Source organism: Prunus avium, chromosome 4 (assembly GCF_965620075.1).
Source record: "Prunus avium chromosome 4, drPruAviu1.hap1.1, whole genome shotgun sequence".
Classification (NCBI taxonomy): Eukaryota; Viridiplantae; Streptophyta; class Magnoliopsida; order Rosales; family Rosaceae; genus Prunus; species Prunus avium.
The window spans coordinates 12,911,208-12,983,296 of record NC_142287.1 but is presented as its reverse complement, the minus strand read 5'-3'; the positions used below and the strand labels follow the sequence as shown (position 1 = coordinate 12,983,296).

General features: G+C 36.5%; 1 protein-coding gene and 1 non-coding gene across 3 annotated transcripts; both read left to right on the top strand.

Moving 5' to 3' along the window:
* The first annotated feature begins 19,861 nt into the window (after positions 1 to 19,861).
* LOC148294829 (small nucleolar RNA R71) lies at positions 19,862 to 19,968 on the top strand. The gene has a single exon (XR_015835534.1). It is a non-coding gene; the product is annotated as a small nucleolar RNA R71 (small nucleolar RNA).
* Positions 19,969 to 43,916: 23,948 nt separating this feature from the next.
* BGAL10 (beta-galactosidase 10) lies at positions 43,917 to 58,489 on the top strand. 2 transcript variants are annotated; one of them, XM_088251611.1, is made up of 19 exons: positions 43,917 to 44,413; positions 44,676 to 44,771; positions 44,873 to 44,985; positions 45,107 to 45,173; positions 45,475 to 45,573; positions 46,711 to 46,854; positions 48,028 to 48,116; positions 50,018 to 50,123; positions 50,320 to 50,407; positions 50,531 to 50,649; positions 52,131 to 52,295; positions 52,453 to 52,661; positions 53,735 to 53,844; positions 54,301 to 54,410; positions 55,338 to 55,445; positions 56,193 to 56,303; positions 56,414 to 56,622; positions 57,286 to 57,619; positions 58,179 to 58,489. In XM_088251611.1, exons 1-19 carry the CDS (start codon positions 44,249 to 44,251, stop codon positions 58,287 to 58,289), a joined length of 2,553 nt encoding a protein of 850 aa, XP_088107737.1. In that variant the 5' UTR covers positions 43,917 to 44,248; the 3' UTR covers positions 58,290 to 58,489. The 2 variants fall into 2 exon arrangements, with proteins under 2 accessions (XP_088107737.1, XP_088107738.1); XM_088251612.1 differs by having other exon boundaries at positions 43,920 to 44,413; positions 45,481 to 45,573.
* Positions 58,490 to 72,089: the final 13,600 nt, after the last annotated feature.

The following is a 72,089-nucleotide window of genomic DNA, read 5'->3' as shown; positions in this document are numbered from 1 at the left end:
AGTTTTCCGTCTAGGACATTAAAAGCGATTTCCTAAACAATGCATGAGTATGTTGTTTTAGCAAGATTCCATAAAAGTTGTTTATGTTGCTAAATTGGAAGCTAAGAATGTATGTTTGGATAAGAAAAACCAATTCCATTTGAAATAGTTTTAACCATAATACGTCATTGATATGACTAGATACAATGACGATGAATTGGGGCAATAGCTCAAGCCAGGAAACAAGAGATCTTATCAAAGCTCCAAACACACACTAAGATAAATAAACTATGATTAGAAGAATCACATGTTTGACAGGATAACATGATTCTTAGATATGCTTCCATACTAGACATAGTAGTACCACTATGTATATGACATCAGCTTCGATTCGATGAACATTGTTGTCCACCCGAATGTGTTGTTTTAAATTTATAGTATTCGCAAGTGCACGAATCGACTGAAGAATAGGTGTGTATAAGTGCGAGGTCGTTCCCACAAGGAGTGTGTGAAAAAGATGGAAAACTAATTCAACCCAAGTTAATTCAATTGCAAACCTAGTTGATTCAAATTTGATTTGTTGGTTGAAAAGTGTTGAGGCCCAAAAAATCCAAGGCTGGGCCCAAATATATTTCTTGCCCAGTACAACACTTAACTGGGGAAGAAGCCTGACTGGGGTACGCAAGAGTTTGTCATGTACGCTTGCACAAGTTATGGTCAACGTGCCACACCGAGCAAATACACAACCTGCCACACAGAAAGGTCTTAACAAGCCCGTAAAATATACTAGCTCTATGAACCGGCACTTATTATCTTGTCGAGTGCCATTTGGCCCTGCCATAGCCCATTGCAATACGGCAAAGCTCGAGCACAGGCATGCCAAATAACACGCAAGCCAAGTAAAAAACCTTTAGCTCGGCACCAAGCCACGCTACAAGCTTAAGTGGTCCCAAGCCATGCGAATGCCTAGGGCTTGCTGAGCGGGTTGTGGTATGGATGGTTATGAATGTTCATGAGGCCCATTAATGGTCAAAGGAGTGGAAGTTTTGGGCTGCTTGGGAGCATCAAAACTCAATCCCATTTCTTGAGCCCAAACATATGGGTAAGCATGAGAGAGAAAAAGTGGCCATCACCTTAGGAAATGGCCCAACATCTTGAAAAATATCCCAAGAAAATCTCCAGCACATTACTAAGGCCAAATCCAAAACAAGCCATCATAAAAACCAAAGGAAACTCACGTGTGTGGGCTATTGGAAGTAAAACACCCTTTAGACCAGCATTCTTACCCATGTCTTTCCTCTACCAGCTCGTGCCAGAAAATAAGAAAGGAAATGGGGAGAGTGCGTTACCAAGGATGGAAGGTGCTGTAGAGGCTAGCTGCAGGAAGACTTTGGAACTCCAAAAAATCTTGTCCTAGTGTGTTTGGATTAAGGAAATTTCACAAAAGAAGGTTGAATCGGAGGAAGTGAAGGGAAAATGGAGAAGAATACTTTGCAAAATTGAGGAGAACAAGCTAGGGTTTCTTGGAAAGAAGGAGCTTTCAGCGCCTATAAAAGGGGGCATCTCCTACCCAGCAGAACAACACATCCAAAGCGAGCAAACATCCTCACTCACTGCTGGAACCTTCAATTCCAAGCCCTATTATAGCAAATCATCTAGAGCACGACCAAGTAATCGTCAAGTTGTTGGAAAATGTTCTCAAGCTACCCATCCTTTCATCCTCATCTCTCCCTCTCTTCCCTCAACAAATCTTCCCAAATTTCCCTCTCCCCTAGCTTTGAACCTTTGTTTCTCATAAGAAATCCAAGCTTTCTCTCTCTAATGCTAAACTCATGAAGGCTCAGCTCCCATGCCACCAGCTTCTTAGGCCTAGTCATAATATTGATATGTAAGCAATTGTCTATCTTGTTGGTGAAAGAAACCAAAGTGCTTCCTAAGGCTCCACGAACTTTTCGAAGCACTCTTGGGGCTTGATTCTCGAACTCAGGCATATGGGCAACTTCATCCATTTGCTCTTTACAGCAGCCCAGACCCATCTGTAGTTGCTTGAACAAAAAAGCCCCTACAAAAAGAAAATTAAATAAAGCATAAAAATTGAAAATGCAAATAAACTAGAGTAGGTTTAAATGAATTAGAAAAATAACTAAGGTTTTAGATTCCGCACCATTATTCCATAAAACTCTACTTAATTATCTAACAATTTCAATGGAGTAGCAATCTAGAAATCAATCTACTATTTTCTCAAGATATATTAATTAAGCATGCATTTTAATGAATCTTATGTAAATTCTCATTCCCTTCATAAGTATGTGAAAATGATTATTTAACTACAAAGGATAAAAGAAATTTGTATATTAGTAATACAAAACCAAGGATGCATTAATAGCTTAACTTAAATTCTTAACTACCACAAATATATGATAGCAATGGTGAAAAAAAAAAAAAAAAAACCTATTAATCATGCGAAGCTTAAATTATAAACATTGAATAATATAATAGTTGAGAATTGAAAGAGAACTTTATTTTAAAATGGTATTTCATCATTAACATAATTTAACTAGACACAAATAAAATAGCAAACTAAATACAAGATAAAAATGAAAAACAAAGAGGAGAAGGAAAAATTGCATCATCAACCCTTTGGTTCATTGCGTCACGGCTTCCCAAGGTTCTCTCCAATTATATTGCAATTTTTCCTCTCCCTCTCTTTGGTGCCCAATTACTGCACCCTACTCTATTTGGTGTCACCACAAGAACTGCACTATGTATGACTTGGTTTTGAAAGCTTGGGGAACTTCTCTATTTATAGGCCAAGATACTCAACAACAACAAGCCACTAATCTTTTTTAACTCAAATATCTAACCCACACTATCATTTCTCATCTTTATTCTTCTTGGTGCAGCACTTCAAGGGCAAATGTGTGAATTAAATCATCCATTAACAAGCATAATGCATGCATAGCTCATGCATGACCAAGCAACCTTGTGAGCATCATAACTTGGGCTTCCCAACTCCAAATGAAGACTTTGACCACACTAAATTGAAGCCCAGAAAATGATATTTCCAATGGACTAAGGTCCTATTGCCAATTCTCAATAAAAGCCATCGAAAATATTTATATTCCTTGACTGCACAGCTGCTGCCCCGATTTGACAGTGAATGCACTATAGTCTTCTTGTAGGCATGTTTTGGGCTCGTTCCTCCTCTCAATAAATTCTAAACAAATATGAACCTTGAAGATCTATGTGTTATCTTTCCAACCATATGTAGCTCATCTCAAGAAAAATCGGAAGGGCTTTCAAATATCATTTCTGGTATGGTAATGAAGATGCTTTCGAATTTCACCTTAAGCTGCTTTGCCTTGAAACATTGCTTTGATTAGCTGCTCCAAAAATTCTATAAGAATTACAGAGGCATCTTCAAGCTGTTAGCTTCACTCTCCAATTTCCCTTGCACATAAATTTCACCAAAAAGTTGTATTTCAACTGAAAACCGATTAAGTGCTATGGAAAGATTTCTTTGCTTCTTCAGGTTTGAGGACCCAAGAAATTCCTTTTCTTTGATGACTGCAAAGACAACACGGGCAACATATTAATTAGTTTGCACCTTACATAATTTTGGCTTTGTAATTCAATTTTTAGCAAACTTTTTATTTACTTCACATTTTGTGAAAAATAATCTAATTAGTTCAAATAGAATAAACTAAGGCACTAACAAATATAGATTAGGGATAAAAAAAAAAAATGCAATAAAATGCCCTTATCAAACATCTAAGGTAGATGATTATTGAACAAGTAAGTGATTGACTTTAATGCAAGTGGGAGATTGTTAGAAGTATGCCTTGAAAGCCAATCATTAAATGAAATCTTTCAAGGAAACTTCGTTTAAACTAATCATTTTGGTTAACACAAAAGCGCAAATATGTCAACATAGCTAACGGTCCATGCATGACCATTGACCTATTTGACAAGTCCATGAATTTATGAGATAAGGAAAGTGATCTAAAGAGGTTAGATGCAAAGGGACCTTTCCCTATAACTCAAACCGAATTTTCTCGCTCATAAGATCGTTCAACTGGGCATTGATGAACTGCAAAGACCGGTACGCACTCTATCTGCTCAATTAGGAGGATGACTAGTCTCGAGTCATTCATTTGTGGACACTGAGATAAGTGCATAGGTGCTTTGCTAGAGAGTGAGTTCACTGAACGCAATCAAACTAAGGAATCTTGTATGGAAGTTCTACTGGCATGTCAAACAAGATTTCTTCGGTTGCAATAATGCAAGGTTAATCCTTATACCTAAGGCACCATGGTTGCTTTATGGATGTGTAGTCGATCTTTGATTGTATCATAAGGTTGAGCTCATCCTTGGGCTCGATTTAAGGCAACGCCAGGATCCTCAACAAGTCCATAAAGGCAAATGACTGTACGATAAGGCATCTCAATTTCCAGTGAGAGGGAGAGAATGTTCTAAGATATGATTCAGGAATCTTTGCTCAGAGTCGGAGCGCAATTGAGAGAGAGTCTTCCAATTATGCTCATATTGAATCAAATAGCCAATAGAGATCACTTTAGGGATTTGACATGCATTTCGTATCTGATTAACGAGATCAAGAATGTTGCGAAATAGAGAATGATCGAATTGCGTTGTAATTCCAACTAAATGGGTTCTCTTAATATATTCTATATTAACTGGGTAACTGTGATATGTTGCTAGACGTCACTCACAATTTGTGGAAGCCCTGAGGATATTATGTAATTGGGTCCTCACAAAGGGAGAGTTTTTAATTCACAATTGATAAAAGAAAGAGTTCATGATCACTCATGACCTCGCTAATTAGAACCCAATGAATCACACACCCTTAAGCTTACAATTTGGGTAATAATGGAAGATGACAAGATCAATGGTTAAGTCAATTAATTAATTTGATTAATTGATTAAGAGAGAAAATTAATTAAGGAGTTAATTAATTACATTGAAATAGAATGGGCCTTAGAATAGTTTGAGAAACTAAAGGCCCATGGGATTTTAGTAAAAGGGTCTTGAGAATAGTCAAGTGGGGCAAATTGGATCAAGAGGCCCAAGAGAAGGCCCACCACCCTATGCTGTCCAAATGGAGAGAGAAGGAGAACCTTGGCGGAATACTTGGGTTAGACTCAAGTTGCACTCCAAGTGTGAGTTTCTATCTACCTTTCCCTCTTTAATTTCAAGTATGGTAATTTATAATGCACATCAAGTCTTTGAACCTTAAGATCCCTTGAAAGGTTTTTGAGAAAAACACAATATATCCTTCAATATCTCAAATGCCACCCCTAAGAAATTGGAAATTGGAAATTGGTCTAACAGAAAAGGAGAGCATAAATATCTCAATACACTAACTTGCACCAAAACCTTTATCTATGCTTGCCGGCCAAGTTTTCTTTTCAGTGTTGTGCCAGTGCCAGCTTCCTAGATTGTGGTGGCTATGACCGGTTACACAAGTCCCGAGACGATCATTGAAGAAAGGGTTTCCTATGTGGGTTCATTTCCCTTATTGGGTATTTTGTATTGTCATGATTTATGGCCTCTCGTTTTTGAGAAATTTTGCTATTTATGGCTTCTTTAGAGTTGCTCCTATCTCCCTTGACAAAATCTATTACATCCTCACATTTATCAGAGTGATCTCATACATCCGATTTTTCTTTAATTGGATTTCTCACCCTGAAAGGAGGTAATGGTGGAAGACCACTCAATTGAGGTGGTGTTTGTGGTTGAGGTTGAGTTTGAGTTGGTGTTTGGGTTTGAGTTGGTGTTTGAGATTGAGTTTCAAGATTAGGTGTAAGTGACGATGATCAAGCATTTTTTTTTTTTTTTTGTTGTTGTTGCTTTTTGTGTCATAAATTTATTTTGACACATATTATAAAACTATGGGCATTTTGAGACGGAAAACAAAAGTGTATTTACCTTGACCGTCTTTTTTTTATTATCAAAAGGAATAACTTCATTCATCACTTTCACCAAACAAATGAGGGAAAGTTTACAAAAAGCGGAGGGCGTAATTATGGCCTCATTAAATCTTGCCCTAAAATCCCTAAAGGAAAAAAATTCAGTCAAGGAAAAAGAGTACCATTGCACCTTTAATAAAACATGCAAAACTCTACTCCAAAGTTCTATCCTTGTCTAAAATTAAGCTCAGCCACCTTGACCACCTTTGATGTGGGTATTTTTGTAATTCTTTTCAATATTCATTTATTTAAAGGTTGTCAGTACATACACTGCTCCTCCAACAACACTCTCACAAAACCACCCGTAAACCCATCACCTTATTCTCATTCTTACTCTCCCTCCCCCAACTAAGTCTCTCTCTCTCTCTCTCTCTCTCTCTCTCTCTCTCTCTCTCTCTCTCCCAAAAAATACAAAATGGGGAAATACAACACTGTTTTTCAATCCCCACGTTCAATACTAAATCTTTATGGAGGTTGTTTGAAACCATGATTTTTCCCAACCTGGAGGCAACCACGAGGGTCGGTGACAATCCACATCAACATGCGTGACTACAATAAGAAATTTGAAGGGTCGGTGGACAAAGTCAAAGTTAATGAAGTAGCTGGAGAAGTGGGCATTGTAGCGTCGACTCAAGAACTCGGCATGACGTTGGGGCAGTGCTTCTCTTGTCTCATCATGTTGGATGTGGTCGGATAGGATGCATTGGGAGGGGCCTTTGGAGGACTCCAAGCAAGTGCGCGAGAACAATAGCAAAATGAACGACTTGTGGAAGGCATCTCAAAACTCATCGGGATTTCTTGCACCAGAGAAGTCTGTGGGAGATGAGAAGGGCAAAAGGTCATCCACCATCAGCTAGCACCAGCAATGGTGTCAACGTTAAGGCCCCCGCCATTAAGAGCACTACAAATGACAATGCAACAGTAATGAAGGCCGCGCTTCGAAGTTGAGCAGCAGTGACTCCGGATACAACAAATCTAGAAACGGAAAACATAACGTCGAGGCAAAGGGTAAGGGCGATGATCTATGTTGCATGGACACTCCACTAAGCCCAAGTGTCAGACACTCAGACACTCCTCAGACACCCGTGTCCAATGGCCAACGTCGTGTTCATGGTCAAGACATTCTCTGCACATGGCTCAATTCATACTCAAGGTCAAATAATGTGTTAATTCAATTATAATTCATATAAAATTAATAAACTACATTTGAAAGGCTTGGAAAGCTTGAATTTCACTATATAGTATTGTGGAATTAGAGTATGAAAATCAATATTTTGTTTAAAATATATATATATATATATATATATATATATATATATATATTTTAATTGTTGTGTTCTTGTGTCCTAGTTTTTTGAGATTTTATGTTTTCATATGTCCTAGTCAGTTAAGTCTCTTTTTTACTGCTTTTGTCTTAGTGGATTGGTTTATGCCTAGCAAAGTACCCGTGCTTTTGTCTTTTATCTTAGTGGATTGGCTGCTGCTAGACCTGGAAATATTGCACACGACACGAATTCGCACGAAATTATTAGTATTTGGGTTGAGCTTAATGGGTTGGGTTGAAAACGGGTGAACCCGTTAGCCACCCGTTAAGCTAACGGGTCGTGTCGGGTCGAAAACAGGTTAACCCATTAGCCACCCGTTAAGAAGGTCAATTTTGTAATTTTGCAAAATATTTTTTTTCTTTTATTCTTCCCATTTTCCTCTTTAGTTTTCTTCTTTCCTTTTTTTTACTTTTCTTCTTTCCTTTTTGTCTTTTTCTTCTCTCTCCTTTTCCTTTTCTTCTTCTTCTCATTCTTCTCTTCTTCTCTTCTGCTTCTTTTGGTCAAGATTCTCTTCTGCTCTTCTTCTCTCCACTAAATGGACTCCGCCAGCCCAGCCACCAGGGATCAAGGAGGAGGTATCTGGGTCAGGTTCCACAGAGGGTGATTGATTCTAGAGTTGTTGGTTTTGGTTCTCTTAGTCAATTTTGAATTTTCTTTCTTCCTCAGTTTATGTAGTTGTTGGGTTTTAAGATATCTGTGAGAGAGATATATACTGTTTTGGGGTGAGAAGACTAAAATGAAGAGGGAAAGAGGGAAGAAAATTTAGGGTTGGGGTTTGGGGGGGCGTGTTGGCTGGTTGGGTAGAGAAGTCATGCTGTGATAGTTGTTTTTATTTTTTTATTTTTGGTTTATTCTTAACGGGTTAAGTCAGATATTCGCGAATTGTAACGGGTCGTGTTTGGGTCTAGTATTTGTCACCCGTTAACTTAACGGGTTGACATGAACACGACCCAAAATCCATTAATACAACCCGTTTGCCAGGTCTAGATGCTGTAGAGAGACAAGACTTTAACAAGAATGACAATGGGTGTGATAGTTAGGTTGAGGATGATGACGGTGAAGATATCTATGAAAAATATGAACACTAAAAAGAAAAATATCACTTTGTAAAAAAGGCTTAAAGAGCTTGATAAAGAAAAGACTCATATTGAGAAGAAATTGGATATTCTCTTGACTGTGAGTAGGAATGAGAAAAAGGATTTAGATGAGAAGATTAATTGTTTGCAAAAGGATTTGATGGAGTAAGGTGATTTGGTTGGTTCGTTGAATTAGGTTAAAGAAAGATTATTGAAGGAACTTTAGAGTTTGAAAGATAGAATTGTTGAGCTAACTATTGGTGCTGAGAAAGTTGATAAAATATGCTCAATCTTGGTAAAACTTCGGGAGACAAAACAGGATTAGGATTTGTGGATAACAAGTCAACTCCATCTACTCATCAGACCAAATTTGTCAGCCATAGAGTCAAATCCCTCTTCTCAACCTAGGAAGTTTATACATGTGTCACCATTGTGGTAAGAAAGGACATATTAGGCCAAGGTGCAATAGTCTTAGGAACAATAATAAAGAGTCTCTTCCACCTAAGAGCAACTATGTTTCAAAATCTCTTCACACTAGAGTCCAAACACTTCTCAGTGAAGCTGCTAGACTCTCTCTACTAATTTCTCTTCCTAAAATCGGTTCCCCCAAGGTTAAACAGATTTGGGTTAAAAAAGAATCTCATACTTGTTTGGTTGCTCACACTGCACTCATACTTGTTCGGTATTTTGAGAGTGGTTGTTCTAAACATATTGTTAGGACCAATTTTTGGTATATTGGCAATTTCTTGTTGCAAAAACATAGAGTAGGTCTTTGAGTGTAACCTACAATTTTTAAGTGACGTTCTGCTATCATGGATCAGTGTGCCTCAGAGACAATGCCAAGGTATGTTTTGCATTCATGCATTCATATTTGCATATTTGCAAGTTCATCAAAAGTGGTTGTCAGATGTATAGGACCGATATATGGTTTCAGTCTTACATAATCCAGTGCCAAACATCAGTGGGTTTTTTAACGATGGTTTTATACTCTTTAGTTTGGTGTTTATTTAAGCGAAAGGGTTCTTTTGTCTTTTCAATTGGGTTTTTAGTTAAGTGGCTTTATTTGTTAAAAAGCCCATTTTTGCTAAAAGCCTTTTTGGTCTCTAACCTAGTGTTAAGCGTGCAAAATTAAGGGACCTATGTTGTTTTTTACTCTGCGGCTTTCGGAAAAATTGAATGAGAAAATACTCATGCAGAGAGCTTTTGAGAGTTTATATTGAAAACTCGTGTGGTTGTACCTTGTTAGCCTCCATGAGTGATTAAATCATCATCTTTCCATATATGTGCGAGTTCATGAGCATTATGCATGTTTGTGATCAACAATCGTGCCTTGAAGTGTGAGCAGCCGAGACCAGCATTGTGCCAACTCTTGTCGACAAATGAAGAGAAGATCGCTGATTGGGTTGAGTTGCAAAGGCGAGCAGGCAAATCTGCCTCGTGAGCATTAGTCTTGCGAGTTGAGACTTGTAAGACCTTTTTTATTCTTTCTCATAGTGATTTGTTTTCCAACATAGTGCCCGTAATTGTTTTCCTCATCTTGAGGTTTTTTACTGCGTCAACATATCTTGTGTCCCTTGTGCGATTGTTCGTGATTTTTGTTTGAATTTATTGTTGTTGCATATTCTGGAATTCTACTTACAGTATTTCAATCCTGCTACGGTGTTTGAGTATTAAAAAAATAGATCGGTTGCCCATTCTAGGGAATTTCACATGACTGGTGATAAAAGTGTGTTTACCTCTCTTCATGATCACCTCTCTTAAAAAGCGTAGGCAAATTAGTTTTGGAAATCATGCCACGAACTATGTCCTTCAAAGTTCGATTTCTTCTCTCAGCCACACATTTTGTTGTGGAATTCCTAGTGTTGTGTGCTGGGTAGCTATTCCATTTTTTTGTAGATACCTAGTAAAAGGGTCTAGCACGTCTTCCTCCTTCATCAAAACGTCCATAATATTCACCCTCTCTGTCTAACCTCACAATTTTGATGTTTTTCTCAAGTTGCCTTTCTACTTCAGTTTGAAAATTTTTGAACAGTTCAAAAGCTTGAGACTTTTCTGCTATGAGATATAGATAACCAAAACGAGAACGGTCATCTATAAAGGTGATGAAATAGTGATTTCCATCAATTGTTTGATGAGGAAATGGTCTACAAATAGATGTGTGGATGATTTCTAAAAGATCACAACTGCGAGTTGCACCTTTCTTTTTAGTCTTAGTGAGTTTTCCTTTAACACATTCAATACAAATTTCGTCATCACCGAAAGTCAGTAATGGCAAGATTTGTTCCTTAACAAGAATTTTCATTCTTTCTTTGAAATGTGCCCAAAACATCCATGTCATAACCTAGTGGATCTTCCTTCACTTCTGTAAAACTAGGCCCTAAGCTCTAAAAGCCTACAGAGGGGGGGTGAAGTAGGCGAGAAGAAAAAGACTACCCTTTTTAAATTAAACTTCTTCAAAAGCACACAAGCACAAACACAAACAATTTCGTGGTTAATAAATTAAAACTAGTAACAACGGAATGTAAATAACACACGATAATTGTTGACCCAGAAAACCCAACAGGGTGAAAAACTGGGGGCACCAAGCCAGGAGAGATCCAATCTACTCAATTAAGAAATACAAGAAAAACGAAAGAAGACTTAACTCATCTATCACCTATAGGTAGCTACAATCCAACCTTTCAGCAAGCACCTTTTCTTTATCTCTTAGCAGCAGATCCTCTCAAGAGCACCAAGCACCAGTTGCATGTAGTTTGATGTATGAAGTGAGTTATGGTTTCACAGATTCATCTATCTCAATCACAAAGTATGATTGAGCTAGACAAATGAAACCTAAGTGTTGTGATGATTAAACTAGAAGTAATGAACTTGAAGCAATTAGTTTAATTCAACATAACAACAATGAAACAAAACGAATGTTCAGCCGAAATCTTGTAAATGTTTACTTGGAGAAAGCTATATGTATACAATCAATCGTATACTCACAAGTAACATATACTAGCTGAAACATTAATGGAGAAATTAAAGCAATGAAAACATCCAGCCATTAAAGAGTGAAAATCATCTTGGGGAAGCACTTATGTGAATGCATTCATTCTCATAACCCTAAAGAGTATGAACTTTGGTTGAAGGAAAAATAATTTCAGAGTTTCATTCTCACTCGGTTTTCATAAAAAAATATAACTTGGAGAAACATAAGTCATCTATTTGAATGCATGAGTGAAAACCGAACCACACCCAAACCTCTCTGTAAGGGAGGAATGTATAGTGAGTAAAACTTTCTATTTTAAGGCCACAACCCATAACCCTTGAACCACGAGCAGCTCTAGACACAACCTAAAGGGAAAGGAATTTTTGATTCCTTTAGAGACAAGATGAGCTGACAAGGTAACAAAGGAAATGAAAAACAAAGAGCAAGGAGCTGCACATGGTCCAAGTCTGAAAAGTAGACTTTAATAAAGAAACCCATAACTCATCTCTTCTAAAGGTGGGAGACAACATAATTTAAGGAACAAGGGTATGGGTCATTTAAAAAACAAAAGACATGCTCCCTACAATATATTATAAAATAATATATTATGTTTTCACACACAGATTTACCAATCTCCACACACACACCCATTGGGCTAAGGAGCAAACATTCAAAAAAGGAATGAAGAAAGAATGAATAAAGAAATCTGCCAACAACTTGAAAATACTGACGTAACATGGATTAATACTATCATAGAAAGTATTAATACAACTGAAAACAAATTGCAGCATGCACGAATGTACGTTGGATCAATCCAAGTGAAGTGTGGATTAATCTATGTGAACAATCCAAATGATTTTACCTTTTGACCTGCAACGAGGAGACTTGGAAGCCCTTCAACCCGCCTAGAATCTAATTATTATTACAAGGGTTTTTTTGGTTTAAGAGAAGAGCCCAAATACAATAAAGGTTCAAATAAAAACCTTACAACTTCTAATCTTTTTCTCACTCAATTCAGCTATTAAAACTTCACCATTTTTATTGCAATTGAGACAATATAATCCATCTTTATTGTCTTTGAATTTGAGATACAAAAACATCTTTATTGAATCAAAAATAAAACTAAGTCTTAATAATCTTAAAACAGAAATTAAATTTCTCTTTATTTATGGTACTAAAACTATATCATCCAACTCTAAAATAAATCCTAAATCCAACTTAAAATCAACTACTCCAATAATATTTAATGAAAACAACAGGTAGCTATCTAATCCTCCTTGTCAGAACGTGCTGCCATGAAAGTGTTGTTCTTCCTACCAGGGAACGGTTCAAGTACCACTATCCCCCTATTAGTGGTGGTATTGAAAATCTCAACAGGTGATTCAAGTTGGGGCGTAGGTTTCATAGATTGCACTAGGAGATTCTTGTATCGAAGTAGCTTATTGATGTTTCGTCATCTCCCATAAGCGCATACACCGTGCTTTACAGAGATCCTGAGACTTCTAAGACTGTCCTTTGTAGCCGTGTATATCCTTATGAGTCCTCCATAAAGTCGACGACGTCATTGCACCTTAACCCTTTTTCACTCCAATTCATCTTCGTTCCACTTCTTAATTGGCTCCACTATATTCTTGACTAGAATGTCATTCGTGACAAGTTGACACGAGTGACACCTATTAAAAGCCAAATGTTTATCATTTTTTCCCAAAATTTTAGAGTCGTTCTACAGGATACATAAACAAACAAATAATAACATGAGTGAGATCATAATTGATCTCATTCATTCCGAGAATATCTTTAAAATCAAACTTCCATCTTTTGAAGTTGGATTAGTGAGTGTTTCAGTTTGCGAGAAATTGATTGAGGGAGTGTTCAAAGCTGTAAGAATTTGCAAAAGAAAGCATAATTACTTTCCAAGAAACCAATTCTCAATTTGTTAAGAGAAAACAGTTTTTCCGTTTAACTTTATTCACAAAACTAACAAATAACATATGCAAGCTTCCTTAATTAATTATCACACCTTCGTGGCAAGAGATTACTTATAGCTTACACAAATTAAGTGTTATCTTGTGACATCATAAACAAATAACAGGATAGATTCTATTTGTTGAAGTAACTTATCAAGTAATTTAGGTATGATGCAATTTTGGTTATTTCTTTAGGGTTTGAGTATTTAGGTTTGGTTTTGTTATGAAAAATTTGTTAATTCTTAGAACAAAGACAAACATCTATCTAGCTCAGAAAATAACCAAACAAACAAAGTTCAAGAGAGAAAACCCTAAATTGCAATGACTAGTAATTTCTGCCGTGAACAGTGTTTTTAGGGGTTTTTTGTGTCCCTTTTTGACGCAAAATACCTTTCTGAATAGGGAATTACCTAATTAACACAACACACAACTTTGCTGTGATATATGGGCATTTTTAGGGTTTTAAGGTCATTTAGTAGGTCAAAAACGTGTTTAAAGTTTTGAAGACATGAAAAATCAAATTAAAACATGCTTTTCTAGATTCTTTAATATTTTTGATATTTTAGAAAACATGTTTAATCCATCTTCAAATTTTAAACATTACCAAAAACTCATCATAGCAAAAACAGATAAGAAATCGTAATAGGCATGTTTGAAAAACGATTTCAGTGTGTGTGAATAACCATGTGCTATGATACCAACTATTAGATTTCTTTATATGTGTGTTCATGATTGCAATTGATGAGCTCGAAACTAGGAAAGGAATGAACCAAATTGGCACCTTACAACGTGCTGGTGATACTCGTTGGGGTTCTCATTTGAAATCAATTACTAGCTTGGTAAATATGTTTAGTGCAACATGCACAGTTCTAATTAATATAATTGATAACGGAACTACTTATTCTCAATGAGGAGATGCTGATGCAACTTATGAGGCAATGACTTCATATGAATTTGTCTTTATCTTACATCTTATGAAAGAACTTATGGAGATCACTAATGATCTTTGTCAAGCTTTGCAATGTCAATCCCAAGACATCATAAATGCCATGAATCTTGTTTCTTCCACTAAAGCATATTAGAATTTCTTTAATATGCGTGTTCATGATCTTTCACACAATCTGAAATACGTAAAGACATACATGGCTCCATCTTTCTTGAGTATACAACCTCTGAACTCATTCAACCGTAGCATCAACAATCCCAACAAGAATAGGAACGGCTCAAGACTTCTGCTATCTCTCAGAGTCTATTTAAGCTCTCTCCTTATGATGAGATTAGGGTTAGAGAACGTGTCTGACGAGAGCAGAGCCTTAAGCTTATATAGGGCCAGGTTAAGTCATCTCTACTCATCACCGAGGTCTAACTTGACTAATCTTCCAAGCCCACCAAAACGGTTCACTCAAAAAAGGATATAAATAGGACCCCTTAATAGGCTTCAAAACCTTTCCTTATTCCACAAGGTTTTGGGTCTCAAGGTATAACCTAATTTAAACTCTTATCAAAACATGATATAACTTAGTATCTAGTGCACCGATCTAAATAGGAAACATAACAAAGCACTCATCCTAGAATTAAGAGATTATGGATGAGATTCTTTGCTTACCAAGGTGAATTCTTTTTGTGAAGCACAGAACATAGATATCCTAGATATGAATGCTCGTTATGTTGCAAGATGAGGTCGAGCTTGCCATCAACAAGATGATTTTACGATTAAGCCTTATTACATGATAGATATTTTTTTATGCTGCAATAGATTCTCAACTACAAGAATTAAATAGCAGATTTAGTGATCAAACAATATAGCTGCTTATTCTGGTATCCTCATGAAGTGAATAAATCTTTTAGAATTGATGATATTTGTCAATTGGTAGATAAGTTCTATCCGCAAGGCTTTGAAGATCATGAGAAGATAGGTTTGAGAAGACAACTTCAACATTTTGAGAGTGATGTCGTTAGACTTCCAGAGTTCACAAACTTGTCAACAATTTCTGATCTATCTCAATGGATGGTAACGACTAGAAGATCAATGACATATCCACTTGTTTATAGAGTGGTTGTGCTTGTGCTTGTGCTTACTCTTCCTGTTTCTACAGCAACTGCAGAGCGATCATTTTTTGCTATGCGTATATTAAAAACTAGGCTTCGTAACAAGATAGAAGACGAATTTCTCACAGACTCTTTGATTATGTACATCAAAAGGGAAATTGCAGAAAAGTTTAGCATTGACTCAATCATAGATGGTTTTCGAGATATGAAAGAATGACGAGTGTTATTTTGATACCTAATTGAATACACAATTATTTTCTGCCTTAACATTGTTAAGGTTGAAAATTTGAATTTTTTTAATGTCTTGTTTGGTTTATATGTTGGTCCCCCGACACATAAATTCCTATTGGAAACAAGAGCTTTTTAGATTACAAGTATTTAGAAGAAAAACTGATAGATTAATAATAGAAGAAACAACTATTTAAATAGCCTTACAAAGAGTAACCTACAAATGGAAAAATAGCCCACGTTTAACAAACCTATTACGTGGTAACAGACTAAGTCAAAACAAATAGATATCCCTAAACAATAGGGATTTATTAACCAAGCAGTAACACACTAACAACAATTCTAACTGCAACCTAACAATTCCTCCCTTAAACTGAATGCATCTTGCAATTAGTTTACACACGGTTCTAGACAAACACCTAATATACTTCGCAGCTTCACAAATGCATCCAACTTGAGAGGTTTTGTCATCACATTTGCAATTTGTTCTTGACTGTTGCAATGCACCATTTCCACAGTTCCTGCCTTTATAAGCTCACGAAGAAAATGGAAACGAACATCTATATGCTTGCTGCGTCCATGCATCACTGGATTCTTTGCAAGTTTGATTGCTGAGCTACTATCACAGTGAACAATTGTAGGCTTATCTTGCTTTTTACCAAGCATCTCAAAAATCCTTCCCAACGATACTACCTGACATGCACAAGAGGCAGCAGAATAAACTCTGCCTTAGTGGTAGATAGAGTTACTATCGACTGTTTCTTTGATGACCAGGACATCGCCCCTGAACTGAATAAGAAAACGTAACCTGAGGTGCTTTTCCTATCTTCTTGGTCTCCAGCATAGTCACTATTCGTATAAACATTCAACTCTCCTTTTCCTCCCTTCTTGTAGAACACCCCAAAATTGGTTGTTCCTCTTAGATACCTTAAAATTCTCTTTGCTGCCTCCATGTGAAGCTCAGTAGTATTACTCATATACGTACTAATAAGACTTACCACAAAATCATGTCTGGTCGAGTAGCAGTTAAATACATGAGGCTTCCCACAATTTGTTTGTAGATGGTGCTGTCTACTTTTACTTCATCTTCATCTCTCAAAAGTTTGCAACCTGGGACAATGGGATTAAGAATCAGATTGCTTTTATTCATTCCAAATCTTTCAAGTACCTCCAAAGCATATTTCTTTTGGCTAATGAATATTCCATCAGTCCTTTGCATAACTTCTATACCAAGAAAGTACCTCATCTTCCCAAGATCAGTCATGTCAAACTCAAGCATCATTGATCTCTTAAACTCAGCAAACATAGATTGATCATTGCCAGTAAATATGAGATCATCAACATAAAGACTCACAATTAGAATTTTACCTTCCTTTGCTGTCTTTGTGAACAAGGTGTGTTCATAATGACATCTTTCAAATCCTTCCGTCACGAAATAAGCCTCTATACGACTATACCAAGCTCGTGGAGCTTGCTTAAGTATGTATAAAGCCTTTTTGAGCCTATATACTTTCTATTCATTGCCCTTGTGCACATAACCTTGAGGCTGCTCAACAAACACTTCCTCATTTAATTCCCCATGCAAGAAGGCAGACTTCATGTCCAGCTGGTAGAGTGTCCATTGTCTTTGAGTTGCAAGTGCTATTACAACACGGATCGTATCCAACCTTGCCACTGGTGCAAACACTTCTGTATAGTCTATCCCATGTTGTTGAGAATAGCCTTTTGCTACGAGCCTTGCCTTATACTTGTCTACTTCTCCATTCTCATTAAGTTTCGTTTTATATACCCACTTCACTCCAATCTTCTTTCCTCCAGCAGGTAATTCCTTCAATTCTCATGTATCATTCTTTTCTATTGCTTTGATTTCTAAGTCCATGAATTTTCTCCATTTTTCACTTTTCACTGCATCTTTGAAATGAACTGGATCAACAGCCGCAATCATGAAAAAATGAGCCACGTCATCTTCTTCAAAGAGACCGTCTCCTGTTTCATAATCTTCCATCCAGACTGGTGGTCTTCTATTTCTTCCTTCATTTGAATTGGGAGAACTTTCTTCAACTGGTTTATCTAAAGAAGAATTTCCCATTTCTTCATTTGTGTTAAAGTCAGCAGCACCTTCTTCTTCATTTTCAGCGACTATGGTTGCTCCTTTTTCATTGTCACCCCATTCCAGATCAGCTATTATTACTTCTTCATGTCTTTTGTCCCAATCCCAACTTTTATCCTCTTCAAACACAACATCTCTACTTACAAGTATTTTCTGAGAGACTGGATCATACAATCTATATGCTTTAGACTCCTCACTGACACCAAGCAAGACGTAGCTTAAGCTTTTATCATCCAACTTTGTTCTTTTGCTATCAGGTACATGCACATGAGAGACACACCCAGAGACCTTGAAATACTCCACTGACGGTTTAACTCCACTCCAGGCTTCTTCAGGAGTATGATTCTTAACAGCAAAAGTTGGGCTTCTATTCAACACATGTATAGTCTAGTGAATTGCTTCTGGCCAGAAAATTTTGGGAATTTTCTTCTCCGAGAGCATGCTACAAACCATGTTCATTATGATTCTATTTTTCCTCTCTGCAACTCCATTCTGTTGTGGAGTATATGATGCCGTCAATTGCCTACGTATCTGTTGTTAATAATATGTTAACTCGCAATTGTACGGGGCAATTAGTAGTATAGCAAGACAAGTACGAGGTCGTACCCACGAAGACTGAGAAGTTCAAATTAGTTATGTACTTTAGATTACCAAATTCAAGAAGTTAGGAAGTTAAATCTAAAACAGAATTTAAAGCAAGAGTGAGTTTGAAAACAAATGCAGCAAGATTAAAATGAACTTTGAAGTGAGAATGCTTGTGATTATAGAAAGAAATGAACAAACTGAAATTGCAACGGAAAGCAAGTAAACAAAAGTAACAAAGGGTGGTTTTGAAAGTTAAAACACAGGTTTGGAGACTAGGGCATTCGATTCACCATAACAATTCAATTCTGGGTTATAAAGATTCAAGTAACAAGTCTAATTCAGATTCAAAGATTGATTCTAGCTAAAGTATGATTAGGCCATGGTGTTTGGTCCTAACCTTGTGTTCCTAATTCCCTAATTTGATCATTTGTTGTCTAACCTAAAATTAAGCATTAGGAACCCATTAAGCATAGAAGAACATTTTAAACAACCAAGTATGTATCTAATCCCTGTTGTCGAATGTCCATACATACTCTTCCTATTCATAGTTCAATTCAAATTAAAGCATGGTGTATACTCTTAATTCAAACCAAGATAGTTAACAAACAAGTTCTAATGGTGATCAATCATTCAAACAAGCATGTTAACTTATAAGCATAATGAATAAGAACATGAATCATGAATCAAACTTGAAACTCCAAACTTATAAACCCAGAATATTCATGTTAGGTTACATCGAAGCCCTAGTTATGGATTTAGCTACTCATAATGGAAAAGAGACTTGAACAGAAATGAGAAAACATAATGAATGCAATAAGAGTAGAAAAACCCTTTTTCTGAAGTTCTTGTGGTGTCCAAGGCTTCTCCAAGTGCTTCTCCACTTCTAATGCTTCTCCAAGAGCTTCCCCACTTCTAGAAAGATGTATGAAGGATATGGAGGTGATTTGGGATGAGTTTGAGTGAGTGGTGATGGCTAAGGAAGATGAAATTCGTAGGGAAATGGAATAGAAGTTTGCTGGAGTTGTTTTGGTGATTGTTGGAGTGTTTGGGATTGTGAGAGTGTTTGAGGATGATTGGAGTGAATTGTGGGGGTTGTGAATCTCAGGATTTGTTTGATTCTGGGTATTTCTCCATGAAAAGTTTGGATGATTCCTCCAACCTGGATTATAACTTTGAGAGTATGGATCATTTCTTGGACCTTGGTTGTAGGAATTTACCAACTTAGCTTGCTCTTGCACAAATTCTGGATATCCAGCCCCAAGTGGACAAGCTGTGGTAGCATGGTCATGAGATTCACAAATGCTACACACTTCCTTCGGAGGGCTTCTTGAGTTTAATGCAAGAAGAGCATCTAGCTTTTGTTCCAGTTTTGAAATCTGCACACTAGAAGCATCATTAGAACCACTAATAACACGTTTACATCTTGTATCCGTATGTTGGGTCTCCATTGCTATCTCCTCAAAGAGTTCGTACGTTTCTTCTGGAGTTTTGGTTTTAAAAGAACCACCTGCAAAATTGGTGACTATATTATGACTAGAAGGGGTTAGTCCTTTATAAAACATACGCATTTGAAGCTTCAATGGAATCCCATGATGAGGTCATTGGTTGAGCAACCCATTGAATTTCTCCCATGCTTCACAAAACGATTCATCATCTTGCTGTGCAAATAACAAGATCTTGTCCCTAAGCATGTCGGTCTTTTGTGTGGAGAAGTATTCCAGGAACTTCTTTTGAATGGCAGACCATGTAGTGAGTGAACCAGGCTTCAAAGAATTCAACCAATACTTCGCCTTATCCTTTAAAGTGTATGGAAACACTCTCATTCGAAGTTGATCTTCTGTCACACCTGTCAAGGGAAAAGAACTCACAACATTAAAAATATCCTTTATATGAGTCAATGGATCTTCATTAGGTAAACCATAAAAGGAAGGCAGCATATTAAGATGAGAAGATTTAAGCTCATAATTTCGAGCTACAGTGGGCAGCAAAATGCTTGAAGGAGATGCTGGAATTGTTGGGATATCAAGTTCTCCCATGAACTCAATGGCAGCCATCATTTCTTCTTCTTCTTGGTTTGAACTTGCTTCCGAATTTGAAAGTGAAGAACCGGGAAGTTCAGTGTGGAGAGCAAGACTTGTAAATGTAGCAAGAGCTTGCTCTTTTGCAGTTGACAACTCCCTTTCTAGACGATTCTGAATTTCAGAGGTCACTCGTCTGGGTTGCAATGATGGTCCTGCGTTCAAAGATCTAGAACGTTGGAACGAAGACCTCACTTGTTCAAGTAATGGATTTTTAGACATAAACTACCTGAAACAGAAAATTAGATTAATTAGAAACACTAAAAAGAATAGGGTAACCTTGGGCACATAACCAGGGAAGAACTTTTGTTCAGTCCCCGGCAACGGCGCCAAAATTTGTTGTTAATAATATGTTAACTCGCAATTGTACGGGGCAATTAGTAGTATAGCAAGACAAGTACGAGGTCGTACCCACGAAGACTGAGAAGTTCAAATTAGTTATGTACTTTAGATTACCAAATTCAAGAAGTTAGGAAGTTAAATCTAAAACAGAATTTAAAGCAAGAGTGAGTTTGAAAACAAATGCAGCAAGATTAAAATGAACTTTGAAGTGAGAATGCTTGTGATTATAGAAAGAAATGAACAAACTGAAATTGCAACGGAAAGCAAGTAAACAAAAGTAACAAAGGGTGGTTTTGAAAGTTAAAACACAGGTTTGGAGACTAGGGCATTCGATTCACCATAACAATTCAATTCTGGGTTATAAAGATTCAAGTAACAAGTCTAATTCAGATTCAAAGATTGATTCTAGCTAAAGTATGATTAGGCCATGGTGTTTGGTCCTAACCTTGTGTTCCTAATTCCCTAATTTGATCATTTGTTGTCTAACCTAAAATTAAGCATTAGGAACCCATTAAGCATAGAAGAACATTTTAAACAACCAAGTATGTATCTAATCCCTGTTGTCGAATGTCCATACATACTCTTCCTATTCATAGTTCAATTCGAATTAAAGCATGGTGTATACTCTTAATTCAAACCAAGATAGTTAACAAACAAGTTCTAATGGTGATCAATCATTCAAACAAGCATGTTAACTTATAAGCATAATGAATAAGAACATGAATCATGAATCAAACTTGAAACTCCAAACTTATAAACCCAGAATATTCATGTTAGGTTACATCGAAGCCCTAGTTATGGATTTAGCTACTCATAATGGAAAAGAGACTTGAACAGAAATGAGAAAACATAATGAATGCAATAAGAGTAGAAAAACCATTTTTCTGAAGTTCTTGTGGTGTCCAAGGCTTCTCCAAGTGCTTCTCCACTTCTAATGCTTCTCCAAGAGCTTCCCCACTTCTAGAAAGATGTATGAAGGATATGGAGGTGATTTGGGATGAGTTTGAGTGAGTGGTGATGGCTAAGGAAGATGAAATTCGTAGGGAAATGGAATAGAAGTTTTTGGCACCGTTGCCGGGGATTGGCAACTTAGTTTGGTTCTATTTCTTTTCCCTACTTGTTTTATTTTTATTTTTCATTTTCATGTTTTTCTAGACAATTTCAAGTTTTAAAGTTAATGACGTTAATGGACAAGTTGTGTTTGTAGTCCAACAGAAAAGGACAATTGCCCAACAAGCAAGAGAACTGGGTTTAAGTCCCAGCTTACACAACCCATTGGTGCTTGTTGCTTTGAAGCATGGAATTGGACTTGTGTTGATTTTTCCTTTTCATTTTTAGTTTTTTTTTATATATTTCGTAATCCTTTAATTCCGTTTCAAGTTTTCTATGTTTGTTTTAGCAATTTATTATAGCTCAATAATAAATGGAGAGAGATGGCAACCTCAATCATAAGAATGGGAAGTGTGGAGCAGTGGGAGAAGTCGCGACCTCCAAGTGCATCACGCTCGACCTAATCGCTTCAAGGGGGAGCATTTCAATCCTTTCTCTTCTTTGAATTCTGTTTATTTCCGTAGTTGTTTTTACCTTTTGGTCCCCGTTGAGTTCTTTGTTTTTCTATGCTGAATCCAACCATATAAAGAACGTAAAATTTGGACTTACGGTTGGAAAGTTATAGCCTAAAAATTGAACAGAGGTCGAAGCTGAAAAACATAGAAACGAATCTGTCCAAATGGTGATAAACGGGTGATAGAAAGTGCTGTTTGTTTTTTTTTCTTTGGTTTCTTGGTTTGTTTCCTTTTGTACAACAATTTATGTTGTTTGTTTGAATTTGTTTACAGTACTTAGTTCATTTTTGTTTGTGGTTTGTTGTTTCATTTTATCTTAATGTGTTTTTGTTTCTTATCTTAAAAATTTTTTTTAAAAAAAAAAAGATTTTTCATATGAGCCGACTTATGGTAACCCCAGTGAGCACTTCCGTTAATACAGTGTCTAGGAGTTCTTTAGGCGACACCTTCGGTGTCTAAGAAGTTTGGGTTTTAAGCGGGACCATTGTGACCCCTCCAACCTTCCCGGATCCCCTGGCTGTGTTTTCTGAGGCCCTTAACTGGTCATCCGTGAGTTGCTTGTATATTCGTGTGTTTTTAAATTAAGTTTTCTTTATTTTCTTTGTTTTCTTTTCTGTTGAGTCTTTGTTTTTGTTTTGTTTCTGTTTTTGTTTTGTTATGTTAGTTTATTTATTTACGTGGTATGGTTAGTTAGTTTATTTCTGAGTGTTAAAACAAATTTTTTTTTATTTCAAACATTGCATAAAAAAAAAAGAAACACAAAAACAAAAATAAAACAAAAATAAAAACAATAAAAATAAAAAAAACAACATCATCATCTTCTTCATCATCTTCTTCATCTTCTTCATCTCCATCATCATCATGGCTTGCCTCTATTTTCTCGCACTTGTAGAATCTGCAGCAGCTCCACATGGTCCTCATTTTTTCTTTGCAGTGCTTCCACGTGCTGATTGGCACAGTAGAGCCGCTTCTGCAAGTCCGCCACCATAGCCTTCAAGGAAGCTATTTCCTCGCTCATCGCGGCACACTCCCTTGTCCTCGCCAGTAATCGCATGCCCAAATTGGTAGCAGAGACCACGTGGAGCACAGTTAAATTGTGGGACTCCTCTACCGCTGCCTTATCAGACCTCTGTGCCACATGCAGATGATCTGTCGGAGTGAGCTTGCTGCTAATCATGCCTCCTAGCAGCACTGCTTTGTTCGACAGTACCTCAGAAAAGTTCGGTATTGCCTCAGCAAAGTTTGAGGCCGTGCCGTGATGATATGAAGAGTTTGGAAAGACAGTGTTTGGAGGAGCCCTTGTCTGGGCATTCGGTGGTGCAAGTGAGAGCTCAAGGTTGAGATCATCAAGGTGAGTGCATGAGGATGCCATTTTTTTTTGTTTCTGAATTTTTTGATGTTTTTCCTTGAGTTTGCAGGAAGAAATGCTGGGTATCATCCGCTTGCAGAGGTGTGGTTTAAATAGACATACGCTGATGAGAGAGAGCCAACACCATTTCGGATTTCCCGGGCATGCTCGACCTAATCGCTTCAAGGGGGAGCACCTTTACTTTCACTTTACTTTTCTTTTTTCCGTGTTTTCTGGTGTTTTATGTTTTTGCCCGTTACTTTCATTTTCTAGAGCTTTGTGTTTTTGCTTTTCCCTTTCGGCTGTCATCTTTGTCTTATTTTAGTTAGGGAAATGTGTTTTCTTTTCCGTTTGTCGTCTTTGTTTTATTTTAGTTGGGAAGTGTGTTTTCTTTTTCTTTTTCTTTTTCTTTCTGCAACCTTACTCTTTTATTTCCGAAACAAAATAACGAAAATACAAAAACAACAAAATAAAATAAAAACAACAATAATGCAGTAGGAAATCATTTCTTCTCGGTGCTTGGTGTCTCGACCATTGGAGCTTTGAGTTTGGCCCTCTGGCTGTCCTCTTCCGGGGCTTCACGCACAGCTTCTTGGGGCTCATCACTTGAGCTCCCAAATATCGCAATCTTAGCTTGAGCGTAACTACTCTCGCGATCTGCTTGTTTGCGTTTACCCGGTCGGTCTAGGTCTTCCAGCTGTTTTCGCATGTCGCGAGAGTACAACTCTACCATCTTTGATAGGTTTCTATTCTCGTCCCGCAATACTTCTAGCTGGTGTCGATTCACCTCCACTATCCTTGACCTCTCCCTTTTCAAGCTTTTTATAGCAGTCTGACACTCCTCAACCATATTTCGCTCCGCCGCCAACTGACCTTTCAGCACCTCTACCTCATGGGACTTCGCAAGTAGGCGATGACCCAAACTTGCGACTGTTGCTGTACTCTGCACGCTCAGTGCCAGGGCATCGCTCACGACCCGGTTGTCATCCCTTGTCCCCAGAACACGTATATCTTTAGGAGTCACTAAATTTCTAGCCACTCCAATGGCAACATCGTTGTCCAGGAGTATTGAGTCAGTTACTGTCACAGGCCCTCGTGCGGAAGCAAAGTAGGGCATCCATACTGGCGCCGCTGCTTGGCCTCGTGTCTGAGTCGGTGGAGCTAGGTTGAGATCCAACGAAAATGGGTAGTTAGAGGCCATTTGATTTCTCACTCTCTTTTCTTTTTTTTCTCTTTTGTGTGTTTCTGAGTTTGCGTTCTTTTTGCACCCTTTCTTATAGACTTAGTCTGCTAAACCCTAGCCGCTGCGGTTCTGAGTTCTGTGCGGCCCTTACCGCTTATCTCTATATGTCGCCGCACCCGTTTCCCAACCCCCTTAATTGCATTTTCACCTTTCACCACCTTCAAGTGAAAAAGTCGTCGCGCCTTCCTACGAGTCTAATAATTCTAGCTTGGGGGATGTGAAAGCGGCCTCTGCACGCCGACACGTCCCTCACCTATTTTCCCCGTGACTTCCCAGGAACCAAGGCATCAAGGACCACACTTTTTCTGTTTCGTAAATACCCGCCTTCGCACTCCCAATTCACGTTTCATTAAATTAAAATAAATAAATAAATAAAATAAATTAATAATAACATGTGGGCTTCGGACTTCATTGTGGGCTTCGGGTTTTCACCGTTGTTAGGTTTCAAAGTGTGTTAACTTCTTTTGGGTTGGGCTTTCAATCGTTTGGGTTTTGGTTTGTGTAAGACTGTTTGTTTTCTGTTTCAAGTGTTTTACTGTTTCGTTATTTTTATTTTTATTTTATTTGTTTGTTTGTAATTTTTATTTTATAATTATTTTGTTTTTATTTTCTTTTGTGATTTTGTGATTTTTTTTTATTTGCTTTAATACCTTTCATTTGTTGTTATGACATTGTTTGTGGCTAATTTTTAAACATTGAGGACAATGCTCATTTCTAGGTTTGGGGGTATTGGAGTTTAGCAAGTAAACTTGGTTTTTCTTAAAAAAAAATTTTAAAAAATTTAAATTTCTTTCTTGTTTTGAATCTTGTTTTGTTTAGTCACTTTCCGAACACATTTGATGAGATTGTGATAAATGTTGCATGACTTAAATAAAAAATTGAATTTTATTTCTTATTTATTTTTTTCCTTGTAAATTTTTATTGTAAAAAAATAATAATTAATTAATTAATTAATTTGGCATCGTTCTAGCATGACATGTTCGAAACCTTCTTTCCACTTGCCATTTGTTTCATAATTTTCCAATTAAAGGATTTGCATGACCCAAAGAATTGTATCAAGCATAAATTAGACTTATATAACCATATAATGTGAGCTTTTGAGCCTTGTGCTTCATTTAATGAGTGTTATACACATACTCTTATTTTCTTGTCATCAAAGTTGTTGTTTGATCTCATTATTCATTGATTTGGTTGAACACTTAAAAGTCATTCATTCTTATGCAATTTGATTTCATGACATTTAAGAAGTGATATTAAGGCCCTCTTTGGATCGTTTGTGCCTTTCAAGCTAACCTTATGCATGCTTAAGCATGATTTTCCATTGTTAACCATTTTGAGCCTACATGTAAACCTTTTCTTTCATTTTACCAATTATATTTCCTCGCCTTAGCCCGAAAAACAAGAATTTACCTTTCTAAGGAACTCATGAGCTCTAATTCGGTTGTGTTTTTCATGCTAAGTTTGGGAAGGGATATTACATAAAGAAAAAAAAAAAAAAAAAAATTCACTCAATTGGTGAAAGAAAAGAGAAAAGTTGTGATTAAGTGGTGGTTGAATGAAATTTCATTTTTGGGTTTCATTTTTGGGCCTTCAAAATAAATTGGTGTTTAAGGAAAGGAGTATGAATCATTGTAAATGAAGATATAAAGAGTTTTGATCGCGTAAAAGAAAAAATCTAATCGTGATGATTCGAAGTCTTGTAAACAATTGTTTTATGCTCTTATATTTTGAGTTTCTTGGACTTTGTTTTATCCATACCCTTCATTTCTTACTCACCTTACACCCTTGGCCCCATTACAACCTATGCTAAAGACCTAAATTGATCTTAAATGTCATGTGGTTGAATTGCATCCATTTTTCTACTTTTAAGTGTTTGGCATCCTTCTTGAGATCATATTAATGCAAGTTTTTCATCTTCCTATTTTGAGTTAAGTCCCTTATGGTTTAACTCTAATCTCATGTTTATAACTGAGTGTTGCATTGTAGCCCTCTTCTGAGTGATTCATTTGTGAGAGAACAACTTTGGTGAGATTTGAAGTTGCATTGTGTTTGGTATGATTTTTGAAATTATGTGAAAATTAAGATTGGGGAATTTGTTGCATTTGGCTATCACACTACCACACTTTGAGCATATTATGTTTTGAACTTTGCCGCTTTGTGAATAATGTCCAAAATTGAGCTTTTATTGTTAAAAACTTTTGAGTCATGTGCATGAGTCATTTCTCTTCAGAAAATGTTCGGAAAGATTGTTTTGAGTTCTTTTTATTTTTTTAATTGTTTTTCTTTTTGTTTTATTTTTTTGTTTTTGTTAATGTATTTATGTTTGTTTTTGTTTTTGGTTTTGCTTAAGGACTAACAAATCTAATAAGTTTTCTAACCATTTTGTTTTGTAGAGTTAGAAAAACGTTTGTGGGTATCGTATCTGTTAAACCCTCAGGAGACACAACTCCTCCTACTAGGGATGCCTAGAGGTTTAAAGGCTTGTTGCATACGCTCAATGCAATCGAGTTACCTACGAAAGTGGTCTAGTTAAACTTCTTGTTTTGTTTTTATCTTTGTTTTTCTTGTTGTTTTGCTCGAGGACTAGCAAAATCTAGGTTTGGGGGTATTTGATCGGTTCATAATTGTATATCATTTTGTACCCTTCTAGCTTATGATTTGGTTATGTTTTTGAGTTAAACTTGTGCTTTTAATCCTTTTTGTGTTTATCTTTCAGTTCATTGAGCTTTAGGTAATAATGATGGCTTTAGAGAGCATAATTCATGCAATTCAAGCATGTTAAAGCCTGATTTGGATAAAGGGAAGAAGAGCTTAAAGACAAACTCATTTTGGCTACAGCCCCCTGCCAGTCCAGTTCCGTAGGTCATATTGCAAGCTTTGTTTCAGTAACCTACATAGCTCGAATGAGACCACATTCTTCATGAAAGTTGTTCCAATGGGTGTGTACTATAACATACCCAAAATTCAGCCCCATTGGATAAATATGGAGTCTGTTACCTAGCAAACACAGAACCATGCTCAGGATGGATCTTATCAGCGCGGAAAATGAGTTAGCAATTTGTTTCGGCCTTAACTTCTTCCTCCGACCTTGGATTGGCCCAAATAACATATGGCTGGAAAGAAGACATTCTGAACTTCAATTTCGAGTGCTTAAAGTCCTAATTTGATTAAGAGAAGCCCAAGTTGTAAGCCCTTGAAGTTGCTGGTCATGCTGACCTCAGCATGTGCTGGTTGGATGCTTGGTCATGGTGAGCTAGGTATGAGCTATCATTTCTGGTTGGAAGCTTGGTCATGGTGACATGAAGATGAGCTAGGGCTGCTGGTGGGATCTATTGGTGAAGTGCATCAACCAATTCAAGATTTTCTAATACAAGTGCATCACCCAATTTAGATTTTCTAATACAAGTGCATCAACCATTTCAGATTTTATAAAACAAGTGTTGTATGCATTAGCCATATTGAATTCAGATTTTCACTTCCCCTAGGCCTATAAATAGGGAGGTTCTCTAAGCTTGTAAACACACCCCAAGGGGGGGAGCTCTCAAACACGTCTCTAGAGCTCCCTTCCCTTCTCTCCCTCAAATTCTCTTAGTTTCCCTTTCTAGTTTTCAATTGTTATAATGAGATCTTTGTGCTGAAATTTTCCTTTAAGTCTTTCCAAGTTCTACTTTAATTTTCATTGTTATGTAAATTCTTTTCTTTAGTTTCAAGTTTGATTAGTTTCCAAGTTTCAATTATGATTTTTGTTCTTATTCATTATGCTTATAAGTTAATATGCTAGTTTGAATGATTGATCACCATTTAGGCTTGCATGTTAGCTATCTTGGTTTGAATTAAGAGTAGACACCATACTTTAATTCGAATTGAACTATGAATAGGAAGAGTATGTATGGACATTCGACAACAGGGATTAGATACATGCTTGGTTGTTTAAATTGTTCTTCTATGCTTAATGGGTTCCTAATGCTTAATTTTAGGTTAGACAACAAATGATCAAATTAGGGAATTAGGAACACAAGGTTATGACCACACACCATGGCTTAATCATACATTAGCTAGAATCAATCCGTTAATCTAATTGAACTTGGGAACTTATCTGCTTGAGTTAGTTATTTTCTTTCTTTCTTGTTGTATTTATTTCCTTTTGTTTTCATTTATGTTTTGTGTAGGGAAATGAATTGGATCATTCTATTTGGCTTTCCTACCTTAATTTTTTTTTCTTAACAGGACAATTTCAAGTTTTAAAGTTAATGACGTTAATGGACAAGTTGTGTTTGTAGTCCAACAGAAAAGGACAATTGCCCAACAAGCAAGAGAACTGGGTTTAAGTCCCAGCTTACACAACCCATTGGTGCTTGTTGCTTTGAAGCATGGAATTGGACTTGTGTTGATTTTTCCTTTTCATTTTTAGTTTTTTTTTTAAATTTATTTTATATTTCGTAATCCTTTAATTCCGTTTCAAGTTTTTGTGTGTGTTTGTTTTAGCAATGTAAATAGCTCAATAAAAATGGAGAGAGATGGCAACTTCAAAGATAGGAAGTGTGGAGTAGTGGGAGAAGTCGCGACCTCCGAATGCATCACGCTCGACCTAATCGCTTCAAGGAGGAGCATTTCAATCCTTTCTCTTTACTTGTTATTATTTTAAATTTCTGTTTCTTTTTTTTTTAAATTTAAAAAAATAAAAAAATAAAAAAATAAAAAAATATTTTTCATATAAGCTGAATTATGGTAACTCCAGTGAGCACTTCCGTCAATACAGTGTCTAGGAGTTCTTTAGGCGACACCTTCGGTGTCTAAGAAGTTTGGGTTTTAAGCGGGACCATTGTGACCCCTCCAATCTTCCCGGATCCCCTGGCTGTGTTTTCTGAGGCCCTTAACTGGTCATCCGTGAGTTGCTTATATATTCATTTTTATTTTTATTTTTCTTTCTAAACCTTCTTATTAACTTTTCCCCTTATCATTTACATGTTCTCAATCATCTTTACTTTGCTTTAACATTGAGGACAATGCTTCATTTAAGTTTGGGGGTGCTGGAAAGTTTTTAGCTTTTGTGTTTGTGTCTGAAAACGTAGGCTTCTTCATTGCTACAATTTTTTTTTTTCTGCTACTGTTTTGAAAGTTTGGTCCACGTTGTGTTCTTCATTTTTTTCATGCTGAATCCAACGACATAAAGAACGTTAAATTTGACCAAGTGGTTTGAAAGTTACATGTCAAAACAGATTATATGTTGAAATTGAGCAAAACAGCAATTTGAAACCTCACGTTTTTCTTTTCTGTTTCTTTTTTCTTTGAGTCATTTTCAGTTTTCCTTCCCACACCAATGATAAATCTTGTGTCTAACTTCTAATATGGCTCTTAGGAAATTGATAAGCATTGTGTTAGGTCTGAATCTTATTCTTTTGCTAGCTAAGTCTCACATAATTATGCTTGAGCTTTCTATGCACTTTAGCCATGATTATACAACTCTTGCATGTCTTACCCAATTGTATGCATTTTTGCTTGTGTGATTCACTGGAATGTCAAGTTTATAACTAAGATATGATTTAGGCCATCTTTGTTAAGCCTCTTTCTTTTTCCTCCATCAACCCATACAATACATATTCCATTGTAAACCCTTTTGTGCCCAAACACTTAGCCATTTCTTTCTATCACCTTATCATCTATTAAATATCCTACCATCTAGGGGACATGTAGAGTATGATTGTATTTGAGATTGTAATGTATTCAAGGCAATAATTGAGCTATAAAAAAAAAATCAAAAGAAAAAGAGAAAAGAAGTGTGGCCAATGTAGTCACGACCCTAGGGTGATATAAGGAGAAATAAAGGTGATCTAGGGTAAAGAGCCGCAAAATTGGGCCAAATATTATACAAAGTGTGTAAATGTCAAAATCAAATTGTGAAGTGATTCAATTGCAAAATCTGGTGTTGTGAGCTTTTCAATTTTTGTGCCTTACATGTCAAATGTCAATGATCTTGTTTATATGACATGCTCTACTTTGTTCCTTAGACTTTGTGTTCCAATATCCATTCTTTGTCTAACCATTACCATAACCACATTACATCCATGAGTAAAGTCCTATTGATTTTGGTTTAGCTTGGCAAACTTGTGTTCATTCTTGCAAGAATTCATATCGTTGTTTGAGAAGCATGAGTTGTATCTTCATGGCTAGTTCACACACACACACACCTTGAGCATGATTTTTGTGAGATTGTGGTAGCACTTGAATAATGTTTAGAACTTCCTTAGTGCTTGTTTTGTTCCTTGTTGAGCCATGTCTATGAAGTTTAACATTTTTGTCCGGTTGGAAGGTTAACGGTTTTTGTTTTTTGTATTTTGTTTTGTTTTACTTAAGGACTAACAAATCTATTAAGTTTTCTAACCATTTTGTTTTGTAGAGTTAGAAAAACGTTTGTGGGTATCGTATCTGTTAAACCCTCAGGAGACACAACTCCTCCTACTAGGGATGCTTAGAGGTTTAAAGGCTTGTTGCATACGCTCAATGCAATCGAGTTACCTACGAAAGTGGTCTAGTTAACTTCTTGTTTTGTTTTTAACTTTGTTTTGTGTTGTTTTGCTCGAGGACTAGCAAAATCTAGGTTTGGGGGTATTTGATCGGTTCATAATTGTATATCATTTTGTACCCTTCTAGCTTATGATTTGGTTATGTTTTTGAGTTAAACTTGTGCTTTTAATCCTTTTTGTGTTTATCTTTCAGCTTTAGGTAACAATGATGGCTTTGGATAGGAAATGATGCAATCCATGCATGTTAAAGCCTGATTTGGATAAAGGGAAGAAGAGCTTAAAGACAAACTCAATTTTGGCTACAGCCCCCTGCCAGTCCAGTTTCGTAGGTTATATTGCAAGCTTTGTTTCAACAACCTACATAGCTCGAATGAGGCCACATTCTTCATGAAAGTTGTTCCAATTGGTGTGTAATGTAACATATCCAACATTCAGCCCCATTGGATAAATCTGGAGTCCGTTACCTAGCAAACACAGAACCATGCGCAGGATGGATCTTATCAGCGCGGAAAATGAGTTAGCAATTTGTTTCGGCCTTAACTTCTTCCTCCGACCTTGGATTGGCCCAAATAACATATGTCTGGAAAGAAGACATTCTGAACTTCAATTTCGAGTGCTTAAAGTCTTAATTTGATTAAGAGAAGCCCAAGTTGTAAGCCCTTGAAGTTGCTGGTCATGCTAACCTCAGCATGTGCTGGTTGGATGCTTGGTCATGGTGAGCTAGGTATGAGCTATCATTTCTGGTTGGAAGCTTGGTCATGGTGACATGAAGATGAGCTAGGGCTGCTGGTGGGATCTATTGGTGAAGTGCATCAACCAATTCAAGATTTTCTAATACAAGTGCATCACCCAATTTAGATTTTCTAATACAAGTGCATCAACCATTTCAGATTTTATAAAACAAGTGTTGTATGCATTAGCCATATTGAATTCAGATTTTCACTTCCCCTAGGCCTATAAATAGGGAAGTTCTCTAAGCTTGTAAACACACCCCAAGGGGGGGAGCTCTCAAACACTTCTCTAGAGCTCCCTTCCCTTCTCTCCCTCAAATTCTCTTAGTTTCATTTTCTAGTTTTCAATTGTTGTAATGAAATATTTGTGCTGAAATTCTCCTTAAAAAAAAAATCAAAAATAAAAAATATATATATATAAGTTAATATGCTAGTTTGGATGTGTTTTGATTTTGTTTTTTTTGTTTTTTGTGTTTTGTGTTTTGTTTTTGTTTTTATGTTTGTTTTTGGTTTTGGTAGATTTTTTTTTTTTTTTTTTTTTTTTTTAAGGAGAATTTCAGCACAAATATTTCATTACAACAATTGGAACAACTTTCATGAAGAATGTGGCCTCATTCGAGCTATGTAGGTTGTTGAACCTCCCTATTTATAGGCCTAGGGGAAGTGAAAATCTGAATTCAATATGGCTAATGCATACAACACTTGTTTTATAAAATCTGAAATGGTTGATGCACTTGTATTAGAAAATCTAAATTGGGTGATGCACTTGTATTAGAAAATCTTGAATTGGTTGATGCACTTCACCAATAGATCCCACCAGCAGCCCTAGCTCATCTTCATGTCACCATGACCAAGCTTCCAACCAGAAATGATAGCTCATACCTAGCTCACCATGACCAAGCATCCAACCAGCACATGCTGAGGTCAGCATGACCAGCAACTTCAAGGGCTTACAACTTGGGCTTCTCTTAATCAAATTAGGACTTTAAGCACTCGAAATTGAAGTTCAGAATGTCTTCTTTCCAGCCATATGTTATTTGGGCCAATCCAAGGTCGGAGGAAGAAGTTAAGGCCGAAACAAATTGCTAACTCATTTTCCGCGCTGATAAGATCCATCCTGAGCATGGTTCTGTGTTTGCTAGGTAACAGACTCCATATTTATCCAATGGGGCTGAATTTTGGGTATGTTATAGTACACACCCATTGGAACAACTTTCATGAAGAATGTGGTCTCATTCGAGCTATGTAGGTTACTGAAACAAAGCTTGCAATATGACCTACGGAACTGGACTGGCAGGGGGCTGTAGCCAAAATGAGTTTGTCTTTAAGCTCTTCTTCCCTTTATCCAAATCAGGCTTTAACATGCTTGAATTGCATGAATTATGCTCTCTAAAGCCATCATTATTACCTAAAGCTCAATGAACTGAAAGATAAACACAAAAAGGATTAAAAGCACAAGTTTAACTCAAAAACATAACCAAATCATAAGCTAGAAGGGTACAAAATGATATACAATTATGAACCGATCAGTATCCCACTGTCATTACAAAAATTGTTGAACTCTTGTGATGTAAATTCACCACCTCTATCTGTTTGCGGCCCCCTTATACTTGAACCTGTTTCCTTTTCTACACGATTTTTATAGCTCTTGAAAGTAATAAAAGCTTCTGATTTTCTACCAGAAAATAAATCCATGTCTTGAGACTGAAATCATCAATAAAACTGATCAGGTACCTTTTCTTACTATTTGAGATTGGCGTGATTGGGCCACAAATATTAGCATGAACGAGTTGAAGTATTTGAGAGGCCCACCAAGTGCTCATTGTTGGGAATGAATCCCTATGTTGTTTGCCCACCAAACAATCTTTACATACTTTGGAAGGAGTCTTGATTTGGGGTAATCCTCTCACCATTTGCTTATGCTGGAGAGTTTTCAAACCTTGGAAATTCAAGTGTCCATACCTACAATGCCAAAGATGTGTTTGATCCTCTGTGACTGTATTGAAACACGTAGACTCTCTTGGCTGAGATGCAACAAGTAGAATAAACATCCTGTTGGATGACATTCCGGACTCCATAAGCAAGCCTCTTTCAGGATGAAAGATCTTGCACTTTCCATGTTGAAATACAATTGTAAGTCCCTTCTATAGAAATTGTCCAATACTCAGCAAATTATTCTTTAGCTCCAGTACATAAAACACTCCAGTGATGATTTGATCAACCCCATTTACTCGTAGCCTTATATTGCCTTTTCCATATACTGTCATGCTTGAGTTGTTTCCAAGCTTTACTGAGTCTCTGAAGCTCGCATCCAAATCTGAGAAGCATTCTTCTTCCCACACATATGATTACTACAACCTGAGTCAAGATAGCACAAATCTTCCTTGTTCATGCTTTTATCATCAACATAGGCCATCAGAAATATCTCTTCTTCAGCCTCTACAAAATTTGCTCCTTTCTCCTTGCTTGGGCATTCCTATTGAAAATGCCCTAGTTTATGGCAGTGGTAACATTCCACTGTGGATTTGTCAAAGCTCCTGCCTCTCCCTCGACCTCTTCCTCTAAAACTTCCATGTCCACGACCTCTTCCTCCAGAGGACTCATCATATGTTCAATGCATGTTCTTCTTTGACGTGACCATTCATACGTTGCTCATGCACAAGTAAACTACTCTGGAACTCATTGATGGACATAGAGTCTAAATCATGTGACTCTTCAATGGAGCAAACAACATAATCAAACTTAGAAGTCATTGACCTCAAAATCTTTTCAATGACTAACACATCTCCCATTTTTTCACCATGTAGCCTCATTTTGTTTGCTATGGTGAGAGTCCTGGCGAAGTATTCATTCATGGATTCTCCTGCCTTTATGTGAAGAATCTGAAACTCTTTACGAAGAGCTTGTAACTGTGCTCGCTTGACCCGTGTGGTGCCTTGATACTTCTGTTTCAAAGAATCCCAGATATTCTTTGATGTGTCTTTGTTCAAAATTGTCTCTAGGATTGAACGATCGATTGCTTGAAACAGATAGTTCTTGGCTTTCAGGTCCTTCAGCTTCTGATCATCAACGACCTTCCTCTGTCCTTCTGTGAGATCTGCTTCTCCTGCTGCTACAGGGATCCCATTCTCCACCAGACCCCAATATTCCTTTGATCGCAAGAAATTTTCCATGAGCATAGACTAGTGATCGTAGTGCCCATCAAATTTAGGAATCGCTGGCTGCACATAGCTATTCTCTGATGTCATATTCACACCTAGAAGACTGCTGCTTCTTTTGATTTCAAATTAGGCTCCCTAGAAGGAAGCTATGATACCAATTGTTGGAAACAAAAGCTTTTCAGATCACAAGTATTTAGAAGAAAAACTGATAGATTAATAATAGAAGAAACGACTGTTTAAATAGCCTTACAAAGAGTAACCTACGAATGGAAAAATAGCCCACGTTTAACAAACCTATTACATGGTAACAGACTAAGTGAAAACAAATAGATATCCCTAAACAATAGGGATTTATTAATCAAGCAGTAACACACTAACAACAATTCTAACTGCATCATAACAATTCCTGGCTCCGCCACTTGCTCTTGCCCTTTGGGGTGGAAACAAAAAAAAGCAAGGCATGCCACTATTCGTGTGAATTGTGACAAACCTTGCCTCGCCTTTGCCTCACCCTTGCCCTTTGGGGTGGAAGTGCTCTTAGAGCAGTTCTAGCAGAGAGGCTAACGGGTGGGCTGGGGGCGTTTTGAGCCCAAAAACCGTTTCTAGCAGAGTAGGTTGGCTTGGGCAGGAGGTGGACCCTAGTAGATTGGGTTGGCCTGAGGGGGAAGCGAGCCCGTGCGTGAGCTCGAATCTTGTGCTAACGTCGGTCAAAATTTTTTCACGCCAACATTAAAAAAAATTCAAACGCGTGAGCTATAGTTCCGCCAACGGCTAGCAGACACGTGACGTCGTCTGGGCTGTCCGATCCGAATTTTTCCTCCAATCCAACGGCAACCAATATTTATGCAATAAAAAAATTTAAAAGGATTCGAATTTTTTTTAAAAAAAAAAGCCCAAAAATTAATGAATTTTTTCCTATAAATACCAACCAATACTCTTCACTTTTAACACAAAATCCTCATACATTTTCTTCTCCTTCAACTATTATTCACTTTCTACTCAATATTTTTTTCACTTTCAAGTTTTATTTTTGTCTACCATATTATGGCTTCTTCTATCGACGGTATTGGGGCATGGAGCACCATGAAAGATGTTTTGTTGTGTGAGTGTTGGGTCCAAATTAGTCATTGTCCCATATCGGATAATGAGATAAAATTCTGTCATATGTGGAAAAAAAATTCATCAAGAATTTTGTGACAGATTGAGTTCGACTCGTACGGAAATGGCATTGTCTAGTAGGTGGAAAATTCTCAATAAAGAGTTGGGGAAATGGAGAGATGCCTTGGCAAAAGCGATGGACAACCATAGGAGCGGGGAAAATCTTACCAATGAGGTAAATTATTTGTAATTTTTGTTTTGTTAATTTTAATGTCCTAGTAATTTTGTTTAAATGTTTCTTGCAATTTCTATATTTTGTTAATATTTCTTGCATTTCCAATATTTATTTAAATGTTTCTTGCATTTCCAATATTTTGTTAATATGTCTTGATTTTTCAATCATTTTTTAATATTTCTTCCATTTCCATTACTTTGTTTATATTTGTTGCATTGCCAATATTTTTTTTAAGTTTCTTGCATTTCCAATATATATATATTTTTTTAGATTTTGCAAGCACAAATGTGGTATGGTGCTACTGTGTAAGGAAAAAAAGGTTTCAACCATAACCAATGTTGGGAGGTGGTGAAGAACTGTCAGAGATTCCGAATTATTCCAACGGGTCCGACTGTGGTGTTGAACGAGACGTCACTCCATGATTCACGGGCATCAAATTCGCCTATGAATTCCCTGATGAGTCAAGACTCACCCATCGAAAGGGAGCCGAGGCCTATTGGGAGTAAGCCGGCGAAGGCCAAGAGAGGGAGTAATTCTACTAGTAATACATCTAAATTTTTGGAGGAAATTGAAAGGCAAAGTGCCATGAGACTTGAAATAGACAAGAAAACCCAGAAGATGAGAGGGCATTTCAAGTGGAATATGCAAAAGAAAGGGAGTATGTACGCAAACAAAACATTGAGACGAAGGATCGGGAAACCATGGCCATGGATACAAACCATATGTCCCCTAAAACAAAACAATTTTGGAAGCTAAAACGAAGGGATGTTATGAGACGAAAATTTTTTCGTGACAATGGACCTAACAACACGGATTGGTTAAATGATCAAGACCATTAAGTTAGTTTGCTTGCCTTTTATTTTCATTGTATTTTAATGTTTTGTTTTCAAAATTAGTTGTAATTCATGTATTTTATTTCATTAGTAGTATTGGTTTTATTTGAGTGAATAAAGAAAGCATTCAATAAAATACCTTTTTATTTAAGACATTCCATACATAAAAAACAAACCACATTCAAAGCATTAAAAATAAACAAACCACAACCAAAGCATTAAAAAAACAAAGCATAACTAAAAATAAAACATAAACATAATAAATAAAATAAACTTCTTTACTTCACTTCATTCACCGTCATTGCCCATAAATGCTCCATCAAGTCAACTTGACGTCGTTCATGAATATAAGACGATTGCATCTCTGTATATCAATAAATCATACGGGCCATTACACGACCGTCCCTAACCAATGGTTCCTGCTGCACTGGTTCTCCATTTGGCCCCATGGGTTTTTCATAAATTCTTATCAAGGCCGTGTTCATTGGATCCGGTTTGTACACGTCTGCAGAACCGTAATCGTACTCATCCTCCACAATCATGTTGTGGAGGATGATGCATGTCATCATTATGCTTCTCAGCACCTCCTCATCAAACAGACGTGCCGCACCCCTAATAATAGCCCATCGGGCTTGAAGGATACCAAAGCACCTCTCCACATCTTTTTTGTAACCCTCTTGATAGGCAGCAAATAATTTTTGCTTCTAGGATCGGGGATGCGGAATTGATTTCACAAATGTGGTCCACCTCGGGTAGATGCCGTCAGCTAGATAATACCCATTCTAATAGACGGTATTGTTGATTTCATAGGTGATATTCGGGGCTTCACCTCTCAAAACATCGTTGAACACCGGGGATTGACCAAGGATGTTCAAGTCGTTTTGAGATCCGGCAACTCCGAAGAACGCATGCCAAACCCATGTATTAAATCCAGCAACGGCTTCAAGGATGATACTTTTTTGCCCTTTATGATTCCCATAATCTCCTTGCCAAGCAGTTGGGCAATTCTTCCACTGCCAGTGCATGCAATTGATGCTACCAACCATTCCTGGAAATCCTCGAGCTTCAACTTTTTGTAGAAGTTGTTGCAGGTCCCTGGGTGTAGGTCTGCGCAAGTAGTCTCTGGTGTACAGAGTTTCGACTGCATCACAAAATCTCACCAAGCTCTCCAAAGCAGTGGACTTCCCCATCCGGGCAATCTCATCCACCTGATCAACAGATGACCCATACGCCAACATTCATATAACAGCTGTGAACTTTTGCTCAGTAAGAAGTCCCAAATTTCTAGCACAATTTTTCTTTTGAACAAAGTATTCATCATAATTGCAAATATCATGCATGACTTTATTGAACAAATGGAGTTGCATTCTACATCGCGCTCGAAAATGAACATCAAAGTACAGAGAAGTTGGGATAAAATAATCTTCCAGAAGATTCTTACCCAGAGAATGACTATGTCTGTCCACATTCGGGCCACGGCCTTCTCGTGAACTACGGTGGCTCTGGTTTTCTTCATCAAGCAAAGCCACTGCTGTGACAATTTGCTGATCTAGTTCTCTCTGCGCCCTTTTGCCTGCAGCTCGTCTACGCCTTCTTTCTCTAGTTTCTCGCTCTTGCCTCTCCAAGACCTCGTTCATGTCTGCCATTGAGAATAGAGTATGAATTCTAAAATATGAGAAATGAAAATATAGAGAAGATCTGGTGTGAGAGATATGAGCTGAGCCTCTGGTTTTATAGAAAAATTTAGACCGATAGAGATGACACGTGGCACAATTTTAGAGGGTGAAAATCTTATCTGAAATTTGAAATTCAGATGAAATTTATCTGAAATTTGAAACCGAAAATCTTATCCGAAAATTTTATCCGATTATGAGATATGAATTTTATAATAAATATTGACAAGTATGAACCCAAAAATCTTATTAAAAAATATTGTCCAAATTAATTGTTTAGTAAAACAAATTTGTGAAAAAAAACAAAAAAATGAGTAGTGTTTGCCCTTTGGCATGGCAACTACTGGAAACACACATTGCTTTTTGCAAGGACAGCTACTATTCATGTGAATAGTAGCTGCCTTAGCCCCCCCTTGCCATGGCAAGGGGTTAAGAGCATCTCCACCCATAAGGGCTAAGTTTAGGGCAAAGGCAAGCAAGGGCTGCCACTATTCATGTGAATAGTGTCAGCCTTTGCATTTGTGGTTCCACCCATGAGGGCTAAGTCTAGGGCAAGTCTAAGGCAAATACTATTCATTGTACTTTATTTCATATTTTTTTTTATACTTTAAACCATTAATTTTGATAATCTTTCGTAATTAAATTTTCGGATAAGATTTTTGGTTGTCACGTGTCCATTATTTTTCAGAAAAGATTTTTGGATGAGAATCTCGGTTGCCACGTGTCTTATTCCAGATAAAATTTTCGGATATTCATTAAAAAAAAATTATAATCTCAGATTTCATATAAGAATTTCACCCTCTAAAATTGTGTCACGTGTCCCATGTCAGATAAGATTTTCATATATTTAAAAAAAATATATAATCTCATATTTTAGATAAGATTTTCATCCTCTAAAATTGTGCCACGTGTCCCATGTCAGATAATATTTTCAGATATGTTTAAAAAAATTATAATCTCAGATTTCTGATAAGATTTTCACCCTCTAAATTTGTGCCACGTGTCATCTCTATCTTCTGAATCCCTCTATAAAACTACACCATCAACTCATACCTCTCACACCATTTCTTATCTATTCCTTCATTTCTCATATTTTACAAAACACTTTCTACTCTCAATGTCAAACTTGAGGAGGGTGTTGGAGAGGCAACAGAAAGAAAGGGAAGAAATCCGGCGTAGACGTGCTGAAGAAGATCGAGACGCCGAAGAGGAACAAATGCTTGCAGCAGCGGTGTGTATGCTTAATCAATCAAGGCAACACCGTCGTCGTGCCCCGAATGTGGACAGACGTAGGGAGTCTCGGGGTAAGAATCTCTTGGAGGATTACTTTATCCCAAATTCCTTATATCCTGTTTCTAAGTTTCGAGAGAGATATAGAATGCAGCCACAGTTGTTCCAAAAAATCATGTATGATATTTGTAATTACGACACATACTTCATTCAAAAGCATGATGCTGTTGGAGTTTTGGGTCTTATCCCGAAGCAAAAACTTACAGCTGCTTTGTGGATGCTTGCTTATGGGGCATCTGCAGAGCAGGTGGATGAGATTGTAAGAATGGGAAAATCTACTATCCTAGAGTCCTTGGTGAGATTTTGTAACGTAGTGGAGAATTTGTACACGAGGGAGTACCTTCGCAAACCCACGCCGAGGGACCTGCAAAGGCTTCTAAAAAAAGGTGAGGATCAAGGTTTCCCAGGAATGATTGGAAGCATCAATTGCATGCATTGACAGTGGAAGAATTGTCCTATTGCTTGGCAAGGAGAGTACGGGAATCAGAAGGGGCAAAAAAGTATAATTTTGGAGGCCATAGCTTCATTCGACACTTGGGTTTCGCATGCCTTCTTCGGGGTTGCCAGATCTCAGAATGACCTCAATGTCTTTGGTCAATCCCCGGTGTTCGACGAGGTATTGCGAGGTCATTCCCCCCAGGTCACGTACCAAATCAACAATACCGTATACTCTGGTGCGTACTACCTTGCCGACGGAATTTATCCTAGGTGGACGACATTCATGAAAACAATTTCGAATCCTCAATCCGAGATGGAAAGAAGCTTTGCTTCCTTTCAAGAAGGTTACAGGAAAGACATGGAGAGGTGTTTCGGTATCTTGCAAGCTCATTGGGCAATTATCAGGGGTGCTGCTCGGATGCTAGATGAGGAGGTGCTGCGGAGTATTATGATGACTTGCATCATCCTCCACAACATGATTGTGGAGGATGAGTATGACTACGATGCTCCAGAGGTATTTGAACCTGATCCCATGAACACGGCGTTGACAAGAATATATGAAAGGCCGATGGGACCAAATGGACTACCAATGGAGCCTGATCCGTTACTTCGGGATGGTCAATTCAACAACCCCAGGATTGATCGTTATCAAGAAATGCAATCTTCATATGTTCACGAGAGACGTCAAGTTGACTTGATCGAGCACTTGTGGGAGAGGAAAGGCAATCACAATGGATGAAGTCAAGATTAGTGCTTTGTTTGGAATTATGCTTTATTTTTAATTATGCTTTATTTTGTGTGTGGTGTTTTTTGGAATTATGCTTGTTTTTATTATTATGCTCTTATGTATGGTTTGTTTTGTGTGTTGTTTGCAATAAATTAAGGTGTGTTTTTAATTAATCTTTGTGTTGATGCTCAAAGGTTTTTAATAAATAGTCATATTATTTAATGCTTTGTTTATTGAATAAAAAGGAAATAATACAACAAATTAAAGGATAATACAACAACACAACAAATTAAAGGATAATACAACAACACAACAAATTAAAGGATAATACAACAATACAACAAATTAAAGGATAATACAACAATACAACAATACAACATATGGCAAAGGTGTTTCAATACAACCTAATGGTTTTCATCATTTAACCAATCCGTATTGCTAGGTCCGTCGTCTTGGAAAAGTTTTCTTCTCATCACATCCCTTCATCTTAGCTTCCAATAGGCCTTTGTTTCAGGAGACATATGGCTCGTATCCATGGCCATGATTTTCATCTCTCTATCCTCCATGTCTTTTTCTTGTGCCTGTTGCTGTTGAATTGCAAATGCTTCCTCTCCTGCCATGTCCAATGCATCTCTTTTCAAGTTTCTCTCAATTCTTAGCTATTTGCTCCAATAATTGTACACATTCATTGTTCGAAGTGCCACCTCTCTTGGCCTTTGCCGCCTTTTTCCCAATAGGTCTTGGCGGACGTGGAAGTGGTGACTCCGTTTCCATTGGGGAGTCCAATGGCGAATCGGTTGATGGCGAATCGTGGAGTGGCGTCTCATTCAATATAACTGGCGGACCGGTGAGAATAATTTTGAATCTCGAACAATCCTTCACAACTTCTCAACATTGGAAATGCACAAAACTTTTTTTGCCTTGCCCCATGGCACCGAACCACATTTGTGCTTGTATGAACTATTAAAAATAAATAATTGGAAGTGCAAATTATTATACAAGAAAATATAAACTATTTGGAAATGCAAGAATAAAATTGATTATGCAAGAAAATATAGACAAATTGGAAATGCAAAAAGAAAAAAAAAGATTATGCAAGAAAAAGAAATAGAATATGCAAAAAGAAAAAAAAAAAATTATGCAAGAAAAAGAAATAGAATATGCACAAAAAAAAAAGTTACTTTAAATTGATTAAAATGGCAAATATAAATATTTTACCTCATCGGATAGATTTTGACCGCTTCGAATGTTCTCCCTTGCTTTTGTCAAGGCATTTCTCCATTTCCCCAACTCTTTATTCAGAAATTTCCATCTACTAGACAAGGCCATTTCGGTCCGAATGGAACTCAATCTTTGATAAAATTCTCCATGAATTTTGCTCCACATATGATGGAACTTCATCTCATAACCTGTGATAGGGTCATGACTAACGTTCACCCAAGACTGACACAACGCAATATCTTCCTGAGTTGCCCATGAGCCTCCGGCTTCGACAGAAGATGCCATTTGTTTTTTTTTTTTTTTATACAAATGGAAAGTAGTAGAAAAATGTGAGTTGAGAGTAAAAAATATTGGAAGGAGAAGAGTTTGTATGGAGAATTGATGTGGAAAGTGAAAAATGTGAGTGGAGAGAAAAAAATATTGGAAGGAGAAGAGTTTGTATGGAGAATTGATGTGGAAAGTGAATAATGTGAGTGGAGAGTAAAAAATTTGGATGGAGAAGAAATTGTACGAAGATTTGGTGTGAAAAGTAAATAAAATGGTTAGGTATTTATAGGGAAAAAATACATAATTTTTTTAAAAAATTTCAGAATTTTTTGGATATTTTTTGCAATTTTTTTGGCCAAAAAACGAGGACCGTCGGATTTCTGGAAAAAAACATATCGGAGCGTCCCAGTTGCGACACGTGTCACATAGCTGTTGGAGTCTGCCAGGGCTGACGTCACGCTAACGCCAGCGCGCGGAAGTCAAATTTTTTTTACCGTTGGTACGTGTAATTCACGCGCTAACGGTTAAAAAAATTTGAATTACCTCGCGCTGACGTCAGCGTGACTCCAGCGCTGACGTCACAAGACTCGGGCTGAAGCCCAGGCGAAACCTGCCCTTGGACTTGCCCAGACTGGTGGGACCCACACCAAACCGGGCTGGAGGCTGCTGCACTGGAGCGACTTGGGCTTGCTCGGGAGGCCTTTTGCCTGGTTTTGAGTCTGCGCTGGAGATGCTCTATCTATCGGAAGTGCTCTTAATGAAACTTGTTTCTCAAAAAAAAAAGAAAAAGAAAAAGAAAAAGATCCGTTAGGACAAACACGTATCCAACCACCCACATGACTCTGACATGACATGAAATCTGCAGCCAATCTTGGGATTGTACCGGAGGTTGTGATTGTCAGAGATGAGATCCACCGACTTCCCTAAAACCCCAAAAAACCCTCTCTCTGTATTTTTTCAAATATTTATTTATTCTGTATAAAAATACAAATAAAAAAGAAAAGAAGAGAAAATACTACTGGGATTGGATTGGACAGTATTAGGCAGTACCTGTCCCACTGAGATTGCTGAGCTATTCGTCATCAATAGATTACCCAATTTCACATGCTCTGTTCTTTTCTGTCCGTCTCCCTCACACACATTCATACATAAAAGGCCATTGAGCTTCATTCATAGCTAGCTAGCTCTCTGAAGAAGATGAAGCTGCCATGGCTACTGTTTTCGCTGTTACTGAGCTTGACATTGTGGTCGGCAATGGCGATGGCAAGTAACGTGAGCTACGACAGTCGGTCTCTGATAATCGATGGCCAGCGGAAGCTACTCATTTCTGCTGCCATTCACTACCCTCGCAGTGTCCCAGGGGTAACTGTCTCTATCAAAAACCCACTTTACTTTACTCTTTCTTTCTAGTTAACTAGCTAGCTAGAGATAGCTCTTTTATGTTCTGCATTTTCCTTGGCAATTTAATGGAGCCTAATTGTTTGATAGAAGACCCTCTAAGCACATCTATTTAATTTTGTTTCATTATCTGATGGTTTTCCCCATTGTTTCCCTTTTTGTATTGCTTGTGCGTTGGATTGTTACTTGGTTCAAAACTTGAATGTGGTTTGTTTGCGTGGTCTAGATGTGGCCGAATCTAGTTCAAACGGCAAAAGAAGGAGGGGTGGATGTGATTGAGACATATGTCTTTTGGAATGGTCATGAACCATCTCCAGGCAATGTGAGTGAAATTCCAAAAGGAAAAAGCTCTTTTTTTTTAATATTTTTTTTTTGGTGACATATGGATTAAGAGGTACTTAATGTCTTAATTGGGATTTTCAGTATTATTTTGGGGGACGATATGATCTGGTGAAGTTTGTGAAGATCGTCGAGCAGGCTGGGATGTACTTGATTCTTCGAATTGGCCCATTTGTTGCCGCAGAATGGTACTTTGGGTATGCCATTCTATTTTGGATTGTAATATTGGTTTCTCCTGTTGCATACTTTTTTTCAGCTACTTTTCTTACTTTAATTATTGTTTGAGAACTCCTAAGAAATATTTGTTTAATACAACAGAGGAGTACCCGTTTGGCTGCATTATGTGCCTGGCACTGTATTTCGAACTGAAAATGAGCCCTTTAAGGTATGGAAGTCAAATTGTTACTGCCTAGGGTAGAAATATTATCGATAATGTTCCAAGAATATTCATATTTTCTTATGATCTTGGGATAGAGATTGGATTTCATTCTTACTTTCATGTTGGCTTCAATCACCAGGCCATTGTGTTTCAATTTATGTAGAGGTGATTAAATAATTAAACCAATTTTCTTCATCCCCTCTATTTTCTCCTTCATGTATTTCTGTTTAGGTGCTACATCATAACTGTTTCCCATTTGAAATTAATTAGTTTCCCCTCTCTAACTGATTTTGCCTACTTCCTGGGGTTTCAGTATCATATGCAGAAGTTCACAGCATTCATAGTTAACCTTATGAAACAGGAGAAGCTTTTTGCATCACAAGGAGGTCCCATTATCTTGGCACAGGCAAGTATCTTTGATTTCGGAAGCACTTAGATGAAATTTTTATTTTTGGTTAAACCATTTAGTGATAGTTAATCAAATGTCCTGGTTTTGTGCAATTATACAGCATCATGCTAGGGTTACGTTTTGTCAATTAAACGTAGTTGTCTTATTGGTAAATATTTGGTTTCTATATATTTATCCTTCTTGAGAGATGAATACATTAGATAATTGTTTCTATTCCAAATCTTGCATTTCTACTCTGTCAAGCGTACTAAAGATGTCAAAATAGAAAAGAAAATATGATTTGTGAACCTTGTTTTCTTCTACTAAAATGGGAGCTCTAGGTCCAGATTGATTCTGATTCTGATTCTGATTTGCCTGGTGATCTTTCTATATAATTGTTTATTCTGATTTGCTTTCTTGGCTGGAAAGCATTTGTATTTACGAGATTTTTATTTAGCTCATCTTGGTGACATTGTGTAATCATTCTAGTTCCCTAATCACATTGTGTGATTGGAATTCATTTTCGATTTTTACAGATCATTGTTTTAGTTTTTCTATTACACAAATTTGTTAACAATTTAAAGGATGAGGTACATGAAATCCATCCATTCTCAACAGAATTGATGAAATTGTTAGTGTCCCTAGATTTTGAATCTTATTATCCCAATAAGATTTAAGTTTGCTTACATTATTGTTTATGCAAGTGATAATGTTTATATGTAAAGGAGATTAGTATTTGAAATTAAAAATTTCCCTGAGCTAAAAAGGATATTGTTATGTGAAAGTAAATTTCGAAGACACATCTTGCTAATATAGTAGACTTACTTATCAGTTTTAAATTATAATAAATTGATATGAGAAAGTTTCCATAGATTCTGATTCTAGAGAGCCGTATGTTCAGTTAATTTTTTGTTGTTTGGTTTGATTTCACTTATAATTGTCTTCTTCCAAAACTGAAAATTTCTTTTTTCGATCAAGTAAATCAATTGAAGGGTTTGGGAATTTTGTCTATGTTTTAGTTTTGAATTTTTCTTGTTAGGAAAAGAAAGAAAAGAACAGAAAAAAGGTTTTCAGATTCTTTTACTCGGTTTTTTCATTAATGTACATCTTTGTAACAGATGTTAAGCTTCACTCAACATAATTCTTTCGCTGCAGATAGAAAATGAGTATGGATACTATGAAAAAGACTATGGAGATGGGGGTAAACAATATGCCATGTGGGCTGCTAGCATGGCTGTTTCTCAGAATATAGGCGTGCCTTGGATCATGTGCCAACAATTTGATGCTCCAGAGTCTGTGGTAAGGTCACTTGAAAGGTTTTTTATCTTAGCTTAGAGAAGTACTGTTTAGTGTTTATTTACAATTATTAATTTATTATATATAATTTACAGAATCCAGATTCTGCCTATTTATGACTGAAACAATATAAAAAAGTTTTGGTTTTTGACTTCTGGAATTGGGAGAGTATCTGCACATGTATAGTTGAACGATATTATTGTTATAATGAGTTGGTCAGATTAAAACTTTTAATTTTGACATTTTTCTTCAAGCTTCTGTACTTCAATTAACTAAATTGAAGAATTCTTTTATGTCAAAACAATTTAAGATTTAAAAATGTGCGTTTGTTCACCTTGCCTTTTACTGACGTGATTTTTTTAGGCATGTTTTCTGTATCATACAATAGAAAAATAAGGTTGAAGGAATTTCTCCTTGCAGTTTCTCATATATATATTTATATAAACCCTAAACCTTATTTGAGGGACACCCATGTAGGGCCCACCATACATTGTATTTCATTTATCCAAACCGTTTATTTTGTAGATATTCATTCAAAGATCATTTCTGCAAAAAATCACCTGAATCCGATATCATTTGACCACTCAATTAAATTATTGAAATTTTAGTACTTTCTTGAAGCACCGTTTTCATTGATTTTCTAGGACACAATTAAATGTCTAAATGGTTTCCGATTTGTCCAATTTTTGGCAAGGATGATTAATGAATGAAGACTTAAAAATTAGATAGTTTCGATCGTTGGAAAAAAAAATCGTAGGGTACCTTAAAGGTCATCCCTCAAATAAAATTATTTAAGGGATCCCTTATATATAAACCCATTATAATCACAGGCAGGTTTAAGCAGTTACTGATTTATTGACTGGATTGTTATGGTTTACTCAAGGGTATCTTGACTCTCTCTCTCTCTCTCTCTCTCTCTCTCTCTGTGTTGCACAAGAAAAAATTTGCACAAGTAATTCAGGAGTTCAGATGCCATTATTTCTTCTTTGAATGGTCATGTGATATGAAAGTCATGGTATCACTGTATCTATGCACATTTTTTTATATGACCTGTGTATTGAATTCTTGTTTGATTTATGTATGGACTAATACCTTAAAATTATATAAGATTTGGATGTTTGGGAATTTTAGCATTCTACGAAAAGTATGACATCCCAATCCATGTTTCTTTTGCAGATAAATACTTGTAACTCGTTCTACTGTGATCAATTTACACCTATCTATCCGAACAAACCTAAAATTTGGACAGAGAATTGGCCTGGCTGGTAATGTAGTATTGCACCTTTGTCTCTCTGTTTCTATTTCATTTCTATGTTTAATTTTTCTATTAATCTTTTTGTTATGATATCATCATCATTTAGCCATCTTCATGAAAGTGTAGGTGCTTGAAAATCAAATACTTTTGTTATGCCAGCTCCCATCGAATTTTTTTTGGTATGGTTTCTATTAACATATTCAAGACAAAATTGTCTTTTTATTTTTCGCGAATTAACCATTTTCAATATATTCTTCTTTCAAGAGAATATATTCGAATTAGGTAAGTCTACAAACTAACACCTAATATATGCAAATGATACACAACTAAAATCACTGACGGACAGTTTAACAGACCTCTGAAAACTATATAGTCTATGGCAAATGAGTTCAGAATGAGTTGAGGGTAGAACATCCAACCAAAAACCAATTGGGACAGAATGAGTGGAAAGGAATATCATATATTCTGATACAAGGCTTAGAATTTGGGATGTGAAATTTTATATTCTCAAAACACACCCTCACATGTAGACATATTGAGCAAAAAGATGTGGATCAATGATGTTAGATGGCGTGGAGCACGTATAGCCAAATTGGCTTGACATGAGGATGAATTCCGCACTCTAGTACCAAGTTCAAGTTAGAGCACCCAAGTCAAAACTGGTTGGCAATGAGTGTAGAAGTCAAAGGTATTAGATATTGTGATGTGGGTGTTATATTCTAAATTCATGTACTCAAAAACAAAAAACACAATAGCTAAAAGTGTTCCTTGGTGAGGAGGAGTGTTTATAGGTTAGGGTGTGCAGTTTTGGGCTTATTTGTGGGCATTTGTAGCTTTGGAGTTTAAGGGGCTATCTTTCTCTGTTATTCTATTAGATCGGGAAGCAGATGTTATCTAGTTTTCTGGAATGCGGTGGTTGCCTTGATTTAACTTCTTTAGGATAGAATCACTGATCTAGGTCCTTGTTTAGTTTTTTCCAGAGGCTTCTTGTTTACTAATCGTACAGTTGTTTTATTTATTTATATTTTCCTGAGAATCATCAAGTGTCAGTGGTCTGATCAGCATAAGAAACAAACTGAACATGGAGGCTTCTATATATCACAAGCTTCAATAAAAAATGATAATGGAGTTGAATATATTTGGTGCAAGCATGAAACTAGATTGAAGCAATGTAAATGGTACTAAGGTTGTCACAGTAGAGCATGATAGGCGTTGAACCGCACAATGTGCCTGCATTCATGTGTTGCTGCAACGTCTCGAGATACACCCATATCCAAGAACCTGCATCTGAGCACCTAGGGTGTGTGCCTACACCTTGGACTACACATCATGCCTTGCTTCCTTTAGCACCCTACAGGGTGACTTCCAACGCAATTATGTAGCATGCTTCATCCTGTTTGCTCCACCTTAAGTCGCACGTAGTTTCCAGCTACCTTGTGCAACAAATAGGATGACTTCAATCTCTGATTTTTATTTAATGTCTTATGGGTTCATTAGGCGTTGTTTGGCTTTATTATTTTAATATGGTTTTAAGGAGTTTATGAGATTAAGATATAGGATTTAGGGTGTGAGGTTTTTTCCATTAAGGATACATTGGTGAATATTCAGTCGGCAATTGAGTTACAGTGGGTCTAACTGCAACTGACTTAAAATGGATTGTTACAGTCCTCTAACTGCCGCTGAGTAATATATCATGGGGGATTAGAATACAAAGTATGGGTGCATGCTTCTGGGTAAGAAATATATATATGCATTGGGGACCTATGACTAGGTGCCTCATAATTTAATTCTGCTGTAGCTGTTTCAGTCTTATCTTGGAACAGTACTCTCTCTCTTTCCATATGCTGATTCTTTCTGAATCAAAATTTCCTCTTAGCTTATGTGGTTGGATCAATCTCCCATTTATTTCAGGTTTCAAACATTTGGCGCCAGAAATCCTCACAGGCCAGCTGAAGATATTGCTTATTCTGTAGCTCGCTTTTTCCAAAAAGGAGGCAGTGTTCAAAATTACTACATGGTACTTCATTAATTCTGTGACAAAATTTTCATGTATGTTATGTAACTTTGCCATTAGATTTCTCCTTTGGTACTTTTTTTTTGTTTTTTTGTTTCCATGTTCATCAATTTTTTCATTCATTATTTCTCTATTGTTGGTGGCATTACATTTGTTAACGTAATTATCATAGTTGTTACTTTTTTCTTTTGTGGTTTAGTATCATGGAGGAACCAATTTTGGTCGCACTTCAGGTGGACCATTCATTACCACGAGTTATGACTATGAGGCACCAATTGATGAATATGGTTAGCTATTGTGATGCCTCAAATTTTTTTTTTCAACTTTTATATATCCAATCTGAATATGAATATACCCAACATTTGTGATACTAAATTCTAATGTACTTCTTGTTTTCATTTCGTTTATAGGATTACCTAGGCTTCCAAAATGGGGCCACCTTAAGCAACTTCACAGAGCCATTAAGTTATGTGAGCATATCACGCTCAATGGTGAGCGAATTAATGTTTCGCTGGGTCCTTCCCAAGAGGTATATTTTCTGACAGTATTCGTCTTTGTCATTGCTAGATATTAATGTTTTGTTTTTGCCCTAGATATAGTAATCAAAGGAAACTAGTTTAAAGCTTGGTATTTGGCCGACTTCGTCTTCAAAGATCCTTGAATGTGTTCTAATTAATTTGATATGCTGGTAGTACTTGTACAGGAGCTGCTATGTGGTTCTTGTTAGTGGATGTGTTAAATTCAATTTTAGCTGTACAGTCATATTCTCTGCTGCTTATGAAAAAGGAAGCTTTTGTGTTCAAGATTGACTCTGAGAAAGCCTACGACCACATGGAGTGGAATTTCCTTGATTTTGTGTTGGAGAAGAAGGGCTTCAAAACTAAATGGAGGCGATGGATCAGTGAATGCTTGCACTTAGTCCATCTTTTTCATTTTAATTAGTGCGAGACCTAAGGGAAAATTTGGTGCCTCAAGAGGGATAAGCAAGCAGATCTGCTATCTCCTTTTTTATTGGTGTTGATAACTCATGTGTTAAGTAGATTAGTCTAGAAAGCATTACAAAATCAGTTAGTTTTGGGGTGGGATGTAGGAAGAGATAGACTGGAAATTTCACACCTGAAATTGGTGGATGATACAGTATTTTTCCTATCTGATGATGAACAGAAATGGAGGAGCATGCTATCTTTGCTGGTTTTTTCTTTTTTGTACACTATGACTTGAAAATTAACAAGTCAAAATGTTTGATGTTGGATTTTAACACAAAGGATAGCAAAGTTCAGAGGTTGGCAGAGTTGTGGGGTTGTGGATTGGGATTGTGGACTTTAAAATATTTGGGCCTACCAATGGGGAGTAATCTGAGAAGTGCTAGCTTCTGAAACCTGGCATTAGAGAAGGTTGAGAGGCACTTGCAGGGTTGGGAAAAAGCTTTCTTGTCGAGAGGGGGACGTTTAACGTTAATGCAATCGGTATTGGGTAGCTTGCCGACTTACGATGTTTCTCTATTTACGGCTCCTTGGGGTATTGTTAAGAAATTGGAAGGAAGAATGTGTAACTTTTTGTGGGAAGGTGCAGGGTAAGGGAAAAGGGACAGCTTGATTAACTGTGGTTTCTTATTCTAGATCTAGTTCTCTGTATTAATGTTCTTTTCTTTTATGCTCTTGGCGGATTATTTGTGCACTTTATTGTACAGTCTCTCATGAAATAAAATTTCATATTTTTTGTTTCCTCTGCTTATACGTTTTAGCTCATGTTGTAGTATTTAGTTTTCTGTATTAATGTTCTTTTCTTTTATGCTCTTGGGGGATTACTTCTGCACTTTAATGCACAGTCTTTCTTATCAAATAAATTTTCATATATATATTTTAAATGTCCACTGCTTATACTTTTTAGTTCATGTTGTAATATTCGGTTCTGCCAATTTGTTCTTTTAATATTTTCACCAAATTAAAACTTCCTTTTAATCTATTTCACAACTAGGGAAATATTACTGAACAGTACCCTGCATTGTAGGCTGATGTGTATACTGACTCTTCTGGAGCATGTGCTGCCTTTATAGCTAACATGGACGACAAAAATGACAAGACAGTAGAATTTCGAAATGTGTCATATCATCTGCCAGCATGGTCAGTTAGCATACTGCCTGACTGCAAAAATGCAGTATTTAATACCGCAAAGGTAAAAATTCAGTTCTGTGATGCCTGCGTACTCTCATTCCCGACAAGATATACTTTCAATTGTTAATATGTTTATCTTATCTTGTATGCTGAATACATGCATATATGCGTATATAGATATGTTCTGCTTCTTACATAGGATTTAAATTTTCCAACAGGTTGGATACCAGAGCTCTGTAGTTGAAATGCTACCTGAGAGTTTGCAGCCATCAGTGGTATCACCTGACAAAAGCTTTAAAGATCTCAAATGGGATGTATTTGTGGAGAAACCTGGAATTTGGGCTGAAGCTGACTTCGTTAAAAATGGCTTGGTGGATCACATCAACACCACAAAATTTACCACCGACTATCTATGGTACACAACAAGGTTCGTCTTTGCTCATTATGAAAATAAATAACAGCATGCTTTTACCATTTTCTCTGTCATTTTTATCAAGGATTTGGTAGCCACTTAGGCCTTTTATTGCTAAGTCAAGAGCGTGCTTAGAGGCAATAAATAGTCCGGGATGGGGATAACATAGGACCCCAAGTGACATTGACTTTTTGGGCCATTAAAAATTGAAAGGTACTATTTACACCCAAGATCATTACACCTATCTCCAAAAAAAAAAGTTTCAAACTTCCCAACCATTTTTCGTTTGAAGTTTTTAAAACTTTAAAAAAACTAAACCCTTAATTGAAATGCTCTTAAATTTTGAAAATTAAAAAATAATCCTGTGTAATATGTTTTGAAAGGTGTGTCTCGGATGTGATGGAATTTAGTCCATTTCATTTGTGTTTTTCTTCTTTTTTCAATAATAAAGCTTTGTTTTTCTTCTTTTTAAATGAAACTCATATTTAAACTCACTCTTCCTCTATGAATCAAGGTCTAAAGCTTCCTTCTGTATGCATTTAGACTTTATAAGAGTCTTAGATCCTTCGATTTAGGTTTTCAAATGGTCTGCAGTGCATAAAAATAGAAAATGAGTACTAAATGCATTTTGTTCTTCGATAAATCTTAAAACCCTAAATTTGCTAATTATTTACACTACATTAGAGTCTTAGATCCCTTGATTTGGTTTTTCAAATGGTCTCCAATGCATAAAGATAGAAAATTGGTATCCAATGGATAAAAATAGAAAATTGGTACTAAATTCATTTTGTTCTTTGACACATCTTAAAACCCAAATTTTGCTATTTTTCCCGTACTTTTAGTTATTAAAAAGCTCCTCTGCTGCTGCTCTATAAATTTTTCTATTATATATCGATAACTGCTCCATTTTATATGCATTTTGATTATAAAAAAAATTCGTATAATTTTTTTAGTAGTATCTTTGGAGATTCCTTTTCTACTTAAGCCAATGTGCACACATGATGTAACAGATATGTAAAATAGATTAAATGTGCATTGTAGAGCTGAAGCAAGTAATTTCTATGACTCATAGGATTCTTTAATCGCAGCATATTTGTTGGTGAAACTGAAGCATTTCTAAAGAATGGTAGCTCGCCAGTTCTTCTAATTGAATCAAAGGGTCATGCTCTCCATGCTTTTGTGAATCAAGAACTCCAAGGTTATTATTCTGATCTAAAAGTTTTATGGTCAGTATTCAAAAGGCAAACTTGCATGCACTTCTTTTTCTGTTAAAATGAGTCATGTTTCTGTAGTGACTGTTATCCGTTGAGAATATTAAACCCCACATCAGTTCTAATCCCATGATATATAAGATCCTGGGCCTCTCCACCTGTAGCCAATTTGTGCCGGATTGGATCCTCTTCAACCGGGTGTCATAGCAGGAGACCCTGACTTTGAATCCCTGCAATTGCATCCTCACTTGTGAGGGGGAGTGTTAGAATACAAAGTAGTAGTTGGCCCACATTCTTACAGGTTTAAGATTTTAGGAATAGTATACAACTCTTTTTTTTTTTGGTCCTAATCCTAACCCATTAGCCCACCGTCCAATAACTTTTTCGTCAAATTTTTTAAAGATAGCTCTTGCTAATAATTGTCATATATGCTTGATCTTCAGCTAGTGCATCTGGAAATGGGACGCACCCACCCTTCAAATTAAAAACTCCTATCTCTCTGAAGGCAGGAAAGAATGAAATTGCTCTGCTAAGCATGACAGTTGGTTTGCAGGTATGTTCGTCTTCTGTCATGCCTAATTGCCATGATTATTTACTGTTAACTTTCAGTTGAGACTAGTGTCAACCACTTCATTTGATGCACAATGGAAAAACAACTATGAGTCTGCCTATGAGTCAGGGTTGTCTACCATGCCAATTCAAAAAATTTGGAAATGTTGGATTCCATTTAGTTATGATTTTTTAAATCCATTCTCCCATCCATTCTTTCAAATCTATTTTCTTATGTATTCATAGTTCACTATTACCCTAACCTACACTACCAGTTTTAGTTAATTTTAAATGAGAAGACATTCTGGGTGCTTTCCTTTCTCCTCTTTGTTTATATCTATTATTAAAAATGCAAGGGACTCTAGTGAGATGATTCAGATTTGCAGTATTTCTACGGCCAGTGATCTTTGATCTTAGTCAGAAAGAAAAAGAACAAAAAACAAAAGTAGGTAATAAACTTCATAAATTTTGTTGTAGTTTCTTTTAGTGCCAAGTACCCTTTCAGACATTCAGTAGCAACTCTTTATATAATCCATGCTTTTCTTCTTCCCTAAGTCAGAAGTGTAATATTTGAATATATATCTGCAGAACTCGGGTTAGTTTTTTTGAATAAATATGGGGAGCTTCCAAAGAGGGAGTCCACGTATTGGAGCCCATCCTGCAATTTTGTTTATCTTAAGGGGAAACCTAAAGGAGAAAAGACAGTTGATACATTCGACCACATTGATGGGTCAGCCTCCACAATGCGGTCTTTTTCTCCAAAAGAACATCATTAGAGATTTTCCTTATGCATACATACATGCGTACATATATATATGTTATATTGAATATAGCTGGCTCATTACCAGTCATCTTTGTATATTGTTAACTTTTTGTTAACTTTTAATTCTACAATTTTAACATCTTATTAATTACTTGTTTTTGCTCTTAGAATGCAGGATCATTTTATGAATGGGTAGGGGCAGGGCTAACCAGTGTCAACATTACAGGGTTCAACAATGGGACAATAGATTTGTCTGCGTATAATTGGACCTACAAGGTATTTTCTCCCTTTCAATCAGTTTTTTTTCCTTCTCGCTTTTCTTTAGCTAATGAAAACAAGAAACATAAAATACAGAGCAGAATGCCAACTGCAACCAGTTGATTTCTTACATGGGTGTTTGTACCCAACTTTGCACTGTGGCCGAAATAGGTGGTCTAGAATATTCCAAGGAAAATCCTTGTGCGTACCAAGGGGAGGTCTGCAAGGAAAAGGGAAAGTATTTTCAAAGGTCAACTTAGATGCCAAGATAGCACATCAAGGTTGGGCCACTAGTGGCCCAGATTATAGATATAGCATGTGCGCAATTGATTTCCTTTCATCAGATTTTCGCTTTGTAATTTCCTACTGATTCTCTCAATTTCAAGGCAATTTCTTTGTTTTTTTCATATTGTGATTTAAGCTTTCTAGATAAAAAAGATTTGAAGTCCTTGATCAATTAACGAGTAGAAAAGAACTTATGCCAAGCCAATTCCCCACTTGGTTCACAATCGTTTGGTCCAAAGTGACATATATTGGTGCATATTTCCTCATTCTACCAAACTTTTCTAGTTTGGTGCTGGTATGGTCACGTATTTAATCACTTGGCCTGATTTGGTGTAAAGAATGGTTTTAAATGTGGTTAACTTTGAGTTGCAAAATTTTTCTAAAGAATATAGCCTACCTTTTGAGAATCTGTATTGAAAGTGTATTTCAGCTTTTGTTTTTTTAACTGACTGACGTGTAATTTCTTTTTTCTATTCCCAGATTGGATTGCAAGGAGAACACCTAGGACTTTACAAGGGAGACGGTTTAGGTAATGCAAATTGGGTTTTGACCTCAGAACCACCAAGGAAACAACCTTTGACGTGGTATAAGGTGAAGACTTGGATAACCTGACTTTTCATATGCTTGACAAATAAGCCCTTACCTTATTTAAGAACAGCTGGTTAAGGGCGGTAATAGAGAATTTACTTGGAATATTGTAGGTTAATGTGGACCCTCCGCCAGGTGATGAACCTATTGGGCTCGATATGATTGACATGGGAAAAGGTCTAGCTTGGTTAAATGGAGAAGAAATTGGAAGATACTGGCCTAGGAAGAGCCCTACTCATGGATGTGTTAAAGAATGCAATTACAGAGGCAAATTTGATCCAGACAAATGCAACACAGGATGTGGAGGACCAACACAAAGATGGTAAAACAAGGGAAAAAAGTTCAATGCACTTTTTTATTTTTGAAATAAACTTAGAAGCCAATTGTCTTCTGCTGCTTTCCTTTTAATTGCTGCCAGAAAATTATTGGACCGGACAGCCATGAATAAGTTTCATCACCAGTTGTCAAAATCTTAAAATGAAAAAAAGCAAAAAGCTCAGGACTCAAGAGAGTTCTGTAAAAGCAAAAAGCTTTACACTGTTATTAGGATGCAGTGATGATGAGATCAGTCCCAAGTTATAGTGTTCAAATAACTGTTGCCCCATCAAGAATGTTAAAGCAATCAAGCACAGGCGTGCATTCACACACACATGCATGTACACACACTTTCTTTCTACAAAGGCACACACTTGCAAAAAGACAAAACACTAGTGTCTTAGCATAAGAAACTTTACTTTGATTTGTGGATACAATCCCAAACAATATGAGTAACATGCTTTTCTTCCCTTCTAATGATTACTGATTTTTCTGGTATTCTTTTATGCTATCAAATTCGTAGGACTTTGTTTTACTATAATAGATTTACATCTTCCTGGAGCTCTCAGTTATTTTCTTCTAAAATTCATGAGGCGAAACTGCATGACAGAAAAATGCAGCTCTATTGTTTGTGTCCAACAAAAAAGTAACGTCTTTCTGTCTGGCGCAGGTACCATGTTCCACGGTCTTGGTTCAAGCAATCTGGAAATGTGCTGGTGATATTCGAGGAGAAAGGTGGAGATCCACTGAAAATTAAATTCTCGAGACGGAAGATCACAGGTGTATGTGCCATTGTTGCAGAGAATTACCCCTCTATTGACCTTGAATCTTGGCCTGAGGGAAATGGAAGTAACAATACCATTGCAACAGTCCATTTGAGGTGCCCTGAGGGGACACATATTTCGACTGTAAACTTTGCCAGCTTCGGGAATCCTACAGGCTCCTGTGGATCCTACACCCAGGGTAACTGTCATGATCCTAACTCCACTTCTGTGGTTGAAAAGGTAAGCACCTCCAAACTCCCCTGTATTTGAATCAACTAAATTTATAGTGAGCTTGTCAGCAGCAGGCTTAATAACATTTTTGGGCATCATTTGAATTCAAAGCTTTAGTCCGAAGCTGTGTATATCAATTACACACTTTCCTCTCTACTTCACACATGGATCTCAACAGTCATCAAGGACAGCATAAAGTCGAGCTTTGATTACTCTCAGATATTAATTGTTTTTTTAAGAAATGAGAAGGTGAAATGTTAATACGTAAACTCAAAATGTAGAATTTCTCACAGAAGTGTCATGGCTCATGATCAAATTTTTGGGGAGATATATGTTTCCAGTGTTGAATAAGCGTCGGCTTCAGTGACTTGATCCTATGATTTAGCCACTTCTGCTCTAGCAAAAGTCTGAAACTGTCATCAGATCCAAAAACCTCATGCCTTGCACTAGCATAAATTTCCAGCTTTAGCTAGTCATGTGCATAAACCACACCATCATCTCATAGAATTGAAATATTTCCATTTTAATTATATTCTCAGTTTCCTAAGATGCTTTCTACTTATTGCAGGTCTGCTTAAATCAAAACAAATGTGCCATAGAATTAACAGAAGAGAAGTTTAATGAGGATTTGTGTCCCAGTGTACCAAAGAAGCTTGCAGTTGAAGCAGTGTGCAGCTGAAATGTGGGTTTTTATTGAAGAGCAGTTTCAGTATAGACGGCCTGCTTCACTGAATACAAGAGAAGGGTACCTATCTTTATTTGTTTCTCTTTCTTCTTGCTATAGAAGAATGTAGCGGGAAGATGTTTATTTAAAGAGGTATTGTCTGCTATGTGGCTTGCCCTTTTGGAAGAAGTTTATTTATTATTTGTTTTACTTAATTAATTTTTCATTTTTACTTCTTTTTAAAGCCATTGAAAGCAATATATAAGTTAACCAAGGTAGTTGGTGTGAGTGGTTCGGCACTCTCATTCCTTAAGAGAGGTCAGGGGTTCGATCCCTGCTCTCGTGTGGAGTCACCACTTTGGCGAGCACTTTACCCCTTACGGGCCGAACCGGTGTGAGCGGGGATTAGTCTGGGTTATGGTTAAGGCTTAAAGGTGCCACCCATAATTGGGGTTCAACCAGGACCACCTCGTGGTTCAGACCAAAAAAAAAAAGAAGCAATATATGAGTTAGGATCGGGGACACGAAAAACCACAAATTTTTACACACTTTTTAAACCATTGGATTAAGTAAGTTACAATGGCTAGGATTGCATTTGTATGAGATATCAATTCTTTTAAAAAATTTAATAAACTTTGGGAACAACCCGGCATACCTTTAAAAGACTATTAATTATTCCAACAAAAAATAAAGACTATTAATTATTTATATTCTCTCTCCTCTCTTCATTTTTGTCTTCTGGTCAATCTTTTTCTTTTATCTTCCATCTTTATTCTGTAGGAGTCTACACACACTCAAAACCTTTTCCAATGAATTCTCCACCGAAAGAGTTTTGTGGGTCGCATTTGGTTGTTGAGGGAGATTCTTAGATCGCTAGAAAAAGTTTTGAAAGGATATCCCATTGATTTCTTCTTGAGAGATAAAGACCATGTAGTTTATTTTCTTCTTCATAACATTTGGTCATTGTTGCTGAAAAAATGCAAAGAATATTTTTGACACAAGTTTTAAACCCTTGGATTAGCCCACGATCGATGAATGTGTGATTAAACAAATTAATTATTTTATTCTTTAAATAAGCATTTACAGAAAATAAATTTTAATTGACTTTTGCATTTCCGCTCTTGTCATTTAATTAAGTTTTGCTGGCTTATTGACACAAGGCACTTCTTCTTCTTCTCTTCTTCGTGCCTTGTCATTAACACCACCTCCTTTCTTCTTGCTTTTTCAGTAACCCTAAAATCACAAACTAGCCATCCAATTTCAGCAAACCCTGAAATCACATAATAAATTATTTTTAATAAATATTGGTTATGAAGATGCTGAATATAAAGTTAAAGCTAAAACATAGCATATGAGAAACTCGAAGACAATCCAAATTAGTAGAGAAGATATGGAAGATTTCTTTGTTCCAACAGACCATATCAAAGTTATTTTAGGAGCTCTCTATAAAATTAAAACTTCAATCATGCTCTTTAGTTTAGGGAGTCATAAATGCTATAACTCTTTTCTAATTGGTCAATCTCTATTAAAAAATAATATAAAAAATAATAAACATTAATTAAAGGTTTGAAATACTCATTAAATAAAACAACATTAAATTATAGGGAGCTACTAGGAGTCCTCTCTCTCTCCTCAGATTTAGGAGCTCCTAGAGGTCTGCTTATTTTATGAGGTGGATAAGGAGCATGGTTGGAGTTGTATTTTTCCAAATCCTTCCTAAAATTTGTCTAATGAAGTGGTTTAAGGAGCCCATTGTGGATGCTCTTATGATGCTTTATTTAAAAATAAAATTAAAAAAATGAGATGAGAGAGAGAATGAATTCTTAATTAATATGGTATCATAATTTAAATCCCAATGTATAAATATCAATTAAAGAAAATTTATTTTTTGAGAAATCGAAGTACATCTCAACTATTAAAAGTTTATAGATCTAATGGTCTAAAACTTGTGCCAAAAATATGTTGCCACGGATCCGCCCCTTATATATATATATATATATATATATATATATATATATATAATCCCTTTCTATTGAGGGAAGCCATTTAGGATACCCTACGAATTTTTGTTTCAACAATCCAAACCATCTATTTTTTTAAGTCTTCATTCATGGTTCATCTTGGCAAAAAATTAGACAAATCGGAAACCATTTAGACATCTAATTGTGTCATGCAAAATCAATGAACACGGTGCTCCAAGAAAGTACTAAAATTTCAATAATTTAATAGAGTGGTCAAATGATATCATATTCAAGTTTTTTTTTTTTAAGAGATGATGTTTGAATGAATATTTACAAAATGGAAGGTTTGGATTAGTGAAATACAATGTATGGTGGGCTTGTAGGATGTCTCTCTTTCTTCAAGTCACAAATTAATTAGTAGAGAAGAGAAGAGAAGAGAAGAGAAGATTGCAGGAGAATTATGAATGTAGAAGAAAGAGAGACAAAAAATGCAGAGGATGTGAAGGGACGAAAGAGTCTAGTGGGAAAGGGAAAGATAAATTAAAGATAAATTAAAAAGATGACACATTTGTTCCTGTCTCTCATGTTTGTGTTTTGGATAGTAGTGGTTGTTTTCAGTTCTATCTTATGTACACTCTTATGATGCTTATTATTTTAATAAAGCATTTATTCCATCCAAAAAAGAAAGAGATGAAAGAGTGAATGGATTCAAAAAGAGAAAAAAGAAGACTTACTGTACTTTGGAGGAAGACCACTGCTACGCATAATCTGAGTCATATTTCATTGAATTCACAAAGCCCGTATTCAAGAATCTCACCGATTTGAAACCCTCAGTCTTCAAATCATCTATTAAGTACTAAATCGTCGAATCTCCTCTTCCCCAAAACAAACCTTACTTTACTAATAGTTGTGGAAATTGACCCTTCAATGACTTTTGTTTTTCTTATCTTTTATTGGCTTTTTATCACAAATGGTCCCTTAGGTTTGCGAAATTTTCACCTTTCATCCCTAATGTTTTTTTGTGACACAAATGGTTCTTAAAGTCACTATCCAAACATCAAAATGGCTCATGCCATTCGCATCCATCAAATTTTTTGTTAAATGGTTGACGTGGAACGTGTGTGGAGCCACACATCTAATAGTATACATCCACGTGGCTTTAAATAAAATATATTATATTTTAAATATTTTAAAACTTAAAATCCAAAAAAAAAAACAAAAAAAACAAGAAGACCTATACCATCTGGGTTTTCCCTCTGCCAGCGCCTCCTACCCCCGCAGACCCACTCTTTGCCTCTCTCTCCCTCCTCTTCCTCCCTTCTCTTTCTCTCTCCCTCATCTTCCTCGATTTTTATAGGCTGATATACCATAGCTTGATGTAGTTTTTCCTATGGCCCCACAGATTGGCTGAGGTTGCAATACTACCAAAGACTATATGGGATATATTTGTTTTGGCCTCTTCGGGTTTTTCTGGGGTTGGGGCTATACTTGGTTGAGGAATTGGAGTCTCTTGGGTTTTTTGGTTCTGCTTGTGATTGGACATGGGCAGTAAAAGCCATAGCCTTCTGGCTTTGTACATTTAAAAGAAAAAGAGAAAGAGAAAGAGAACACATGGAGAGGGATAGAGAGAAAGATAAGGGAGGAAGAGGAGGGAGAGAGGCAAAAAGTGGGTCTGTTCAGAGGAGGGAGGCGCTAGCAGAGGGGGGCATGGTGCAGGTCTTTTTATTTTTATTTTTATTTTTTTACATTTTTATAATGTATTTAAGTTTTAAAATATTTAAAATATATTTATTTTATTTAAAGCCACGTGGCCATATACTATTGGATGTATGAGCTCCACACACATGCCACATCAGCAATTGAACAAAAAATTTGATGGAAGATAATGGGAGGGACCATTTTGATGTGTAGAGGGTAACTTTAAGGACCATTAGTGTTACAAAAAAACGTTAGGGACAAAATGTGATAATTTCACAAACCTCAAGGACCATTTGTGATAAAAAGCCTTTCTTTTTAAATCGACGACTTGTGTGATTGGGAAAGGGGCTGAGTGAAGTTATTAGGGTGGAGAGAAGAAACTACCCTTTGAACAGTGACAATTTGAGGACTATTGGATGTCGAAAAGTTGATTTAAACGGTAGGGGGGAATTGGCGATAAAAAATAATTCGTATCCTCAATTTTCCCAAAAAAAAAGGTTAGGGTGCAAATTGAAAGTAGCTTACAAATTTAGGGGGGAGATTGATAGTTAACCCTTTGGTGTCAAGCCTGTGGTGCTTTACGTTGGAAAGCTCTGTACTCCCACAATTGCAGCACTAGAAATTCAAAGCGCCCTTCCATCTAGGCTCTAACACATTCCCTATAAACACAAGTTTGTTGACACCCTCAAAGCTACCCCAATACTTATCCCACTTGAGCTCACTACTACAAAAAGGGCAAAAGACGACCAGTAAACAACGACGGTAGATCAAAAAACCGTCGTTGTTTTTTAAAAGACGACGGTAATAGAAACCCGTCGTAGAAACATACTTTAAACACCTAAAAAACGGCACACGTATAGATATTTTGAAACCACGACGCACCAAATTAAAAAAGCGTCGTCTTATTACAAAGGTATTTTCAGAGTTAAAATATGAACCTAAAAACAACGACTGCATCTATGAAATCACCGCCGTAGAAAGTAAAGACGACGATATAAAAATAAGACGCCGTGTTAATTAATTAATAAACACGACCCAATTTTCTTAGTCAGCGACGCATAAATTCAAAGGAATCTACGACGGTTAATTACAAAAAAAATCGCCGCTTTAAATTAAGTTACCACGACTGTAAATATAAATTTATCGACTTTTTAATTATAATATACTACGACGGTATCCATAACTCTACTGTCGCATAATTGTACTAACCACGACGGTTTGTTAAATTAACGACGTACAAATTTTATGCAATTATTCGTCTATCATTACCAGAATGAACTCTGTTCCTCATCATAATCGAACCAGAATGAACAAAGGCAATGTTTTAGAAGTGGATGATGTGCCAATTACTCTCACAAGGAGTTTGAGGGCAAGAAGCTTGTCTCAGCCGCCAAGGAAGGTCTCAAGCTTGATGAGAGTGAAGACGAGGCAAAGAAGAAGGAAGAGTTGAAGGAGAAGTTTGAGGGACTCTGCAAGGTTGTGAAGGATGTTTTGGGTGACAGAGTGGAGAAGGTTGTGGTGTCTGACCGTCTGACCGTGCTGGACTGCCAACATGGAAAGAATCATGAAGGCTCAGGCCTTGAGGGATAACAGAGCGGCTGGGTACATGTCGAGCAAGAAGACCATGGAGATCAACCCAGAGAACCCCATCATGGAGGAGCTGAGAAAGAGGGCTGATGCAGACCTTGTTCTCCTTCTGTGCAGAAAGACAATATTTAGATGATGTGTGCGTGTTTGTGTCTTTCAGATACACAAACGCGCCCACACATCAACATCCAAACTGAAAAATGAAAGCGAGATGAGACAGAGAGGTGATGTGCCTCCAGAGAATTGAGAAAAAGTTGAAACCCTAATTGAAAAATGAAGACGACAGAAAGACAGAAAACCCATTATTTATAAACAAATCTTATATACCACGTCGGTGTTTTAAAATATAGACGTTTATATATAACATACACGTCCTTTAAATTTAAAATAAGGTCGTATAAATTATTTAACAACGACGCTATATAAAAACGACGTTGTAATTTTTTGGAAAATTAATTTATTGTGTAATTAAAAAAATTACACGTCGGTATGAGTAATTAAAACGACGTGGTATTAATTTGTAACGTCGTTATTATTGAATATAAGGTCGTTTGGTAAATTGGAAAATGACGATTCATCTTTTTTGAAGAAACATGCGTCGTGTAATTCGATTTCAAAACGTCGTTTCATTAAAACATACCATCGTTGAAAGTAATATTATAGGGCAGTGTTAACAATAGCGCTGTATAATGTATCATACTAGGGCGCATACTATTAATAGCGTCGTTGTTATGAAAAGGTTTTTTTTTATTATTTTAAACTTTTCGCCTTCCTGACCCATACTTGCATTGGTTCCAAACCCGAGAAAAACTTTCAAGCTTTTCTCATTTTTCATTCTCCAAGAACTGTTTCAAACTTTCAAGCTTATCTCCTCTTCGTCTTCATCTATGAACTGAAACACCAAACTCCAGAAGAAAGCTTTCATCGCAAGCAAAGGGTAAGCATTTCTGGAAGGATTTTTGTTCCTGTTTTGCATGCGCATATCATTTTCTTTTTTTTAAATCTTTTTACATTTTTTCTTTCCAAGTTTGATAAAATTTGCAGACAAAGACGAAAAGTTTCCAAGTTTGAACACTACTCTGGTTCTTTTACTTCAACTAAATAAGACGACGGTGGCTTATTATTTACGTGGTTAGATTTATAGACCACGACGGTTCGTCAGTCACCCTAGCGTCGTGTGAAAGTGTTCGTCGTTGTTTTTTAAAATGATATCCTTTTTTTGTTTTTGATTTTTAAGGATATCATTTTAAGTTTCCAAGCTTTCATCGCATGTTTGATTTCTCTGAACAATGGTTTTTGTTTCGAAAATCTTTTTAATTATTTTTCTGCTGAAAATATTTTATGTTGTTCCTAATTTGTTTTTGTGGTATAGACGACGGTATATTAATATTTACGTCGTTTTATTTTCAATACCACGGCGAATGTTTATTATTAACGTCGTTGTAATATTTAATACTCTGTTTTTATTATATCATAAGACGTCGGTTGTTTATTATTGACGTCGTTGTAATATTTTATCACGTCGGTGATTAATTACCGTCGTGTAAAATTATTATTACGTCGTTTGTTTTGTTCTTACGTCGTTTGAAATATTATAATACGTCGTAGTTTATAAATAATCGTCGTGGTTTTTCTTAATTTCACTGATATATTTTCACTTGCAGGTTTAATTTGTCTGTAACCATGGTTTCTCAATCCCAAAGTAAGGAGTCTGGTTTGAAAAAAAATGAATCCTCGAAGAAGGAGCTTAGAGTTGTAAATCCTCAAACCAAGGCCTCGAAGAAGATGAAGCTTGTTTCATCTTCTGAGACAGAACCAGCCAGCACGGCAACTATTTCTGAGGAGGCAAAGTCAGGTCGGGGTATGAGCACAATGCCCCGTGTTGTGCAGAGAAAAATTCAGAAAATCAAGCCTGTTGTTGAGTACAATGAAGAAGGGAAACCTTATGGCCGTGCACATAATGAGATGCAGTCCTACATTGGTGTGTTGGCACGCTCCAGAGTCCCACTTGTGGACAAGAAATGGGTTCAAATATCCAAGGATATAAAAGAGCAGATTTGGGAAGCCGTTGACATGGCTTTTGTGGTTGGTAAAGGGGGCAAGCAAATGGTGCTATCTTCTGCCGCCAAGAAATGGAAAGATTTCAAGTCCACACTAACGAGGTTTCATATCCTTCCATTCATCAAGGAGCAGGATAGATTAAGGCAGCCCCCTGAAACATACAAATTCATAGAGAAAGCTCAATGGGATGCCTTTGTAGCTTCAAGGTTATCTAAAGAATTTGAGGCTGTGCATGAAGAACAATCACAGAGGAGGGAGAAACTCGAGTACAATCATCGATTGTCTCGAAAAGGATATGTTGGTTTTAAGGAGGACTTGAAGGAAATCATGCCTGGGGTAGATATTGATCGATCTACCTTATGGAAAAAAGCAAGAGAAGACAAACATGGTAACATCCCGGATCCAAAGACTGCAGAGAAAGCAAAATTAATTGTAAGCCTACTCACTCTGTTTTAAAAATTTTATTACGTCTGCTGTTATATTTTTCCGTCGTGTGAAAAGTTTTACTACGTCGAAATATTTTAAAAGGCGACGTTAAAGGTCTGAATCTGGAATCCATGCTCTGTTTTTTGTAATTATAACATAAGACGTCGGTGTATTATTATTGACGTCGTGTTAATATATTAATAACGTCGGTATTTAGTTAGCGTCGTCTTAAATATTATATTACGTCGATTGTTATGTTATTGAGTCGTGTGAAATATTATATTACGTCTATTTTTTATAAATAACCGTCGTTTGTTTCCTTATTCTGACTTTTTATTATGTCTTTTTGTTAGGATGATTTGCAAAAGCAAGTCTCTGAATGCACAATTTCTCTGTCAGGATCCAATGATGTTTTGACAATGGCTTTGGGTCCCGAGCATCCAGGAAGAGTTAGAGGTGTAGGGGCTGGGGTTTCCCCTAAGCAATACTTCAACTTACCTAGACAACAGAAGGTTAGGTTTGCTGATCAATTGAAGGAAAGTGTAAGACTTGTCCTTCAAGAAGAGACTTTGAAAATGGAGGCTAGATCAAGGGAAGAGAGTTTAAAGATGGAGGCTAGGACGAAGCAATTGGTAGAAGCTGAGAGGGAAAATTTGCTGAGTCAGCTTTCAAAAATCATCCCCAATTTTGATCCAAGCCTGCTGAAACTGAATACATTGTCCCAAATCCAAGGGCAAAGTCCCAAAAATCCAATGTCTGACAAAGCAAGCTGTTCTGGGGCACTTGATGTTAGAGCCCTACAATATGAGGAGGATACTGCCAAGAATGGGGAACAGCAGGAGGAAATGGTAACGTCTTTGAACTTTGAATTTTCTGTTTCTCTGTTTATATTTACCGTCGTCTGTTAATGTTTACCACGACGGTTTATTTATTTGTTTTAATTTTTCTACAATGTCATTTATATATTTCTTTATTTCTTATAACAGAAATCAGGGGAAGTTGAAAAGAGAGTAGAAGGAAAGATACTTGAGATAGTTGAATAGGTAAATTCTCATAACTTTGCTTTTTTCAATTTTTTTTTTCAATAAAGGAATTACCACGACGTTTAATGAATGTTACACGTCTGCAATTATTTAATTGAATGTTTAAATTGTTGTACAAGCTTAGATACCGTCGTAGTATATGAAATACCACGACGTTTATTATTTACCGTCGTGTGATTAAATATACACGTCTGTAATTATTAAATACCGTCGTTTGTTATTATTACCACGACGGTTTAATTTAATTGTTTTACTCTTTTTTTTTTGCCCTTTTTGTACTATGTCTTATATATATTGAGTTTATTTCTTATAACAGAAATCTGGGGATCGTGAAAAGATTGAAGAAAAGAAAGATGAAAAGGTAAATTCTCTTAACTTTGCCTTTTTCATTTCTTTTTCAAGTTTCAGACGTCTATATTTTCTTTCAACCGTCGTTTGTTTTAATTGAATGTTTAAATTATTGTACAATCTTTCTTATATATATATATCTCTTTATTTATTAAAACAGCAATCCAGTGTTGGAGAAAAGAAAATTGAAAAGGTAAATTCATTAATTATGAATTTTGCATTTGAATTAGACGTCGGTTTTATTTAAACGACGTAATAAAGTATTCATTACGACGGTATTTTGTTACCGTCGTGTAACTCATTTTAAGACGACGTTTTGTTATTTAAACCGTCGTTGTTATTTATTTACCACGTCACTTATGTTGCTTTATTTGTTCAAACAGAGTACTGAAGTACCAGATTATACAAAGCTGGAGTTGCCATCTTCTTTACAATCCCTTTGTAGTTATGTTGAATCGACACTAAAGCCTCAGGAGAAGGCTATGAGCTTTATGATTGAGAAGGAGGTGTTTGGCATAGATCGTAACACCTTCGTCTTGCATGAAGATATTACCCAATTTGCTGGCATGGAAGAAATTGGGGCTACTGTCGTTGCAATATATATGAGGTTTGTCCTTATCAAATATTCATTTGACACTCTCCTTTTGTTTTAAAAAAAAAACACTCATGGTTTCAATTCATATATTTAGGTGCCTGTTTGATCATCTGAAACCTGCAAATATGGTGAATATGGTTGGCTTTATAGACCCTGCTCTAGTTAGTGCTGACGCTGGTTCATTAACTGAAAGATCACGTCTCGTAGCCAATCGTCTTCAAAAAACAGATGGTGAACAGATATTCCTGATGCCTTACAATCCAGGGTTAGTCTCCAAAACAAAAAACAGGATTTTGTTTGTATGATGCTCTGCATATAACACTATTTAACCTTTATATTTATTTTGTGCAGCCGTCATTGGGTCTTGATCATTGTAAGAGCAAAGAAGGAAACCGTATATTTTCTGGATCCACTGCCTGGAAATCGGTTTGTGGATGAGGACGGGAAAAACATTGTGAACTCTGCTCTAAAAATGTATAATACACACATAGGCAGAGTAGGCCGTAAAACACCTCTCTGGAAAACTCTGCCCGGCACTCCAAAGCAACCAAGCAGTGTAGAATGCGGGTATTATGTCATGCGCTTTATGAGAGACATCATAAAGGATACTTCCCTGGAATTTGAGAAGATGGTAAGAAGACAATTTTCAGATTTATTTTTATGTGGGTTTTTATATTATCAACGACGGTAAATTAAAAATACCGTCGTTGAATATATATACTATGTCGGTGAATGAATAATAGCGTCGTCTGTGAGATTAATCTTTGTTTATGGACTGCAGTTTGCCAAAGGAAAGGATCAAGCGCCATACCCCCAAGCTGCCATTGAAGAAGTTAGGAAAGAATGGGCAGAGTTTGTGTGTGTTCATATGGAGTAGATAGGAGTTTCAAAGCCATTATCAGGTTGCACAGTGAGCTTAGTTGATCGGGACCTGTTGAACCAAGCACATCTATATGTCTTGGAGAATACGGAGGAAGTTCTACCTTATATCGAGTATGAGTTTTATTCCTTAAGTTTCCATTTTAAATTATTCCTTATGTTTATCTTATATGTTTGGGACTGTAATGCTTGAATTTTTCGTGTCATGTAGGGAACATATGATCCACATCAAGGCCGCTTATCCAAAATTTAGAAAGAGAACAAAGTGGCTGCAAGATAAGCACAATAGCACTTTCATTCAATGGCTACACTTCAAGGTATATGTTATTCAATAACATATTGGACTTTTAATTTTCTTCTTTCTATGTTAGATTGAATTAAGATATGATTAATTTGCAGGTTCAAAGTGAACTTGATGAGGGAGGCAATCATGGGGTATCAGAAAATTTAAGGTGGCTAGCAGCTGGTCCAAACATGGCAGTGCCATTATATAGGAGCTATCTTATTAAAGGTGTTAAATTTAACATCAAGGCACAAGATGATGTGCGGACAGTTCAAAATAGTGGAGTTTATTTACTTGCACATACCATGCAAGTTGCTAGTGCCAAGGATAAAAACCCAATTCTCTCAGATATGGGTTTTTATGGTGTCATTCAAGAAATTTGGGACCTTGACTACCAAAAGTTTACAATCCCAGTCTTTAGGTGCGATTGGATAGATAGTACTTCCGGCCTTGTAGTCGACGAACTTGGATTTACCCTTGTAGATTTGAGTAAAATTGGACATAGGAATGACCAATTTGTTTTGGCTTCTCAAGTCAAACAAGTATTTTTTGTTGACGACCCGATGCATCATGGTTGGTCAGTAGTGTTATCAGCGCCTAATAGAGAATATAATGATGATGTTATTGGTGATGATGTCTTAGGTGATGTGAGAATTGAGTGTGAGCCATTTACTAGAGGGATGCCAAATGTTGACACATTGGATGAACTAGTGGGTGAGTTTGGGAGTCAAAATATTCGAGATGGGTGTGAAGATATATGGATTGAATGATGCTCTTGTAATTTATGAAATTATTTATGCCCTAAACAGCACTACTGTATGACATTAATTTTGCAATAAATTGTAATGTGTTTTCTTCACTTTCATTATGCAGGTTTTGGACACAAAACAATCAGTACATAAAATACTGGTTCAGTATTATAAAACGACGGTCCTTATAAAACTGTGAAAAACAGACGTCTGTTGCCATAAAATTGTCAATCAAAAATGACGTTTTGGAGCATTCAACGACGGCATTGAATTAACCGACGTCTAAAAGCGAACTAAAAGTGAAAAAAGACGACGTTATTGTGAAACAGTTATTAACGATATCACGTCGGAGAAGGATAAAGAGCCGACATGTAATTACAAATAACATGACTTCAGTACAATAATACCGACGTCTTGGATGGATTAGACGACTATTATTTTACTAAAGACGACGTATAAATAGAGAAACACGGCTGTCTTTTACATGATCACGACGTTGTATATCACATACTACGTCGTTTATAGAAATAAATATGTCGTAAGTCATGAGCCTAACATATTTTCCACGTCGGTTATGTAAATATATAAGACGTAGTAAATATTAATAACGTCGTATTTTATTTATTTAAAGACGTAGTATATACATACACACGACTGCGTTTGTATAAAATAGGTCGTCTATTCTTCTAAATGAAAATTTTTTGGTTCATTTTTCAGTATACAGACGTCGGTTGTTTTTGTAAATGACGTTGTTTATTATAACAACGACGGTGATTTACCTTAACCGCTATTTCCACGTCAATATTAATGGAAAAAGTGAAGTAACAATACTATTTCACGACGGTTATATAAATATATTCGACGTCGTATGATTTAATAACGTCATATTTTATTTATTTAAAGACGTAGTGTTTTCTTTTACACGACGAATGTTGTATAAAATAAGTCGTCTATTCTTCTCCATGACAATTTTTTGGTTCATTTTTCAGTGTACAGACGTCGGTTTTTTTTTGTAAATGACGTTATTTGTTATAACAACGACGGTGATTTACCCTAACCGATATTTCCACGTCAATAAAAAGTGAAGTAACAATACTATTTCACGACGGTTATATAAATATATTCGACGTTGTATGATTTAATAACGTCATATTTTATTTATTTAAAGACGTAGTGTTTTCTTTTACACGACGAATGTTGTATAAAATAAGTCGTCTATTCTTCTCCATGACAATTTTTTGGTTCATTTTTCAGTGTACAGACGTCGGTTTTTTTTTGTAAATGACGTTATTTGTTATAACAACGACGGTGATTTACCCTAACCGCTATTTCCACGTCAATATTAAAGTAAAAAACGAAGTGGCATTACTATTGCACGACGGTTATATAAATACATTGGACGTCGTATGATTTAATAACGTCATATTTTATTTATTTAAAGACGTATTGTATTCTTTTACACGACGGAGGTTGTATAAAATAGGTCGTCTATTCTTCTCCCGGACAATTTTTTGGTTCATTTTTCAGTATACAGACGTCGGTTGTTTGGTTGTTAATGACGTTGTTTGTTATAACAACGACGGTGATTTCGCGTCGTGGTTTTACTTTGCAAAAGACGTCGATCGATTTTACGACGGTTTGAAAACCAAATTCACGACGGTGAATTCCCGTCGTCTTTTGCCTTTTTTGTAGTAGTGGCTTCATTGAAAAAGCCACCTTTTGCAAAGTTTCATCCCCCTTATCTTTAATTTTTCTTTCAATCTCAACTTGTAACCCAACCAATTCAGTAAACATGATATTGGATGTACAAGTTTTGATGGCACTAAGCTTCAGGGTGGTTTCACAAAACTTTTTAAGAAAATGCACAAAGGCTTGTGCATTCTCCCAATCCGATTCGGTTGGTGGCCCAACTCTCTTCACAAGGTTTTTTTTTCCATCCTTCTCAAGCTCATTAAAGTAAGCAACAAATGGAGCATTCTCGTACGCCATCCTAGTAAACACATTTTTACACTTAAATGCACCATCAAGCATCTTATAAGTGGCATTCCACCTTGCTGCCACATCTAAAGGAATGTTAGCCATAATATCCATGCTCTCTAAAATGGCAAAATCCCTAAACTTATCCAACCTTGATGGTAAAGAATGTATGTACTTCACACAATTTCTAATCCCCTCAATTGAGCTA

Excerpts from the sequence above, each read along its gene's own strand:
- BGAL10 (XM_088251611.1), top strand. The coding sequence starts at position 44,249 with ATGAAGCTGCCATGGCTACTGTTTTCGCTGTTACTGAGCTTGACATTG. Across the intron at positions 46,855-48,027 it reads TTGATGCTCCAGAGTCTGTG|ATAAATACTTGTAACTCGTT; the intron begins GTAAGGTCACTT and ends TTTCTTTTGCAG. Across the intron at positions 55,446-56,192 it reads CGTATAATTGGACCTACAAG|ATTGGATTGCAAGGAGAACA; the intron begins GTATTTTCTCCC and ends TTCTATTCCCAG.